The sequence below is a fragment of the Camellia sinensis genome, chromosome 1 (genome assembly GCF_055761805.1).
Source record: "Camellia sinensis isolate YWXY chromosome 1, ASM5576180v1, whole genome shotgun sequence".
NCBI lineage: Eukaryota > Viridiplantae > Streptophyta > Magnoliopsida > Ericales > Theaceae > Camellia > Camellia sinensis.
Genome location: NC_138961.1, coordinates 209101981 through 209174069, shown reverse-complemented (window position 1 = coordinate 209174069; position 72089 = coordinate 209101981). Strand labels below are relative to the sequence as shown.

General features: G+C 38.7%; 2 protein-coding genes and 1 long non-coding RNA gene across 3 annotated transcripts; 2 read left to right on the top strand and 1 right to left on the bottom strand.

The window, feature by feature from the left end:
• The first annotated feature begins 24849 nt into the window (after window positions 1–24849).
• Window positions 24850–39996, top strand: LOC114314979 (polygalacturonate 4-alpha-galacturonosyltransferase). The gene is given in 12 exon segments (XM_082919268.1): window positions 24850–24951; window positions 25081–25218; window positions 25347–25410; window positions 25500–25546; window positions 25715–25865; window positions 25868–26048; window positions 26161–26518; window positions 27010–27657; window positions 27856–27982; window positions 38836–39068; window positions 39155–39253; window positions 39536–39996. Coding segments are annotated over 12 exon segments (2433 nt in total). The 3' UTR covers window positions 39821–39996.
• Window positions 39997–50664: 10668 nt separating this feature from the next.
• On the top strand, window positions 50665–51578 carry LOC145802011 (uncharacterized). The gene is made up of 2 exons (XR_014344134.1): window positions 50665–50914; window positions 51022–51578. It is a non-coding gene; the product is annotated as an uncharacterized LOC145802011 (long non-coding RNA).
• Window positions 51579–66117: 14539 nt separating this feature from the next.
• LOC114280740 (transcription factor NAI1) lies at window positions 66118–70266 on the bottom strand. The gene is made up of 5 exons (XM_028223115.2): window positions 70084–70266; window positions 69236–69338; window positions 68374–68868; window positions 67594–67983; window positions 66118–66404 (listed from the first exon to the last, which is right to left on the bottom strand). The coding sequence occupies exons 2-5, from the start codon at window positions 69269–69271 to the stop codon at window positions 66336–66338; spliced, it is 990 nt and encodes a 329-aa protein (XP_028078916.2). The 5' UTR covers window positions 69272–69338; window positions 70084–70266; the 3' UTR covers window positions 66118–66335.
• Between the last annotated feature and the right edge of the window lie 1823 nt (window positions 70267–72089).

Below are 72089 nucleotides of genomic sequence, written 5' to 3'. Positions count from 1 at the left end.
TTTTTAGAGGTCTCTCGCTGGTCTAATGCTGCGAGTTTGAAGTACCGACCGCTCCGGGTCATATAATTGATCTCGTCGATATACCAAGTGCCTTCTGGGGTATCAGTTTTCCACCCTTCGTTAGTGCTTGCATGATTTAGGTCGTTGTCTTCCCACCACTCTCCCGTGGTCATGACCGGACTAGCATCGGGTTCTATCCGGAGCATATTAACATCACGCGCCCCATTGTCATACCATTCTTGTTCCACCACACCTCAGGTTTCAACATCCTGGTACTTTCTGAGTTTTCTTAACATTCTCTTCCAATCACTAGGTTCCCACTCGATTTTCTTGGCATTTTGAACACTATCGATTGTGGACGCAGCCTCTTCTTTCTCTTTTCCCCTTTTCTGTTCTAGAGCTATCTTCACCTGGATCTCATCTATTCTTTCCCTTTGAAATTGTTCTAGTGCCTGTTCTTTCTTAGTAAGAGGTGCAACCTCAGCCTTACCACTAGCGGCGATTTCCTCTTCATTTTCAGTCTCTCCTATCTGTTCCTCCACACCTGACTCTTCATCACTCAACCATCCATTGCTTGTTCCTGGTTGGCTTGGGTCCCACCATTCCATCTACACACAGCTTGTATCTTCTTTCTCGAAGAAGTAAAGATTCTCCAGATCCTCTTCTAATTCTGCCAAATCCTCCTCTAGGTTTTACAAGTCATTCAGACCTTGCTTAGGCCACTCATTCTGATTCTGCACCATTTGGTCTTCCCCGATAGCATTAATGCTGAGAAAGTCTGGCAGTATGACCACTGGCTTCGGCTGATCGATGGCCACAATATATAAATTGGAATCATACTCCTCACCAGATGACCCTGTCTTCAGTGCATTCTTCTCTTTCTCTATTTCTACTACCACGGGCTTGGATTGGGTTTATGGTGTTAGCTCCATCATGCACATATTTGTGCATTCTGGAATGACCACTTCCGGCTTTGGTAGGTGGAATGAGGTAATGTAAATGCCAGGGTTAAAGGCGGGCGGTAGTGTATAGATATGGTTAATATTTCTAGGCAGGGGGACTTGGTTGTGTGCAGGAAGTGGGTTAGTTGTTACGTTTGGCTTGGAAGGTGGGGCAATGAATTTGTTGTCAATGAGATGCTGGATCTCATGATGTAAACGATAGCACATGTCCGTGGGATGGCCATGTTGTTGGTGGAAGATACAATATTGGATAGAGTCATGTTTGGATGGTAATGGGTTTGGAAGTGGACGAGGATCGAGAGGCTTGAGATACCCTTTTTGCATTAATAGCTTGAGGGCGTTGGTTGGGCTCGTATGGAGGGAAGTAAAAACTCTTCAATTCCGGGGTGGACTGGTACTTTGTGAAGGTTGTGAGGTTGTGGCAGTAGTAAAAGGATCAGCCATCTTGGCCGTCGAAACAACAATACTGACATCTGTAGGCCGTGGAATAGTGCTACTACTAGCATTGGTATTCCAAGAGAATGGCCTTCTTGCGGGTTCACTTGTTATGTGGATGATACCCTTTTTGAATGCACTCTCAATCTGGACCCCCAGCTCATGTAAAGAAGCAAATGTGGACAACGGTGCCACTATCATTCTCTGTAGCATGTCTAGATCAAGGTTCTAGACCACTAGTCAAACTTGTTTTCTTTCGGTGGGCCTATTTGTCATTTAGACTGCCTTGGCTCTCCACCAGGCGACAAAATCAATGAATGATTCTTTGGGATTCTAGGTAGTAGCCTCCAAGTCACTAATGGTTACTTCTATCTAGGTGTTATATGAATACTTATTGACAAATGCCTCAAATAGCTCCTCTCAATTCCACTTTGTAGAGTCTTCCAATTTAGCGTACCAGATAACTGCCACATCAGACATGTGTGGACACCCCATTTTTGACCACCCTTAAGAGTTGGGCGCCTTAGGTTGATCACTCGATAATAAAAGTTATGCTATATACATGTTCCATTTTTTAGCAAGAAGAGCTTCTAAATTTCAACCTTACACCCCATTTTGACCAAAACTATTTTACACTTTAAAACCCTCTCTTTCAAAATATTTTTAAAAATGTTTCTACAATATTTCGAGGCTCGCATTTCGTTAAAAATTATATTTTTCGGTAAATCGAGTAAGGACAAAGTGGAAATAAATAGAAGAGAGGTGAACTCTTTGAAAAATATTTAAAAACATCTTATTTAGATGCTTGGAATTGAAGGAAATAGGAGGGAATGGAAGAAAACTAGTTGGGGAAGAAGTTGAGCATGAAACCGTTAAAAGAGAACTAACCAGCCTTCACTAAATCAGGCCTATCCTTTTGTACACTTGCACTTTAGTTGTGATGCTACCACCATTGGAAATTAGACTTCCGGGGCTTCAATTTAGACTCAAGAATCTCCTAAAACCGAGTCCGGGTGAGAGAGATATGGCCGTTTAAAGTTAGGCATCAATCTGGTTCAGATAGAAATGAGCAACCTTCACTAAAATAGGCATATCTCTTTTCCCACTTATAATTTATATATAAGGCCACTTCCGTTAGAAAGTAGGGTTCCGGGGCTTCAATTTAGACTTAAGAATGACCTAAAACTAAGTCTAGATGAAGGAGATATGCCCATTTGAAGTTGGGTCTAGAAGTAGATTTTCTGTGGCCGGCAGGCCACCATTTGTAGCCGACAATTCACACTTCTGGCCTGCCGGCCACTGGTGAAAAACATAGATATTTTTGGCTAGCTATTCCAAGCATGATATTTTCATCCTGAGGGACTATTTTTCTATATATATCAGGCCTTCCTTCATGGTTTAGGGATGAAAAAAATTCCAAAACCTCAAATTCTTGAAATTCTCTCTCTACACTTCCTAAACCAATATTGGAGCTCTCCTTGTTGAGATTATTGAGTCCAAATTTCAGCCATTGAGAGTAAGAACTTGTTGGTTTGTGAACAAAAGTGTTATTCCTCTTCAAGAGGTATAATTTTGAGCATCTTTTCACTACTTGTTTTCTATATTTTCTTGCTAATTTTGAAGTGTTTTTTCAACTGTTTTTATGGGCTAAAGCTTGTGGTTTAAGGCTATTAAAGGTAGAAAGGTTAACCACCATTCTTTGAACCATGTTCTCTAAGCCTTTACACTTGTGTTTCCCATCTCTTCCTTAACTTTTTTCCAACTTTTTACCACTGAATTTCAGAGTTTTTTAGAGGCTAAAAATCATGGTTTGAAGTCCAAAATTGGAGGGGTTAGCCTCCCCTCCTTGTGTTTTGCTTACTAGCCTAGCATGATCCATTTTTTAGTTTATTATTCTAGTTATTTTTGTCTTATTTTCAGCATGTTTTAGGATTTAAGACTGTTTTAGGACTATTTTTAAGTGTTTGTTGCATTTGAGCTTTGTTTTGCATGCTTGTAGTGTAAGTGTCCTCATAAGCTTGGTGTTTTAGGCATTTGACACTATCTTATTTGAGTTGATAGTGTTTATTTATGGCTTTCCATACTTGTGATCACTCTTAATCACCTCTGCAACCTCCCTCCTTTCTTGGCTTTTGTTTGCTTTCAAAGTGGTTCCAAATCATTTGTTTGTTTAAGCATGAGATTGAGATGTCATGCTTAATGGTTTAATCCCTTTGGGGGTTCATTACCAACGGTATGATATCTCTTTCATGCCCAAAGCAACATTTGGTTTGAGCCCTCTTTCCATTGGAGGACTTAAATTCACCTTTGGACTCAATTGACTAAAGAATGAATGGTAATCTAAAATGAAGTAATAAAATTGGTGAATAAAAAGGTGTAAGATAATAACTTGTTTGGGTTCAATCGGACGTTAATTGAACCCTTGAGTCTTGAGCTGTTTCATACTCATTAGTAATGAAAATGGTTCAAGATTCATTGTCAACTACTTCCCTTGATCTTTCATGATAGGAAGGTGGTTTTGAGAGTCTTATTTTATTGCATTCATTGAACTTGTAGACTTGATTCATAAGACATCATGCAATGAAATTGCATCCATTGGTGGTTTGCGAATTAAACTTACTACTCTTTTGAGCTGTTAAAATTATAAGGATGGGGGAAATTGTGCAAACAAACCCTTGAGAATATACTATCTCTATTCTATTTGCTCTCTATTGCAGCAGGGCAATCCAATCAGCAGTGGCCGGCAGGCCATCATCAGTGGGCAGTAGGCCCTCTGCCGGCTACCAGTGCAAAATCTAGCAGTGTACTTTTGAAGCAGAGCAGAGTTGATCTGGAGGTGGAAATCAGTGCAAGTGTTCTATTGTGCAATAGAGGCATTCAGCAACAGAAACAGTGGCTTTTTCGAGTGGAAACTGCATTCATGCATGAGCGCTCCATCGGCCCTCGGAATCCGTGTTGTAAATATATTAGTGCTGTGCTTAAAATAGTGGCTTTGTAATTAATTAGTTAGAATAGCTAATTCGTCTCATGTTGTAATTATTTTGATTAGCTAAATTAGTTAATTAATTGGTTCACTCGATTTGTAATAATTAGTTAGCTAGCTTAGCTAAATTATTCATTTAGGTTTGTAATAGTTAATTAATTAGGTTAGGTTTAATTAGTTAGCTAGTTAGTTCATTCAAACCCTCATGTGTGAGGGTGTAATGTTGTAATAATGTGTATGCCTTCAAACCCCACGTCTTCTCCCTTTTATTTACTAGCTTATGATGGTTAGATTATGGCATCATGTTTTGTTTAGCATTCTTCATGTTTACATCCACTTGTATTGCATGCACCGAGGCTCGGTTCATTATTCTAACTCGCATTGTTAGTTTAATGCTTCTTTGAATACGTGCTTAGACCACATGCTATTAAATTGATTCATATGCCATATTAGTGGCCGAGCTTAGTAACTGCATATCGCATGTGTTGCATTAGTCATTTTGATAACTCTTTTCTTTTGGCTTGCCTCGGAGTACTAGGCGAGCATTTTTGTGTTTTAGCATATTGCATTGCATGTTGATGTTTCCATGTCTAGCATGCTTGCCATGAGGCTAAGTGCTTAAATGATAAACTATTTGAATGCCTGTGGATGAAGGCTAGTTGCTTGAATTGGAATAATTTGAGTAATGTTTATATGCGATCACTTTTACAAGTGGTACATATTCGAAACAATTTTCAAAACAAACATGAATCAAGTGTTCTAATTCTTGCAAGTTGGTCTATACTTGTGTGTGTGCGCATCACATAGTAATATTAGCCAAATAAAAATAGAACAAGAGCATGTAATGTACATAAGATTCATATCATGATTAGTAGAGTCCGATCTTTGATCAGGTGAGCGGGGGTGCTCAATTCATGACCTTCCCCTCTCGTACCTAAGTTTCCGAGCCAAGACAATCTTGGTGATGACAGACACGTGGCCTTTGGCATGAGTCATGGGTTTCCTAAATTTCCTGAAAAAATATTTAGGTGGTGACTCTGTATCTGGCAAAGCAGTTCATTTGGGACATTTTGATTCAAAATCAATTTTCCAAAATGATTTGCCAAAACTGTAGACGTCCCCGAACGTCCCGGGAGGGAATCCCGTTTTGTTCATTTGGGGCTCACTACAGTTCGGACTCAATGTCACGGTCCTGTCTCTAATCTCACGGAGTGCAATGCAAGATTGATAAATCACCAAAGAGTCCAAGTCCGGCAAATCGTTTTGGAAAACAAATTTTTAGAAAAAAGTGCCAAACATGGACTGCTTTGCCAAATAGAGTCGCCACCTAAATATTTTATTTTGGGGGAATTTAGGAAACCCTGACTCGTGCCTAAGGCCACGTGTCCGTCATCACCAAAGTTGCCTCGACTCGGGAACTTGGGTACGATTGGGGAAGGTCACTTCGTGAGCACCCCCGCTCGCCCGATCAAAGATCGGCCTCTACTAACCATGATATTGAGTTTTGAAAACATATGTGTTCTTATTCTGGTTAATTAGCTAGAATTTACTATGTGATGCGCACAACACACAAGTATAGACTAGATCGCCTAATTTGGAACAAAGCATTGCATATCCATTTGTTTTTTAAACTGGTTTGAAGTTTGCTACTCGCAAGTAGGCTAAAACACGGGTTTCGATGAATTTATTCCAATTCAAGCAACCCAACCTTCACCCACAGGCATTCAGACAGTTATATCACATAAGCAAATAGCCTCATGATAAGCATGCTGTCGTGTTAACACTCACATATATGCAAGATGCTAAAGCACAAATACTCACAGTGTACTCCGAGCCAAAACAATGAACATGTTAATAATCAAATGTATGATCCAAGTCCATGTTAAAAATGGCTAATGCATCGCAGGCAAAATGCAACTAGAATAGGCTCGGCTAATCTAAAGTGGCATATGAGATGTGACAATTCAACACATGTATTCAACTTGGAATTGAAATACTATGCAGTTAGTATGATGCGCCGAGCCTGGTGCATGCAATACTGATGAATGATGCAAACATGCATAGCATAAGGATGCTAATTGAAACGTGCCCTAGAACTAACCATTGTAAGCAGTTTAAGTAAAAGGGAGAAAGAATTGGAGGTTGGAAGACATGCATCACACACACGCACGCTTATTACACAATTGCGCCCTCTCGAGGGAGGGATCGAAAGAATAATACAAATTAATTAACTAACAAGCTAACTAAATATTACACAACGCTTAACTAATTAAACAGATTAATTAAGCTAAGAAAACAGTAAAGCAGCCTCGGGAAGAGGGACAGATGCGTGAGTGCTCGGCTTTGCTCGGAAATCCGTCGCCATGCTCATGCTACCTCTGTTTGCGCTGTTTTCCTCTTCTGAAGACTGCAAAAGTTTCCAAATTGCTTTCTGAAATACTCCCTGAGAGTTGTGGGAGGCCAACGACCAAGAGGGAGCACCACCGGCCATGGAATTATGGTCATCGACCAAAAATTATATCACCTGTTGGGTATTGATAGTCGGCCGGCACTAAAAGTTGCCAACCAGCTATTTCTTCTTGCAGAATATTGGTTTGCTGCAACAGAGGACAGACAAGGCATGGCAATGCATTTCAAAGCAATGTTTGCACCACCACCCTCCTCATCATGTTTGAGACTCAAAGGATTATGGTTCTCGACCCTCGGGCCACCAATCACGCATTTCAATGCATGATGGCTCAAGGTGCCAAGTGTGCAACTCAATATCAAATAAAATGCACAAAACACATAAAGGGCCCCAACCTCTATCGTGATTGATCAAGAGGCAAGGGATGCACACACAATGCAATGCAACCTAGGCAAGCAAGCAAGCAGGCAAATAACTCAAGTGCGCAACAAATCTAATGCAACATGAGCATGTTAACATGCAATATGCAATAGGCATACAACCTAAACATATGGACATGTATAGCATGCAACAACATGTAAAATGAAACAAGCATGCAACAACATGGTGAGATGGACTTACACTAACATGGGTAGCTTTCAAGCATGCCAAAAATCAGTAGCCAATATGATGTAACAAAAGCATGGAATAGATATGCAAACATGCATGCACAAAGGCCTATCATCTAAGGCATAAAAGAGGCAACTCTTAAACACATTTAAAAGAGACTAATTATGGAAAAATGACAAGCATGCTAAGCTCTGAAATCATATTAAGAGTGGTGCCAAACCAATCAAACTACCCAAGTAAAGCATGCAAGGGAGTCCCAAAAACTTGAGGCTAGCCGAGAGGTTCAAGCCATGACCATATCAACCATGCCCCAAAGGGCCAAGAGGACTTAAAACAGTCCCAAGGTAGACCAAAATAAGGTTAGAGCATGCATGGAACAAGGCCAAAACTTGCTAAGAAACGGGCCCAAAACAAAGAGTATTCAAAGCTACAAAAAGGAGCATTGCTCTACACCTATCACATCCAAACATGGCATGGATTATTCAATGCAAAACAGAATCATATCATGCCAAAATAAGCCCCAAAACCCACTTAGATGGCATCTAAATGGCCTACACATGATGACATACACGATGGTCCAAACATGGAGCATAAAATAGCAACTCTTTAAGGCATCAAAGGAGCATCAAATGTAAGTAAGCGAGCATGTCATATGGACTGAAATGACATGGTAAGTGACTCCAAATCACTGAAATAAGCCAAGTAATGCATGCTAGAGGGGTTCAAAACTCAAAGCCTACAAGCTAGATTGCATGGTAGCTATACAAAGCAAGTTATGGGTGACCAAGACAACCAAAATCAGACCTCAAGCATACCAAAACATGGATAAAAACTTCTTAAAGCTAAGCCAAAATCATGCTAGAAAGACATGTTGCAACATGATGCATGTTAGGCCAAAACATGGGATTACAAGACAAGTGTATGGAGCATACATGGCATGTCTAAACCAACTTAAAATAGTGCTATATCATGGCAAAATAACACCTAATACATACTGAAATGGAGCTAAAACAAGCTAGGCAAACATACTACAACACAAGCCATTTATGCAAGCATCAAAGACAATATGGAGAGTTTTCAGTGGTAGAGAGGTCATGCAAAGACCAAAACAATGGCCAAAATGGATGGCCCAAAACAAGGCCTAATAAGGCCTTGGAGGGGGGAGACAACCCCAAACCTCAAAGTAACCTTAAACAAAGTTCTAAAACACACAAAATTAGAACTTTTATTAGTTTATAGCTAAGCCTAAAACAATAAGCAAGATAGGTCAAAAGCTTGTGCAAAAATGGGGAATAAAGAGGTAAGTTTCTTACCCTTGAAGAACCTCTTCAAGAACACCACCCCAGCAAACTTCTGAGTTCAAATCAAACCAAGAACCCCAAAATCAGCCTCAATGGACCTCAGTTCCAAGGTATAGTGTAACACTAGGTGTCTTAGTGCAAAACTAAGAACAAAAACACCTTTTGAGCACTAGATACACGCACAAATCAAAAGAGAGGGAGATATAGAGATAGATAGATATAAAACTTCTAACCCTAATTCTCTGAACCTGGAGGAGGGAGGAGGGGCTCCCTCTTTATAGAGGTTCAAATCCTCAAGCTTCCAAAAGAAACTAAACAAGAGGCAAATCCCTCCATACACGTGTATAGAGGGGGTGTAAAGTAAATGCCAGCTGTGACAGCTGGCATAAAATATCTGCCAAAAGCAGATGGAAAGGGGTCGGCTGGAAAATATGGCCGATTGACCAACAAAAATGGCCGGCCGACCAAAAACAATGCCGACCGACCAAAATATTTGGCCAGTAGCAAGAAAAGAGAGCCGGTGGCCTCAAGCCAAGGCCGGTGAGGATGGCCAACAAGCCATTCCCCACCCTCAGAAACAAAAACACAAGTGTTTGGTGTACAACCAAGCACAAAACAAACAAGTCGAGAGGTCTTGAGGCAAGGCGCACGACCGAGACCTCCGAGAACTCAAGACGAACACGAACATGGATGATCACCTAGTGTTCAAATGGTGACGTCCAAGTCTTGAGGACGGTCAAAAATAGGGTGTCTACATTATCTATTTTACATTACACTAATGAGATCAGATTCAAAACCGCGGGAGTCTGATACTGTAGGGCTTATTTTTCTTCCGAAAGGGGCACGAAAAGTTAGGCCACAACAGGGTTCTCCCAAAGAAAGAAAGCTTCTGTGCCGTAGACAAACCCATGGGCCTCAATACATCTAAGAATAATTGGACATGCACAATTGGATCCCCACTCCCATCGAATCTGTCGATGTGGGGCATCTTAAATTTCCCCAATAACCTGACTGAAGCTTCAGTGTACTCGTCTTCAATATCTTGAATAGAGTTGAAACCCTAGGATTTCTTCAATGCTTTCTCCAATCTAGCAATCTTGACTAAGGCCGGATCAATTTCATGATATCAAAAGGAAAAATTCTTGCGGGGGATAGAACCGAAGGCGGATAAGCTGGAGCCAGGGGAAACATGTCTTGAGGATCTGGGACTAGTATATTTTTAACCAGTGGGGATAGGTCGGGATTTGGTTGAGCAGCCGAGATCGGGTGCACGGTTGATGCAAATGCCCTAGATGTGCGTCATAAATCGGTAATAATTTCATCTTGCACAGCCATCCTCTAGTTTACAGTGTCCATGGTTCTTTGAAAAGCAGTCATCATGGCTATGAATTCCTCCGCGTTCTGTGCTGTGTTCTATGCCATTGCTAGTCTAGGTGAACTAGATGCTGGTGAACTGATTGAGTGAGAGCGGATAGGTGTTTACAGATTATTTTGTACTAATACTACTAATTGTTTGTTCCTTCTTCGTCGAGTGACTGGCAGAAATGAGACCAACACTGGCTAGCCACCTTTGAGCTTTGCAAAGCCTACCAAAGCAAGTCCACACAACTTAGGGAATATCGAGTCTTTCTGAAGCTATGATGAAAAACTACCTAGAAAAAAGAAAGAAAGAAAAACAAAATCAAAATCGGACAGCACTGCAGCCCCAATTCACAACAAGCACAACACATAGCTAAACTGTAATCCCCACTGATCTCTGTTCTCAAACTTATACTGATATGAACCATCATGTGCAGTCTCACTGTAAAATCACATATCAAGTTAAAAGAACAAAAACACCCTTATGAAGGGATAGGTTACCCTGTCTTAGATTTTTAGCATGGTCTAGGTTGCATTATTTCAAACAACGAGTTTTATAACATCCTGCAATTGGGTGGCATCCTGTCCTAAATTGGAATAGTCACTAGAGCTTCACTATATGTAACTAGGCCGAATGGTCAAAAGGATACCTCAGCAAGATTACCTAATATACCTCTCACACCTAACATCGAGAAGTGAAAGGTGGATCAAGCGGTACAGTGGTAACCTAGATCCAAAGGTTGTGTTTCCAACATGGCAGAGCCCATGACCAGTTAGCCTTTTGGCAAGCTTTTGGGCAAGCCTCCGGCAAACTGTCCATGAATAACAGATGGAAAACACAATGACTTAAAGTAACCATGCAAAATATAATGCAAAGAACATATAAGTGTAGATAACATTTTGCATCATGAGTTTCACGTCAAGTTCTCTAAGTTCCCCAGCAGAGTCGCCAGAAACTGTAGCTCGACTTTCTGTGCCTCCTTTCAGAAGATGACAAGCCATACAGTTCTGTAACAACCCTCATCACTGATCACTGATTGACCACTGATTACTGCTAAACTGAGATTAAGCATGCTAATTGACTGACTGAGTGAAATCTGGAACTGATTGAATATTCTGAACTGATTGATTGATTGAGTATATGCGTTTAAGTATATTTCTATCTGTTCGTTTGGTAAATTATATGTTCAGGTTTTATGTTTAAACTGTGAATTGAAGGCCTTATCGGCGGCCGAACCAGAAATTGATTGATGTTTCATGATCATTAGAATTTATATGATCTTATGGTGTATTTATCTAAAAAGTGATTTGGTACGATTTAATTAGATTAAAATAAGCTAAATTGCTTAGTTGGCCTTAACTGCTATCTTGCCACTTAGTGGCCCACTACATGAACCATCTTTGAGCCTTATCATACATTCAACAAAACATTTCATCAGCTCATTTCCCTTGCCTTAGCCGACCAAGAGAGAGAGGGAGAGAAATTGAGTTCCTTCTTGTGTTTTGCTTGGAGAATTAAAGAAATTGAAGGTTAATTGCATAATTAAGCTCCTACACCTTAAACTCAAGACTTAGGCAAGGAAATTCAAGCTCTCATTGTTGTATTTAAGATTGTTCTTGCATGGTTCATGGTCCATTTAAGGGTGGAGTCTAGAATTGGTGCTAAATTGTTGAATTAAAGCTTAATTGTTGCATGCATGCCTATATTGATGAGTTTGTAGTTGTTTTCATGGAAAATTGCTACTTGCATGTCCAAGTTCTAGCTAAGGTTCATGAATTCATCTTGTTTTTGGAACAATTGGCTCATTAGAGCAATTATTTGAAGCTTGAAAGTGTTTTAAAGTCCTGCATGTTACACATTCATCATGTTCTTGAAGTGTTATTTGAAATTGGGTTTAATTCCCTCACCTTTGGGCTTTGATTTTTACAATTGAGCTTTAAACCATATTAAACTATGTATTTTGAAGTGTTTTCCAGGAAATGGGCCCAAAGGAATCGAATTTGTTACATTTGTAGTTGAATTTGAGCTTGAGGTTCAAATTTAGGAATTCTAGATTTTGAACTCACGCTCGAGCAGGGTGACTGGCGCTCGAGCGTGGAAATCGTGCTCCGAGCATTTTGTTCTGTTTTGATGTCCGCTCGAGCGGAAGAATTGACGCTTGAGAGGGACCTTGTGTCTTATGCTCGGGCGGGTGTCGAGCGCCTAATCGAGCGTGAATTTCACCCATCCAGCACTTTTGACTGTTTTGAAGTACGCTCAAGCGTCTAAGTCTGAGCTCGAGCAGAAACCTTTGTTTGCATGTCCGCTGGAGCGGAGTAATCGACGCTCGAACGGGACCCCCCGTTTTCTAAAAATGCTTTTAAAGTGCATCTTTTCATTCTCATTTCACCCTAGGCATTCTTAGGTAAGGCATCTTAATAAGGATATAGATGTGTGTGTTCATCCTGTAAACTGTGTAGGGTTGGCATCCAAGGACGCGCTCTAGCTTAACTATAGCCCAGAACTCTATGAGTAACAACTATGTAAAGATATGTTCAAATATGAATATCTTCTGAATGGTTAAACTGTACTGCTTCTGAATTGATACTGTTAACTGAATGAATGTATGTCCTCTATTCTGAACTGTATTGTGGCATCCTTGGCAACTACTGTTACTGTTACTGCTATTGTTACAGAGATCTCTGTCGGTTCCCATGTTTGGAACCATTACTGATGGCCATCATTGACTGCTCGGTCTTTTAAGACCTACTGTTTACTATACTGCTATGCTAATGGATGTACCACATATGACTGTTATGACTGAATGACTGAAATGCTGATTTAATAAACTGTTTTCATTACCAGAAGGACATTCATTCTTAACCTCTTTATGCATTATGTTATTCACTGGGCTTTAGCTCACTGTTTATATATATATATATATATGTAGGTGTTCAGGCACCAGACCGGAGCTAGGAGCGTGGGTTAGACTCCCAGTTTTGTCAAGCCAACCTATGTGCCTCACTGCGAGGTTCCGAGCCTGCCAAGCTATGGCTTAGAGGTGTTTTAATTTCCCCAGTCTATCTCTGTATCTATTTTGTAATAACTGTATAGACTGATAGCACTGTACTGTACTGTCTAATAGGGATTAGGTCCCTGTTCTGATCGACTGTAAATGTTGTATATACTGTTCTGTACTGTTCATGTATATACGTATGAAAAATCTTTTTGCATACAGACTCACAGCTCATTGGACATTGTTTATTTACTGTTTTGGCTTCCGCCATGCCCCTGTACTTTGTATTACTATCTTACTGTTAAGCAGGCCTTTGGTAATCTCGGATTATTGGCCGGTTATGGTGCTAAATCCATAGGGGTGGGTTTGGGTCGTGACAGAGTGGTATCAGAGCGATGCTTAACCACGAGTTATACCGCATACACGTGTCCAAGTGAGCTATAGGGTGTCTTAGGAAAGCAATTAGGGCATCACATGAGCATGAAAAGTGTGTGTGGACATGACATGTATATGTGTTAATGTGTTGAAACATATAACTGTTTATGTTTAAATATTTAAAGTATGCAACTTCTTATGTTTATTATTATAATGTTGCATATAGTGAAATGGATAATGCAAGCACTGCTAATGAAACTAAATCCCCTGAGGCAAGAATGGCGAGGTTGGAAAGATTGGTGGAACTATTAACTGCAAGACTAGAACAACAATAGAACCAACAGCCCCCACCTCCTCCTCCGGTACAGCCGGAACCGAATGTTAATGATGGGGATATAATTGCTCTCACCCAAAAGTTTAGCAAAATGAAACCGCCATCCTTTCAAGGAGGCCTCGAACAGCTAAAGGCTGAAGCTTGGGTCATTGAGACAGAAAAATTGTTCGAAGTTTTTCCATGTTCTGAAGCACACAAAGTGCTATTAGCCATCTTTACACTACAAGAAGAGGCCAGAAGATGGTGGATGTTAGTCCGCGACACTAACACTATTATGACTTGGGCTCAATTCAAGGAGTCCTTCTTCGAATTGTATTTCCCTCAGTGTGTCGGGGACAAAAAAGTGATTGAGTTTGAACAGCTGAAATAGGGTACCATGTCCGTTGCCGAATATGAAACGAAGTTCAACGAACTTGCTAGATATGCACCACATATGGTAGACACTGATTACAAGAAGGCCAGAAAGTTTGAGGGCGGCCTTAATGTTGCAATACTGGACAGAATAAATGTTTTAAAGCTACCAAACTATGTAAATGTTCTTGACCGAGCATTAATGGCTGAGTCGAACATCGAGGCACTGAAACAAACTGAAGCACCAGCGTCTGAATGGCGTGGTAAAAAGCAGGGTTTTAAGTTCAAGAAAGGCAAAAATAACCCATTGAACAAGAAACAGAATACGGGGTCAACCATTAGCCCCAGCCAGGGAAGTGGTTCCATACCACCCTGTTCTGAGTGTGGCAAGAAGCACAAAGGGGTTTGTTACAAAATATCTGGAGCTTGTTACAGGTGTGGCAAGGTGAGCCACATGGTTAAAGACTGCCCCTCTGCTCCGCAGGCCAATAGTAAAGCTACATCTAGCGCAGCAACATCGACTGCTACACCAAAGCCTAACCCCAAAGCTACCGGGAAAGAACCTATGAGGCAAGGCCGAGTGTTCACACTAGTACCGGGAGACGTGCAGAATACCGAGACCGTTATGTCAGGTATTCTCTTTATTTGTACTCAAAATGCATATGTTCTGATTGATTCGGGGTCTACACACTCATATGTATCGCATGCTTTTTCGTAAAAATTAAGTAGACCATTAGAACCCATGAATTATCTGTTAGCCGTATGTTCACTTGTTGGGGGATCTGTAACTTGTGCTTATATGTACCCTACATGTGAAATTATTGTTGGGGATATGCATCTGTATATTGACTTACTGCCTCTAAACATAGATCATTTTGATGTTATATTGGGGATGGATTGGTTAATGAAATATCATGCTACCATAGACTGTGTAACGAAACAAGTAGTTTTCCGTCCACCGGGTTTACCTGAATTTGTTTTTAATGGGGTTGGAGTAGTACCTCCTTCATATCTGATTTCCTTCATGAAAGCCTTTAAACTGATTAAGAAGGGGTGTAAGGGATATCTGTGTTCTGTATTGACTATACATACTAATGTTAAAACTGATGTGAACTGCATTTCTATAGTTAGAGAATTCCCAGATATTTTTCCAGATGATCTGCTAGGGGATTTGATTGATACGGAGATTGAGTTCACCGTTGATGTGATTCCGGGTACACAGCCAGTATCTAAAGCTCCTTACAGAATGGCTCCAACTGAACTGAAAGAACTGAAAGTTCAACTGCAAGAACTGTTAGACAAAAAGTTCATCAGGCCTAGTACTTCACCGTGGGGCGCACCTATCTTGTTTGTGAAAAAGAAAGACGGCTCAATGAGACTCTGTATCGACTACCGTGAATTGAACAAGGTAACGGTGAAAAATAAATATCCATTGCCACGTATTGATGACTTATTTGATCAGTTACAAGGTGCTTAAGTTTTCTCTAAGATTGATCTCAGATCCAGATATCATCAGCTGAAAGTTAAACTAGAAGACATTGATAAAACTGCTTTTCGAACGATGTATGGACATTACAATTTTTTAGTTATGCCTTTCAGAGTTACCAATACACCTGTTGCATTTATGGACCTCGTGAACAGAATGTTTAAACCATTCCTCGATGACTTTATTGTTGTATTCATTGATGACATTCTGGTTTATTCTAAGACTAGGAAAGAACATGAACATCATCTGAGACTTGCCCTACAGACCCTAAGAGAATAGAAACTCTATGCTAAACTGTCTAAATGTGAATTTTGGCTTAATCATATTATGTTTTGGGGACATGTTATTAGTAAGAATGGAATTTCAGTTGATCCACAGAAGGTTGAAGCAGTAGTAAACTGGCCTAGACCAACAAATGTGACAGAAGTCCGAAGCTTTTTGGGATTAGCCGGGTACTACATAAGATTTGTCAAAGATTTCTCCAAAATTGCCTTACCATTGACTCAATTAACTCAGAAGGGGACATCATTTGACTGGACTGACCAAAGAGAATCAGCTTTCCAAGAGTTGAAAACTCGACTAGTGACTGCACCTGTTCTTACCCTATCTTCAGGTACGGATGGTTTTACCATTTTTTGTGATGCTTCTCATAAGGGTTTGGGGTGTGTTTTAATGCAGAATGGGAAAGTAATTGCCTATGCTTCCCGACAACTGAGACCGCACGAAAAGAACTACCCGACCCATGATCTGGAACTTGCTGCAGTTGTATTTGCACTGAAAATCTAGCGCCACTACCTTTATGGGGCTACATGTGAAGTACATACCGACCACAAGAGTTTGAAGTACTTCTTTACACAGAAAGAACCGAATATGAGACAGCAGAGATGGCTAGAATTGATTAAAGACTATGACCTACAGATTTTGTACCATCCGGGGAAAGCCAACACCGTTGCCGATGCGTTGAGTCGGAAATCGATTGGGAACTTAGCCTGTTTACTCACCGGACAGAAAGAGTTGCCATGTGACCTTGAAAAGTCTGAAATTGAAATTGTTTTGCGAGAACAAGGTGGAACAATAGCTGCTATTTCTGCTCAACCGGCACTGATTGAAGAGATTAAAGAGAAATAGCAACATGATGACTTCTTGAAGAGGATTATCGAAGAACAGGAATCTAAACCGAGATCGGGTTTCAAATTTGAAAATAATGTACTGAAATTTTAGGGAAGACTGTGTGTACCGAACGATACTGAACTGAAAAGAAGAGTTCTACAAGAGGGCCACAATTCGAAACTGTCTATCCATCCAGGGAATACAAAAATGTACCAAGATTTGAAATTGAATTTCTGGTAGCCGGGAATGAAGAAAGAAATTACTGATTTTGTATCAAAATGTTTTCATTGCCAACAAGTCAAAGCCGAACATCAATGACTCGCAGGCTTACTGCAGCCCTTACCTATACCGGAGTGGAAATAAGAACATATCACCATGGATTTCATTGTTGGTTTACCTCGCTCCAATAAAGGTATGGACTCAATTTGGGTTATAGTTGATAGACTGACTAAATCTGTTCACTTCTTACCTGTCAAAACAATCTATAATGCGGACAAATTGGCTATACTCTATATTGATGAGATTGTTAGATTGCATGGAGTGTCTGTGTCCATTGTTTCTGATAGAGACTCGAAGTTTACATCGAGATTCTGGCAAAGCTTACAGACTGCATTGGGTACTGAACTGAGACTGAGTAGTGCCTATCATCCTCAGACAGATGGCCAGTCGGAAAGAACCATCCAGACTCTGGAGGATTTACTGAGAATGTGTGTCCTTGATTTTCAGGGAAATTGGGAAAGCCATTTGCCATTGGCTGAATTCGCCTACAACAACAGCTTTCATTCAAGTATTGGTATGGCGCCTTTCGAGGCATTGTATGGTAGGACATGTAGATCTCTGATTTGCTAGGCAGAAGTTGGAGATGGGCCTTTGCTTGGGCCCGAGCTTGTATATGAAATGATTAGAAAGTAAAACTGATACAACAGAGACTGAAAACTGCACAGAGTCGACAGAAAAGTTATGCAGATGTCCGAAGGCGAGACAGAGAGTATGAAGTAGGTGATCACGTTTTTGTGAAAGTGACACCGATGAAAGGCCAGACTCGTTTTGGAGTCAAAGGCAAGCTAGCGCCGAGATATGTCAGACCGTATGAGATTATTGAGAAAATCAATTCAGTGGCGTATCAAGTAGCGCTTCCTCCTAAAATGAAGCATATACATAACGTCTTTCACATTTCTATGTTGAGGGACTACCTCCGAGATCGTTTTCATGTGATAGAGCCGACTCGTGTAGTGCTAAGTGATGACTACACTTATGAGGAACGGCCTATTCAGATTGTAAACAGACGGATCAAAAAGTTGAGAAACAAAGAGATTCCGTTAGTGAAAGTTGACTGGCAAAACCATGGTGGCGTGTATGCCACTTGAGAAAGGGAAGACGACATGGCCAAGAGATATCCTGACCTGTTCCCACTGAATCCTGTTTTCTTCCAAAATGAAGGTAATTCGAGTTTGGAGGACCAAACTCTTTATAAGGAGGGGAGACTGTAACAACCCTCATCACTGATCACTGATTGACCACTGATTACTGCTAAACTGAGATTAAGCATGCTAATTGACTGACTGACTGAAATCTGGAACTAATTGAATATTCTGAACTGATTGATTGATTGAGTATATGCGTTTAAGTATATTTCTATCTGTTCGTTTGGTAAATTATCTATTCAGGTTTTATGTTTAAACTGTGAATGGAAGGCCTTATCGGCGGCCGAACTAGAAATTGATTGATGTTTCATGATCATTAGAATTTATATGATTTTATGGTGTATTTATCTAAAAAGTGATTTGGTACGATTTAATTAGATTAAAATAAGCTAAATTGCTTAGTTGGCCTTAATTGCTATCTTGCCACTTAGTGGCCCACTACATGAACCATCTTTGAGCCTTATCATACATTCAACAAAACATTTCATCAGCTCATTTCCCTTGCCTTAGCCGACCAAGAGAGAGAGGGAGAGAAATTGAGTTCCTTCTTGCGTTTTGCTTGGAGAATTAAAGAAATTGAAGGTTGATTGCATAATTAAGCTCCTACACCTTAAACTCAAGACTTAGGTAAGGAAATTCAAGCTCTCATTGTTGTATTTAAGATTGTTCTTGCATGGTTTATGGTCCATTTAAGGGTGGAGTCTAGAATTGGTGCTAAATTGTTGAATTAAAGCGTAATTGTTGCATACATGCCTATATTGATGAGTTTGAAGTTGTTTTCATGGAAAATTGTTACTTACATGTCCAAGTTCTAGCTAAGGTTCATGAATTCATCTTGTTTTTGGAACAATTGGCTCATTAGAGCAATTATTTGAAGCTTGAAAGTGTTTTAAAGTCCTGCATGTTACACATTCATCATGTTCTTGAAGTGTTATTTGAAATTGGGTTTAATTCCCTCACCTTTGGGCTTTGATTTTTACAATTGAGCTTTAAACCATATTAAACTATGTATTTTGAAGTGTTTTCCAGGAAATGGGCCCAAAGGGATCAAATTTGTTACATTTGTAGTTGAATTTGAGCTTGAGGTTCAAATCTGGGAATTCTAGATTTTGAATTCATGCTCGAGCGGGGTGACTGGCGCTCGAGCGTGGAAATCGTGCTCCCAGTATTTTGTTCTGTTTTGATGTCCGCTCGAGCGAAAGAATTGACGCTCGAGCGGGACCTTGTGTCTTACGCTCGGGCGGGTGTCGAGTGCCCAATTGAGTGTGAATTTCACCCATCCAGCACTTTTGACTGTTTTGAAGTACGCTCGAGCGTCTAAGTCTGAGCTCGAGCGGAAACCTTTGTCTGCATGTCCGCTCGAGCGGAGTAATCGACGCTCGAGCGGGACCCCTGTTTTCTGAAAATGCTTTTAAAGTACATCTTTGCATCCTCATTTCACCCTAGGCATTCTTAGGCATTCTTGGGCCTAGTTTAAGGCATCTTCATGAGGATATAGATATAGAACCACACCGAGTCTAAGGAGGGACTAAGTCTTGGTTTCCCGAATGTGAACTTAGTGTGTGTTCATCTTGTAAACTGTGTAGGATTGGCATCCAAGGATGCGCTCTAGCTTAACTGTAGCCCAGAACTCTGTAAGTAACAACTGTGTAAAGATATATGCAAATATGAATATCTTCTGAATGGTTAAACTGTACTGTTTCTGAATTGATACTGTTAACTGAATGAATGTATGTCCTCTATTCTGAACTGTATTGTGGCATCCTTAACAACTACTGTTATCGTTACTGCTACTGTTACAGAGATCTCTGTCGGTTCCCATGTTTGGAACCATTTTTGATGGCCATCATTGACTGCTCGGTCTTTTAAGACCTACTGTTTACTGTACTGCTATGCTAATGGATGTACCACATATGACTGTTATGACTGAAATACTGATTTAATGAACTGTTTTCATTACCGTAACGATATTCATTCTTAACCTCTTTACGCATTATGTTATGCACTGGGCTTTAGCTCACTGTTTATATATATATGTAGGTGTTCAGGCACCAGACCGGAGTTAGGAGCGTGGGTTAGACTCCCAGTTTTGTCAAGCCAACCTATGTGCCTCACTGCGAGGTTCCGAGCCTGCCAAGCTATGGCTTAGGGGTGTTTTAATTTCCCCCGTCTGTCTCTGTATCTGTTTTGTAATAACTGTATAGACTGATAGCACTGTACTGTACTGTCTAACAGGGATTAGTTCCCTGTTCTGATCGACTGTAAATGTTGTATATACTGTTTTGTACTGTTCATGTATATACGTATGAAAAATCTTTTTGCATACAGACTCACAGCTCATTGGACATTGTTTATTCACTGTTTTGGCTTCCGCCATGCCCCTGCACTCTGTATTACTGTCTTATTGTTAAGCAAGCCTTCGGTAATCTTGGATTACTGGCCGGTTACGGTGCTAAACCCATAGGGGTGGATTTGGGTCATGACAAGTTCGGACTCCTGTGGTTCTGATCTGATTTCACAAAGTGCAATGTGAAACAATAAAAACACAAAAGAGTAAATCTAGCAATTCTTTTGAAAAATCGATGTTTGAATCAAATGTCAAAAATCGACTGCTTTGCCAGATTTCAGAGTCGCCACCTAAATATTTTTTTTTTTGAAAAATCTAGGAAACCTAAGACTCGTGTCATAGGCCATTAGTTCGTTATCACCAAAGTGTCTCGACTTAAGAACTTAGGTACAAGAGGGAAAGGTCATGAATTGAGCACTCCACTCGCCCGATCTAAGATTGGCTTCTACTAATCATGATGTGATTTTTATTTATATTATATGCTCTTGTTCTGATTTTTTTTTTTAGCTATATTACTATGTGACGCACACACAAGGTATAGACTAATATGCAAGAATTGAAACGTTTGATTTCGTGTTTTATTTGAAAATTGGTTTGTGAATTTGCCACTAAAAAAAATGGGTTTAAATGGACATTTAATCAAACCATCCCAATCCAAACAACTAACCTTCATCCACAGGCATTCAAACAATTATATCATTTAAACAATTAGCTTCATGGAAGTATGCTTTGACATGGTAACACAAACATTCGATACAAGATGCTAAAACACAAAATTACTCACCTAGTACTCCGAACCAAAACAAAGCAAAACAATTAGGAAAAATATACATGCTCCTAATTAACGCAATATGACTAATATAGCACACATATAATGTATTTTATAGGCTCGTCTATGAGCTTGGCATATGATTTCATTCAAGACATGCGATAAAGCATGTATTCAAAATATGTATTTGAACATCTGATATTGGGTTAGAATGATGAGCCGGGCCTTGGATGCATGCAAGACAATGGATGCAAAGCATAATAATGCTAATTGGGAAATGATGTTCCTATACTAACCATCATAAGCAAGTAAATAAAAGAGAGAAAGACGTGGGGTTAGAAGACATACAACTTATTACATAATTGCCTTCATGCAAAAGGATGCAAATCAAAGTCCAAAAGTCCAAATTAAACTAATTATTACAGAACCAAATGAATAAATTAAACCATTAACTATCTAACCAAGCTATTACAACAAGGATAACCATGATAAATAAACTAACTATTTAAGCTAATTAGCCATAACAATTACAAATAAACAATAATAATTAATCAATTACAACATTAATAATTAACAAGACTAATTACAACAAACAATATTAAATTAATTAATTAATTACAACAATGCACGGAGCATTAATACACAAGGTTGCATGCACAAGGTCCCAAAACAACACTTTCTTCCTTGGCTTACTCTGTTTCACCTTCAGCCACTGCCTTCTATTTTTTGCAAAAATACACTGCTAACCAAACATTGATGCCCGGCCAACCCTCAATGAAGCCCGGCTAGGCCTAAAGAAGACCGGCCGAGCCTCAATATCATGCAAAATTCTATTTTGTGCTCTGAAGTGAAAACAGTGCAGACAAAGTGTTCTGGACTCTGTTTGTCCCTCTCACACTTCTCTCTCATAGAAAAGCCTCGAGAGAAAGTTAGAATTGTTTCCAAAACCATCAATGAGCAAATTGATTGCTTGATGATTTTGATGCATAACTTGGACAAAAATCAATAAATGAAATGAACAACAACCACCTATCCCTCCTATCATGGAGTGAACTCAAAAAGGGAGGTAGAGACGCTTCAAGGTTTATCCAAAACATCATGAATTGATGTAAGACAACCCTTGACACAACGGATTCAACATAACGTCTGACCAAACCCCAAGCAAGATAACTCATTTTCTTTATGTGAGTTGGTTCATTTTAAACCAAATTCATTAGCCTTTACCATCCTTTAATCCGTTAAGTCCAAGATAATCATTACGTCCACTAAAGATTATTTCCACTAAGTGAGAAATATGTCAAACGGGAGGTGATTCTTAACATGAAGAAGAGACTACACTGTTGGCAATGAACCTCCATAGAAATTAAGCCATTAAGCATAAATCGCAGTTCACGTTTTGAAAAACCGTCAACCGATTGAAACAACTCTCAAAGGAAATAGATAAATAACATGTTGATTATTAAAATGAGGTTTTTAAACAAGGAAATGAGTTGTAGAAAAGCTTAGAACAATATCCAACATGCTATGTATACAAACTTATGAGACAACAACCAAGCTAATCAAAGCATAAACCATTTAAACAACTTAAGACAACCCTAAAATAACCCTAAACAGATGAAAAACAGTGGCAAAAAATGCATAAAAAGAGCCTAAAAAGCTAATTAACCAAGAGAGAAAACAATGATAGTAAACAAGAACAAAGGGGGGGCGGTGGCTAACCCCTCCGCTTTTGAAATCTCAAAGTATGATTTTTAGCCCTTTTTTTAAACTCTGAAAATCAGTGTAGAGAGTAAAGAAAAAGAGTGTAAAAGTAAGGGTTTGAACTATAGGTAAAGATATAGAAAGAGTGTAAACTCTCTCTATCATTCACTACAACAAAAGTAACCTATGGTGACGAAAACTAGTGAAGAAAATAAAATTCGTCACTAAATGAAAATAATTCGTGAGGAATTTTTAAATTTTGTCACATATGATAAAAAAATAAAAATGATAGGTGACAAAATATATTTTCGTCAATAAATACTTCATTTTAAGTGAGGAAAACTTAAGTTTCGTCACCAAAAATTTTCCCGCTATTTTTTTTCGGTGGCGCCAAAATTTTGAGACTTTTGGTGACAAAAAAATTTGTCACTAATTATAAAATTATTTGTGATGAATATATTTTCGTCACCAAAACGTTTTAATATTTCTGATATCTTTTGGTGAGGAAATAATATTGTCACCAATTTTGGTGAAAAATTGTTGATATATTGAGCGGCAATAAAAAAAAAAGGTATTAATTTTTTTTATCATTTTTTTCTGTTTATCATCTCTCTCTCTCAAAATAGGGTATTAATTTGTCTTACCTCTTGCTCCTCTACCACACCGATCGCCATCGTCGCCTCTATTAGTCTTGTTGATCGTCACTGCCAGTAGCAGCCTTGCCGGTAACCGCCACATCTTCTTCGCTTGATGATTTGGTACATGATTTCTCTTTGCTCTTTTTTTGGTGTCTCTTTCTCTTATTCTCTGTTTTGGTATGGTGACAAAAATTAGTGAAGAAAACAAATTTCGTCACTAAATAAGAATAATCCATGAGGAATTATAAATTTTGTCACGTATAATAAAAAAAATAAAATAATAGGTGACGAAATTTATTTCCGTCAATAAATATTTACTTTTAGGTGAGAAAAAAAATAAGTTTCGTCACCTAAATTTTTCCCACTAACTTTTTTTTATGATGTCAAAATTGTCAAAATTTTAAAAGTTTTGGTGAGAATTTTGTATAAATTTATTATGCCTGATTAGTTATAAACTCAAATTTTGTATAAACTCAAATTTTGGGGCTTTTCACCAATAATCTCCAACTCCTTGGGTATCGAGAACTCCAAACACCAGATCGACGACGGTCTCCCTGCCCTTTACTCCTCTTCCATGGCCGCCACCGTCTTCACCCTCACATCCACCGCACACCACCACCACCACCGTCTTCACCATCTTCGTGCCATTCTCGGACGACGACGATATGAGATATGAAGGCTTCAAATCTGTTGGATTTATGGTAGATCTGAGATGTGAGGGCTCTTCCTCTGCTGCTACAACCACCGAGATGAACGATGGGGGCCAAATCTGTGTTCCATTTTTGTTGGTTCATAATCTATGTTCAAAGTTATATATATATATATATATATAAAGCTTCAGTGATTTCTATATGTGTGTGTTTGTGTAATTAGGTATCTGATTGTTCGATTTCCAAACCCTAATGGCGGAAATTGAAATTCGAAGTCTGTATATGTGTGTAATTGGGTATTTGATTGTTGATTGATTTGGTTGTATCAGCCACATTGTGCACCAAACCTGTTCGACGAAAGTCCTCTCTGAAAATTCTTTACTATCTATCTAGTTTGGGAGCTTTTTAAAGATGTATGTTGTGAAAGGAGATGGGCGTCAAGAGACTCTACATTTCGACAAGATCATTGCTCGTTTCAAGAAGCTCAAGGGCGTCACCACCAGTTGCTGCATTCTCTGCATGTGATGCATTTGATCTAGTAGTCGTCTAAATGATAGTAGGAAGTAAGTTATTTCAGATATTCCTTCTACCCATACAAAATTTGTTTCTGGGATGCTTCTCTTATTCACTGAGTCAAAAATTTTGAGTGTGCAGAACATAGAGTGGAGAGAAAGGCTTGCATTGCAAGATGTTAAATCTCTCTTCTCAAAAGAGGCAAGTTGATATAGTTAGGGGTTTATCCAGTTATAGTGCGGAAACTCTCACTTTTTCATAAGTAGTTGTAGTTTCTCACTTTAAACACTTTCCCTCTTACCTGGCAAACTAATTAATCATATATTTTAGGTGATTGAAGTCATCACAGCCAACACTGATGATTTGGTACCTCTGAGTCTTGATTTTTTGAGAAAAAACAATTTGTCTTCCTCTTGGAAAATTGTTGGGGTGGAAACTGTAGTTGATAATAATGCCACTTTTGTTGAGGTCAGAATGACTGTCTGCTCTTTGTTTAAATTTTACCTTTCTGCTTTTCCTGATCTTTTATGATGCAAAAACTGTCAACTTACAGTTTTTGACACGCTGTGTTTTGCTTTGCGGTTTTTTGCTTAAAGCAAAACCAAATAGTTCCAAACATCAAACAAGTAACCCCTAGAGGCAAACAGGATGGTTCTACAGGTGGTTATATCTTTCTTGTTCCCTTTGATCTCTTAACTGCTTAGATTAAACACTTTTTATTTAAAATGATAAACCTTTTGTCCTTGCAGATGATCGTTCTCAATTTGTTGATACACCTGCAAAATTACCAAGAAGGGTAAATATCATTAATGGATACATTGCGTGCTTTCATTGTTTTTTAGTACCTTTGTAACATTAAAAACATCTTGTACCTTTTGTTTTTTTGTCAGTATGTCTCTGCCTTCTCTTAACTGTGACAACCTTTTTTGAGTTTGTATTTTCACCTTTTCAATTTTTTCTGCAGCAATTGAGAGAGAATATACGTGAAAGCCGTGCAGCTGACTTACTAAAGCAAGACGATGAAGTAAATGTAAAGCTTGAAAATGCAGCCATTGAACGTTCCAAATCAGTTGACTCTGCAGTTCTGGGAAAGTATAATTTATGGAGAAAGAAAATGAGAACGAGAACTCTGATTCAACTGTACGCTTGATGCGAGATCAAATCATTATGGCAAGGGTATACATTAGCATTGCAAATATGAAAAATAATTATGACTTGGCCCAAGAACTACAGAATCGGCTCAAAGAAAGTCAGCGTGCCTTAGGGGAGGTAACTACAGATGCTGATCTACCTCACAGGTAGCATGAGTATAATGTTATTGTATATGTGTTGTCTTTTACTTTTCATCCTGTTCTTATGTTTATGGTTGTGGCACTTTTCATTTTATTGTGAACAAAAAATGTCATACAGTGCACCCGAGAAAATCAAAACTATGGGCCAACTGCTTTCAAAAATTAGAGGGCAACTGTTTGATTGCAAAGTAGTCACTGGAAAGCTGAGAGCAATGCTTCAGTCAGCAGATGAACAAGTTAGGAGCTCAAAGAAGCAGAGTACATTCCTGAGCCAGTTAGCGGCCAAGACTATTCCAAATGAAGTGCACTGCTTATCCATGCGCTTAACCATTGATTACTATCTCCTCCCACCAGATAAAAGAAAGTTCCCCAAGAGTGAGAATCTGGAAAATCCAAAGCTATACCATTATGCACTTTTCTCTGACAATGTCTTGGCTGCATCAGTTGTTGTCAATTCAACCATTACGAATGCGAAGGTAGAGAGCTTTGTACCAACGTCTCTAGTTGGTTTCATTGTTTGATTTTAAATACAAGCAGTGACGTACTTTGAAGCTTTTTTGTATATTAACTTCTTTGTATGATGAAATTTGCACCTGAAGCATTCGAGCTATAGCGTATTCTGGTAAACTTAATAAACTCTTGACAATAAATTGGTCTTATATAGATATATGCATGCAAAAAAGAGTTGCAATGGTTTGGATTATTTGCACTGTCGTTGAATTTTTTTAAAAAATGATGGGGAACATTTTTTAATCATTTTCTTTGAAGTTGCTTCAGATCATAGATTTTGTTGGCGTTGACATTCTTGGAGTGGGTGCCCCCTTTTGGTTGATCTTTCACCATTGAATATGGTCCATATGTCTTGATATAGTGATTGAAACTCATGATTTAGGATTCAGGTTCTGATGCAAATTTTGCTTCTTGTTTTCCTTCTCTAACCTAAATATGCCATTTGGCTGTGTTGCAGGAGCCAGAGAAACATGTGTTTCATCTTGTTACTGATAAACTGAACTTTGGAGCTATGAACATGTGGTTTCTGTTGAACCCGCCTGGAAAAGCTACCATCCATGTTGAAAATGTTGATGAATTTAAGTGGCTCAACTCCTCGTACTGCCCAGTTCTGAGGCAGCTAGAGTCTTCTGCCATGAAGGAGTACTATTTCAAGGCAGATCATTCCACTGCTGGCTCTTCTAATCTGAAGTACAGGAACCCAAAATATCTTTCAATGCTCAACCACCTCAGGTTTTATCTCCCACAGGTTTATCCCAAGTTGGATAAAATCCTGTTTCTTGATGATGATATCCTTGTCCAGAAGGACTTGACAGGATTGTGGTCGGTGGATCTCCGTGGAAAAGTGAACGGTGCAGTGGAAACCTATGGTGAGAGCTTTCACCGTTTCGACAAGTATCTTAACTTTTCAAACCCACATATTGCAAGAAACTTTGATCCAAATGCTTGTGGGTGGGCATATGGGATGAACTTTTTTGATCTCGAGGAGTGGAAAAAGAAAGATATTACGGGCATATATCACAAGTGGCAGAATATGGTCAGTTATTCAAAACCTCACTTTCCATCTCAATTATGTAGAAACTTTTTGATGTGTATACTAGTTAAAGTACAATAGTTTGACTACTTATTAACTAAGATTTAACAAGTTTGAAGATGTATTTAATGAAAATAGATTCATTATCAAAATTCTTACTTAGCATGACTCTAGTTAAAATACACACGAACCAAAGTAGAGACAAAACTAAGTCAGATAATAGCCTGCTGTTAGGTGTGTTTCTATCTGTGGATGTTGGTATCTGTATAGCCTAAGTCACAAGTATCTGTATGCTCTGCTGTTGGTATCTGTATGCTCTGCTGTTGGTATCATTCTGCTTTGCTGGTTGTATCTCTATGCTGTGTGAGTGGACAGATCTGCTGGGCAGCTGGTCTGGGTAATTTTGCTTCAGTTTTGCTTCAGTTTTGGATGTGAATCTAATTGTAGGCCTGGTGATGTATATTTTCTATATACCTTTGCTGGGATGGGTAGCTTGCTGTGTGCGTTTTATCCTGCTGTCTGTTGTGTTTTTTGTGTTCTTGTTGGTCCGTCACCAACAGTTTGGTTTTGGTGCTGTGCATCATCCCCCTCTCCCCTGTCCTTTCTTGTCCCCTTTATTGATGCATTTTCTCCTTCTTGTAAGGTTCTTTCATCAACAAAGTTTTTGTTGATCAAAAAAAAAAAAGAAAAAAAAAGGAAGCAATCAATGTTAAAACAAAATAATACGTATAGCAGTGTGTATTATTTTCTAAATTTAGAAGGGACCTGTTTTTAGGTTTTGTGCGTGGCCTTTTAATGCTAATGTTAAAAATAATAAGCTTATTATCTACATCCATTTTGGTCATTGCTGTCACAACTCACCAAGCTAATGGTCCAGTTTTCCATTTTTTGCATTGTAGGTTGTTGCTCTCTCTCTCTCTCTTCAAAATTTTTTTAAATCCCATTTGTGCAGCAGCCACAATACTTGTTCCTTCCCATTCTCATTGACTGCATGCTTTGGTTCTTACCATGAGATGTTGTAATGTTATAACTGGTTTGGCTGCTGTCCGTGGGTCACAGCCAGTTTTTGATCCGAGCATAATTCTAGGGATACAGTGAATTGCCATGTTAAGGTGATCATTGCAAAGCCCATGGGTGGGAATGAGCATGGTATTCATCTTTTTAGTTAATCTTTTTTAATTTCTATTCAAATAACTTCAAGCTTGTGATCTTGAGAACAGTTCTGTATATTTGTTAAGTTTCTGATATTTGGCTTTAAGTTTATAATAAAACTTTGCTATTATAATAAACTTTATATATATATACATTCTATGCTAATGTTTGCCTTGTTTATTTTTTTTGTAGGTTGGTTTTGATGACGTTCGGAAGCATACTTGCAAATGAAGATCAACTGTTGAATTTTTTTCCTAAACTGATGCTTAGTTGTTGTTGCAAATTAAGAATGAGTGTTGATTTTTTTTGGTGGACTCCACGTTAGTTTATTTTAGGATTTACTTTGATGGTTTTTTTGTGATACTTAATGGATTATTATTAAGGTTGTTTGATGGATATATTTTGATTTATAAAATAAATTATTTAGTGAATTTTTTTGTGGAGTGCTGTATAATAGCTACTGGATTTCTTAGTACAATTAAAAAGCTATTGGGATATGAGCAGGGATATTTGTGAAATAATAATTTAAATTGAATATAAAATATGGAACAAGTTTAGTGATGAATTTGTTTCGTCATTTGTACTTGTTATTATGACAAAGTGATTATTCGTCACCAATAAACTTTTTTTGTGACAAAATTTACTGCAGTTTATATATGAAAGTTTTTATTTATTTTGTTGTTTGGTGTAACAGCGCCCGCGTGGGGCCTCATGCTACAGTTTGGACTCGACTTGTGTCACGGTTCTTAATCTGAACCAAAGAGTCCAAATCTGGCAAATCGTTTTGAGAAACGGATTTTTGAAAAAGTAGTGCCAAACATGAACTGCTTTGCCAGATACAGAGTCGCCACCTAAATTTTTTTTTAAAATGGGAGAATTTAGGAAACCCTGACTCGGTGCCGAAGGCCACGTGTCCGTCATCACCGGAGTTGTCTCGGCTCGGGAGCTTGGGTACGATCGGGGAAGGTCAGCTATGAGCACCCCCTTTCGCCCGGTCCGAAGACCGGCCTCTACTAACCGTGATATCTGATTTTGAAAACTTTATGTGTTCTTATTCCGGTTATTAGCCTAGAATTACTATGTTATGCGCACAGCAAACAAGTATAGACTAGATTGCCTAATTTGGAAATAAACATTGCATATCCGTTTGTTTTGAAAAATGTTTTGGATTTGCTACTCGCAAGTAGGCTAAAACATGGATTTCAATGAGTTCTTCCAACTCAAACAATCCAACCTTCACCCACAGGCATTCAAAACAGTTTAACACATAAGCATCTAGCCACATGGCAAGCATACTGTCATGGCAACATTCACACGCATGCGAGATGCTAAAGCATAAATACTTACATCGTACTCCGTGCCAAAACAAAGAACTTGTTAGCAAACATGCATGATCCAAGTCCATGTGAAGTGCCTAATGCATCGCATACAAAATGTTACTAGAATAAGCTCGGCTATCCTAAACATGTCATGTGAAAATGCACAGTTATCACATATTCGGTTTGAGAATTTGAAGTATTGATGCAATTAGCGTGATGTACCGAGCCTAATGCATGCAATACAAATGCATGGATGCACACATGCATAGCATAAGGTATGCTAAATTAGACGTGCCCTATTACTAACCATCAAAGCAGGTAAATAAAAGGGAAGAAAGACGTGAGGTTGGAAGACATACACACACTCACGCACACTTATTACAGATTTGCCCTCGCTCGGAGGGACCGAATAAATATTACAAATTAATTAACTACACAAGCTAATTAATATTACAAATTAACTAATTAACAAATTAACTAATTAATTAAAGCAGAAAAACGCCTCGGGAAGCGTGCCACCATGCGCAAGCTGCCTCTGTTTTCCTTCCTTTCCTCCTCTAGAGGCTGTCAAAGCCTCAGGACTGCATCCTTGGACAGAGGGGATCATCACCGGCTGAATGAAACTTCCACCGGCAGTGTAGTATGGCCATCGGCACAAAATAGGGCCTGTCGGCAGAGAAAATTGTGCCGGTCGGCACATTACACTGCCGGTCGGCAGAGTATTCCTGCAGAACCTGCAACTCACAGCAACAGAGGGCAAAACAAGGCATGACAGCATATTTCAAGACATGTATGCACTAACCATGTCTCTTATCATTGTGATGACTCAAAGGGACATGTGCCCCGGTTCTCGGACCACCAATCACGCATTTCCATGCATGATGGCCCAAGGAACCAAGTATGCAACTTTGGTTTCAAATGCATGCAAACCAATCAAACAAATTAGGCCCAATTCCTATCACCAATTCAAGGAACAAGGCATGCATGCAAAATGCAATGCAACCTAGGCATACAAGCTAGGAATGCAACATGGCATGGCAAGGCACTTATGCAAGCATACAAGCATACATATGGCAATGCAAATAGATGGAAAGATGGACTTATACATGAATTAGGCAGCTCTAGTTAGGCCTAAAACAGTGGCCATAATGACCAAAACAAGAAGCCAAAACACATGCACACATACACATGATGGAAGGCCTACACTTGGGCACAATTTAAACAACCCTCAAGCACACTTAAAAGGGATAAACGAGAGCAACTAGCATGCAACCTAAGCATTGAAATCATGTCATAAAATGATGCCAAATCATATTAAGCAAGACAAGCAAATGCATGTAAGCATGGTCTAAGCACTTGAAGCAAGTCATGAAGCTTTGAAGCATGTTTATCACAACAAACATGGCATGCATTGAACAACCTAAAACAGGTTTTTAGCTCATAACATGAGGCCCAAAAGACCACTTAGATGGCGTCTAGATGGCTCAAAGACAAAGGCATGCAAAGGCACCAAAACATGGAGCATTGCAACATATGCTTTCAAAGCATTAAAGAGGCATGCAAGGCAATCAAACAAGCATGGAAATGGGACTGAAATGACATATAGAATGATCCCAAATCACCAAAACAATGCAAAGATGGCATGCTACACATGCACATACTCAAGGCCAACAAGCCCAAATGCAAAGGAGCCATATAATGCATGCTAAAATCGACCCAAACGACTATGGACAGATCTAAAACATGGCAAAATAAGCATATAATCTTCACAAATACAAGCCTAAAACATGCTCCAACAAAGGCTAACAACCTAGACATGTTAAGGCACAAATATGGCATTACAAGGCAACTATGCTAAGCATGCATGAGGTTCCAAAACCAACTTGAAATCATGTTATATCATGGATATATAAGCATGAAAAACATACCAAACATGCTCAACACACACTCAAGCATAGGCTTCTTTAAGAGGCCAAAATGTGCCCTTTTCAAGGACAACAAGGAGAGGGGGTGGCCCTCTCCTTCTTGGGACTTCAAAGCATCATCTTCACCACTGAAATCCCTCAAGATTTCAGTGGTGAAGAGACCTCAACACCAAAATCCCGGAGCTAGCACAAAATGGCTCAAAATGAGGCCTTTTGAGGCCTAAGGGTGGTCAACAACCCTCAAACAACAAAACACTCTTAATAAACAATAAAGAGGGCTTAAAAATAGAACTTTTTTATGTTATACAATAATCACAAAAACAGCTCTAAGATAGATGAAAAATCAATGCAAAAAAGGGGGAAAAAGGGACTAGTTTCTCACCCTTGTAGCCTTCTTCAACAAAGATGCTCCAATGGCCTCCTTGAGCTTGAATCCAAGACCAAAACTTCAAAACACACTCTTTAGAACCTCAGCTCCTAGAGGAAGGTGAAACACTAGGTGTTTGTGTGCAATAGTAAGGCACAAAACACCTAGTGAACAAAATGGAAGAGAAAGAGAGATAGGTGAGTGTATCTAACCCTAACCCTAGAAAACCAGAGCTCTCCTCTGTCTTTTCTCTCTCAAAAAATGTCTAAAGCCCTCCTCCCTTTGCCTTAGAGAGAGCTTCTCCCTATAAGCCTCTTGTAAAGCTTCCAAGACAAGCTTTGCAAGAGGGAGATCCCTCCATACACGTGTATGGAGGGGAGCAAAAGTTATACAGCTGTCCAAAAATATCTGCAAAAGCAGATGAACAGCAATCGGCCGGCAAAAAATGCCATCTTGGCCAAACAAAGTGTCGACCGGCACAAAAAAGTGCTGACCGGCAACAAATAGTGCCGACCGGCAAACTATATTGCCGGTGGCAGCAAAAACCAGCCGGTGGCATCTAGCCACTGCCGGTGATGGGTGGGGATGGTCTACAAGCCCCACCCTGCCTCTCAAAGGCAAGATGCAAGTGTTTGGTGCAAAACCAGACACTAAACGGTCGAATTCGGGGATCCTGAGGCATGGCGTGCGAGTCGAGACCTCCGGGAACTCCAAACGAACACAAACATGGATAATCACCGAGTATTCAAACGGTGACGTCCAAGTCTTGAGGACGGTCAAAAATGGGGTGTCTACAGTTGCCCCTCTTTGACAGAACTCGAAAGTCATAACAATGACGGGAGTGAATGTCAAAGCCCAGAGACGACCCATTTTTGACAAGGCCGAAGACTTAGACAAACATGCAAGACAAACAAGGTATGCGCCCGGAGGCAGGGGCAAAATGCAAGACAATGCACAGAGCCGAGCATAACTTATGATCATGCAAAGAAAGCTGTAATGAAGCAAACATGCGACAATTTTAAGCTAGCATACCAAACTACACTACAATGCAGAAAGGATGTAAGAGAATTATGGAATTCTCAATACGTCTCACTCGGGAGATACAATACCTGTGCGGCTCGTCTGGTTGCACCAGCTTCAAATGAACCGTACATACAATATCGTGCCTGAAAAGAAAACAAACTTAACAGGTACAATATGGTTAGCAACATGCATGACAATGCAAAATGGATGCAAGACGATATGCAGTATATACAAAACAATGTATAAACAATGCAAATGAAGATGCAATGTAATTGAAACAATGCAAGCTACATGCAAAGCATTTGAATCGTGATCCAATCACGAGCGGTTCGAAACCACATCTATGTCAAATAGATTGATGGAGATAACAAGTCTGTCTACCACAGAACGGTCAACTGAACTGTGAGCATTGTAGACAGACGCAAGAACAAGTATTGGGTGGAATTGACATAAGTGGGGAAACAACCCGCTGGAGAAAGGACTACGATCCTAATGCCGGATGCAAAAATTACACTACAATGTAATGGATGGATATGGCACACAGACCAAACCAAATCTTGCCTAGGAAAGGCATGCATACATACAAGCCATGTGTAACACAGAAAAGGTGCCGCAACCCTTAACCAACATACCAACGTGGAATCGGCGCGATACACAAGAACTGCGTTTTAACATGAAAAGTAAGGGCACATACCGGACCAAGCTCAACCTGGAAAGGCGCAAGCCATAGGCGGAAGGTGATGCAATGAATGCATGCAATCTACAATGCAATATCTACAAATATGCAATGGAATGGATATGGATACAATGGATATGGCACGCAAGCCAAACCAAATCTTGCCTAGGAAAGGCATGCACACGTACGAGCCATGTGTAACACAGAAAAGGTGCCGCAACCCTCAACCAACATATCAACGTGGAATCGGCGCGATACACATACAGAACTGTGTTTTAACATGAAATGTAAGGACACATACCTGACCAAGCTCAACCTGGAAAGGCGCAAGCCATAGGCGGAAGGCGATGCAATGAATGCATGCAAACTACAATGCAAATGCATGACAATGCACTATGATGCAATGACTATGATTGCAACTTTCCCTATCTTACCAACAGGGTGATATACTAGGTTGGTTCAGTATCCAGAATTGAGGCGTAGACATGCCGCCTCAACCTATGGGGCTTCCATACAGATTTCAAGCCGAGGGTAAACCTCTGGGTATTCAAACCAGACTTTAGTCTCGGAACTCCCGAACCTTTGCGTTCTAGGCATAAGCCGTTCGAACTCTAGTTTCCACTGTCCCAGTTGGTCTTCTAGGAACTCATCGCAAGCACAGACTGGTGGCTTTACCGGACCACCGAAAAGTCGTTCGGGCACGACGAACACCAAAGGAATTGCACCTTCAGAGGATTTAAGGTCTCCTAGACCGGGATGCAAAATGTATGCATGACAATGCATGTTTTGTTTGTTTTTTTTGAAATGCAAATGATGCAAGTGATGCATGTTGCATGAGATGCGCGACAACACGCGGCTTAAGATATGTACAAAGCAATAGTGTGCACACCAATGCAATAAAGGTCTTGCACCTTCCAAGGATTTAAGGTCTCCTAGACCGTACGTGTTTAAGGTCACGCCAGACCATGCGTGTTTAAGGTCTCGCCAGACCACGGTGGTATTTACAAGACGCGTGACAATGCGCTGAAGGTTTCGCACCTCCAAAGGATTTAAGGTCTCCTAGACCGTGCGTGTTTAAGGTCTCGCCAGACCGTGCGTGTTTAAGGTCTCGCCAGACCACAATGCAATAAAGGTTTTGCACCTTCCAAGGATTTAAGGTCTCCTAGACCGTACGTGTTTAAGGTCTCGCCAGACCATGCGTGTTTAAGGTCTCGCCAGACCACGGTGGTATTGCACGACGGCATGATGCGCAAAATAGCGCAATGCGTTAGGCAACGCGAGTGCACAGGACAGTGCGATGGAATGCATGCAAAATGCAATGAGATGCGCAAGACAGCGCGAAATTGAAATGCACAAAACAGTGCAATGCGCAGAACAGCGCGAGGTTTGAAATGCACAAAACAGTGCGATGCGCAAAACAGCGCGAGCAATTCAATGCACAAAACAGTGCGATGCGCAGAACAGCGCGAACAAAATACAATGCACTAACAAGTGCAAGTAAGGTGCGCAAGATAGCGCGAACAAATGCAATGCACAAAATAGTGCGATGCGCAAAACAGCGCGAGCAATTCAATGCACAAAACAGTGCGATGCGCAGAACAGCGCGAACAAAATACAATGCACTAACAAGTGCAAGTAAGGTGCGCAAGATAGCGCGAACAAATGCAATGCACAAAATAGTGCGATGCCAAGTGTGACGTGCATGCCACACGGAGTGTAAATGGGCTCAAATGCGCAACAACGCATGTATTCCGGAATGCATGACAACGCATGGAATGGAAATGCAATGATGCATGAGAAATGTGCACGACAATACAAAGGGGTGCGTGTTGCAACGCATGTAACACGTGCATAACAATGCAAATGTGTGGCGCGTGACAGCGCGATGTAATGCACCGAAGTAGTGTGATGAGTTCGTTCAACACACATGGGGCAACTTTTGAATTCAAAAGGATACAAAAAGGATACACCTTGTACGAATTCGAGTGCCACGCACTGGAGACACGGCCCGAAGTCAAAACGGAGGCCGGTTGAACGTCGGAGATGCACTTTCTTGCACTTTCTTGAGCTATGAAGACCCAAAACAATTCAAATGGCCCAAACAAGGCTGTGGGAACCCCACCGGCAGAAAGAGGAGGCCACCGGCTGGCCATCGGCACAAAAACAATTCCATCGGCACAAAAAAGTGCCGGCCGGCACAAAACATTGCCGACCGGCAAACAGTTGCTGGTGCGGGGCAGTTTTGTCTTTTCACCTTGGGTGTTATAAAATAGGGCTTCATGCCCTATTTCCTTACTTTTCCACCGCCGAAAACCTTTGCCCTTTCTCTCTAGAGTGCTTCTCTCTCATTTTTCGCCCGTTTCTTCGCGTTCTACGCTCGTTTCGTCGTCGGATTCGCGATCCTCTTCGCGTTTCGGACATTTTCCACCGATCACATTCTCGTTTCGGTGCCTCGTTCGGCGTTCTCGCCTTCTCGGGGTTTGTTCCCCTCACTTTCCTCTTCATTTCCGTGCCTCTTCACATTCCGGCCTTCCCGGCCATTTTCGACCCTCTCAGGAGTTGACTTTTCGGTTGACTCTTCGCATTCCGGCTCGGTTTTCCTTTTCCGACCATTTTCACACCACTCTCTACATGGCGGACGACATTCCACATGTCGGGACTCCCCCGGACCACGAGATGGATCCCGGGGTCGAGGTCTTACCACTGAGCGAGCGCCCGTTCGACCCGGCGACCTACCGGCCGGCGATCCACGTTCTGTCCCCAGACGGCCTGCGTCAGTTCCGGAGCTTTGAGAGGTACGCGGCCCCTGAGCTACTACTACGCGAGCCTACCTCCCACCTTTCATTCGGCACTCCCGAGGTAACTCTTCATCTTCTGCTTTACTTTCTGCAATGTAGGATACAAAACTGCCATAGTTAGCTGTATTCTTTAATTGCTGAAATCTAATATGCCGTAGACCGTAGTTGACTGTAAACATACATACAACTGATATCTGCTTGAGACTGACATATGCACACACACTGCACTAGCCCTGAATCACTCAAACACACTGCACTCACTGTATTCTACTGCACACACACTGGTACCCAGTATTTGTCTGAATCTGTTAGATTTGCATACATGCTACATCTGTTCTGAAACACTCAAACACGCTGACACATCACACGTATTTTACTGCAAGCATACCGGCACCCGGTATTTGCCTGAATCTGACAAACTTGCATACATGCCATATTTGTCTTTTCAAAATTGCATTTTGAATGTTGTCTTGCAATTGTCATTGTCTGTTTGCAGGAGGGTTCCCATACCATTCGCGGGTATGGGAATACTGGTGCTCGGGAGTGGTATGACGAGCTCCCTGATGCGGTCCAGCGCATCGTGGATCGGGCGGGCTTCGGCACCTTCTGCCGAGGGCTCTCTAGGTTGTCCACCTGCAGACCTCTTCTTGCCGCTCTGGCGGAGAGGTGGTGGGACACCACCGATTCTTTCCACTTTTCTGCCGCAGGGGACATGACGATGACCCCTTATGACTTCTCGATGCTCACAGGCATCGGGGTAGGGGGGGATCCGATCCCTTTCGACACTGATATGGATGAGTGGACCGCCGCTCAGGTCCATCTACTGGGGGAGGCCCCACCGCTAGCTCGTCCAGGCTTTGTCCGATATTCCTGGTTCGAGGCACAGTTTCGGGTCCAGCCCGTTTTGGAGGAGGTGCAGATGACCCCAGAGGACGAGGAAAGGTATGCTCGCGGCTTCCTCATGTTCTTGTTCGGGACTACCATCTTCGCCGACCGGGCGAACACCGTGCCTCTCTGCCTTCTCAGCGCACTGGTGGACGTCCGGGATATCTTGCACTACGATTGGGGCGGCGCTGCTCTGGCCACCCTCTACGGGTACATGAGCTCGGCTTCTCGCGGCAGCGGCCAGCTGCTTGGAGGTTACTGGCGGGCTTGGGAGGTACATTTCTTCTCCACTTTTCCTTTCTGTCTCGTACTTTCTGTACTCTGTACACTGCACACACTGTAGTCTGCCTTAGACTTGCTGTATACTGTACACACGGCACACACATACATTCTGCCTTACACTGACTGTACACTGTTCACACTGTACACTGCACACAATACACGGCTCAACACACGGCTCTGCCATTTCTGCTTCATTCTGTATATTCTGCTTTATCTGATGGTCATACTGACATCTGTTTTGCAGTTGTGGGTTTATGCCTACTTCCCTAGGCTTGCACCTGTGCCAGTTGCGGAGCCTCCTCCGGCTGTTCCCTTCTCGAGTTGCTTTGACGGGGGATGCACCCGGCGACCACGGGAGACGTTCGGCTTCTTCCGCCGATATTTCGACACCATCACCCCCACGGAGGTATGCTTTACTTTCAGTTCATTTAGCTTCGCTTTCCCACTGCATATTTCAATAACAGTAGATAACAAACTGTCTGCCACTTTCAGATCACATGGCGGCCATGGGCTTCCTTGCCATCGGCGATGCGGGGTCGGTTCCCTGGTGCTGAGGAGACCTCGCGTTTCCGGATTTTGCTGGAGGGCCCGGTCTGTCGGGCTTGGTACCTGGGGGAGCGCTTTCTACGCCAGACCTGCGGGTTACCTGAGCAGATAGTCCCGGCCCACCCTCCTGCAGAGATGAGGGAGACCGAGGGGCTGACCCCTGAGCAGCTGGATGATTATTCCATCGGCTGGGAGGAGGCCGGCTTCCGAGGCACCGGCGACTATCAGGAGTACGTGCGGACGTACCTGATGCGACCTTTGAGCGGCCGTCGAGCAGAGGGGGCCAGGCCTGTGGCATCGGCGGCTGAGGCCAGAGCAGGAGCAGGGGCTGGATCTTCGAGGAGGGCCCGGGTCCGTGGCAGGGGTGGAGTGCGAGGTGGACGAGGAGCTGGGTGGCCTGCCCTACCCGCTGTGCTGACTTTCCAGGGGCAGGGTGGGGCGACCTATCAGATCCCCTTCGCCCCTCCACCGGCTGGGCATGAGTTCACTGACATTCCCGACCTTCCGCCGGTATGTATCACTGCACTTCGTACAGTCATTTCATTTCAGTTTACTTGATATTCCACAGAATACTAATGCATCTGATACCTTTGCAGGCTTCTTCTGAGTACACCCGTCAGTCGTTGGCGATGAATGCCTCGATGATGGGGATGCTCCAGCGGACATTTGACCTCCTGGCTGTCTACAGCATACCGGTATGTCCCTCTGACACTGGCCTCAAACCATTCATACTCTGCTTTACATAATCTGACGCACGGCACAACACCCGATACACTGATCTCACAGCATCTGACACTGCATACGCTGCATTCTGTACTACTAAACTGCCCACGGCATTCCTACACTGTACTCACACACTGCATTCTGCACTGTTAAACTGCTCACGACATTCATACACTGTACTCACACACTGCATTCTGCACTGTTAAACTGCTCACAGTGTACTGATGCATTTCCCTTTTTGTGTACTTTTTCAGCCTCCTTTCCAGATTCCCATGGCAGGAGGTGCTCCAGCTAGACCTTCTGTCCCTGCTCGGGGGAGAGATGAGGAGGGCAGGATATTTCCCCGTACCAGGGGAGGGCGGACTCACGTCGGGAGTAGCTCGCGAGCTCCAGTTCCGGACGACGACGACGACGATGAGTCAGAGGCGGAGGCAGGGTCATCGGAGGAGGAGACCGGAGACGGTTCTAGCTCGGGCTCTGATGACGACGCTGATGATGCTCCTGGACCTTCGTCCAGGAAGAGGACCAGGACGGACTGACAGCCCTTGGAGTCGCTGGACACAGATGCAGATTTTTGCTATCTTTTCTTTCTTTCTTTGTACTTTTCTTTTTGTTGGTAGATAGATTACCTTGTACTGCCGCGGGCAGGTTTTTGTTTCCAAAACTTGTACATGTGAAACGATAGTGAAATGAAACGGACTTTTTATCTGAAAAAGTGTTTACATTTACACATTTCATGCATTGCATCGCATCTCATCATGTTACACCTCAATGTAAACGGAACTGATTGGTTGTCTGAAAATTGAACACTTGCACTGTAATAATCAGATAACTTGAACAGCCAACAACAAAATACACCCAAGCAACCCACTGCCTGATTTTTGAACACACAGCCCTTACTCTGTTGGGGATTGATCTGCATACAGCCCAAAACACAGCATTCGGTTCATTCTACACACAGCAAACTCTGAACAAACGACCCAATCTGACAAGACGGAGCTCAAAGATGGAACCGGTTGGTGTCGAAACACGCTCGAATGTAGAGAATGGCACAGCATCTTGAGCATAGATGATTTTTGAAATTGAATGAGGGTTTTTCAAGCCGGGATATCGAGCCTACCACTGAACACAGCGGAAAGGACTCAAATAAAGAGGTGCATGACCTAAACACAACGAGACACGCTCGGGAGAGACTCAAAACAAAAGACGAGACCGTCAAATGAAAGAGACACGACACACAGACGCGTAACCAAAGATGGGGGACCTCGGACCACGAGGAGCCAGTTCAATCTGGGTATTGTTTCCCACCCTTTCTGTTTTGTGATTCTCACATCACTCGGCTCTCAAGCTCGGATTTTCTCTCAAAACCCTTTTCCTCTCTTTTCTCTCAACTCACACCTCTCTATTCTTCATTCTCTCATTTTTCATCCCTCCCCGGGGTGATTTGATGGATAAATGGAAAGGTGCGGGTTCACGCCCGATGCCGTTAGCTCACAGCTATTCTTCCGGCAGGCAGAGTGCTTTTCTGGCAAGCACGTTGATGACGGGGGAGAGACAGAACGCCTGGCTCAACTGTGCCCGTAGTTCATCATTTTAACCATTTTTTCGTTTTTGCCTTCTACTAAAACGGTTTTGATCAAAACGAGAGTTGGATTAACGTACTTGTTCGATTTTTGATTTGAAAAGCATACGAGTCAGGCCGCAAGCACTGAAAATTTTCCTTTTTTGGGTCCAAGACAATGGTCCGGTTTTGGAAAATGAAATAGTTTTCGAGAAAATAGTCGACCTCAGTAAAAATTTTCGAAAACTATTTTTCAAACAGCTGATGCTCAACAAGCATGAAACTTACCCTTCGAGATGCGCAACCTCGGATCGGAGGCAATGGAAAATTGCCCCTGGTTTGAAGGAGGGTGGGAGGCAACGGAAAGTTGCCCCTAGTTTGAATGGCGGCTCGCGGCGGCTGGTGGCAACGGAAAGTTGCCCCTTGTTTGGGATGGTGCCGCAGCAATCCGCAGACAGTCTTCATCGGCGGTGGTCGAGCTCTTGGACACAGAGATGACGAAGACGGTTACAACACATATATGGACACAATCACCTTGAAGGGTGTTGGCCACTGGACTTTGGAACGAAATTGAAACCATTGCATGGACTGAGACGCTTATGAAAGTGTTGGGGGCTGGACTTCATGATGAAGTTGCCTACGTATCCCAAACATGGGAATCAAGCCTTACGTAGTTCCGGTTAAGGTCCACTCGGGTATTTTAACCTTCACTTTGTTTGGCTCTCACTTTTGCCAAGGCGCCCAATGCGGGTTTTCGACCTTGCGAGCTTCTTTTCATTTTCTTTTGTTCGTTTCTTTTTCTTTTCTTTTCTATTTTTTCTTTTCTTCTTTTTTTTTTGTATCTTTTGTCTCTTTTTTTTTTGTATTTTTCTCTTGCTCTAACTTTTGCCTGGACCGCCCTTCCGGGTTTTCGGCCCAGCGAGCCTCTCAAAGGGTAAAAGTGTAGCAAGTCCATGCCAAATGGTTTTTTGAAATTGAAGCCTCTCTGTGTCTAGGAGAACGGCTGTTGCACTGATTTGCAGAGAATCCATCAGGGTTACTCTACGAGCTTCTTCCGGCGAGATCTACTCCTTCTGATTCGGCCTTGGTGCTTCTTGATCGAAGGCTACCTCAAAACTGGCCACACGGGCCTTTCATGGCGTTTGTCCGTTGAACTTTCTGAACATTCTGAACGGGTTCAAATTCGGAAAACAAATAGGTTGAATCTTGAGACGGAGAGCGATCCTAGGCTGCACAATCTCAAGAGTGATTCCACACAGGTCTTCGCAGGGCCGCGTAAAACATTTGCTTTTGAAAGTTTTTAAGAAAGCGACAAATCGCTCGCGCCGAAGATAGTGCGGAACCAATCTGGATCAGGCCAGGGTCCTTCTCAGTACTCACGCCGACAAGCATGATTTCATTCATAAAAAGGCTTAGCACGCCTCTCTTTCTCTCAAAATGATCAAAATTTTACAAAACCCAAGGAATTCCTTCCTCTTCGTTTTCATCACTGCAGTGTTCAAAAAGTTTGTTTTTTGGAAAACTTAGGTTAATGCAATGAGTTTGGCACACAGGAGAGCAGGCGAGATGTACTGTCAGCCCAATCAAATTCTCTGGCACTTATGCTGAAAGCAAGCATGAAGTTGAGATAGCAACAGCTGTTTCAATCGGCTCTGTTGTGCAACTGGCCCCTCGGCAGAAACAGACTCAAAACAAAAACAGATAATAACAAAACAAAACGGTGTTCGGGACAACAACCCCAGAATCACCAGGTATTATATACAACGGGGACTGACTCGATACAACAAGGCAGACCCTTAAGCAAAAAAGACTGACTCAAGACAAAGAGACAGACTCAAAACTAAAGACTGACTCGACTTCCAAGCCAGGATTTACAAAACTCGGTTTCACCGATGCTCAAAAATGCGTGCCAGACGCTTCACCCAAAAATGTACCAAATGTTGCCCGCAGGCGGTTCACTTTACATACTCGCAGTATCTGAGCCCTCGAAATCCAACAACTGGGTGGTAACGGGCTTGCCTGAGGTGGGTGGTAGGATAACCTTGTTATCGATCAAATCCTGCACTTCATGACGAAGGCGGGAACATCCATCGGTGCTGTGACCGGACTGTTGATGGTACGCGCAGTACAAAGTAGCATCATGGGTGGCGGGGAGATTCTTCGGGAGTGGCCGGGGCTCCAAAGGCTTAAGATGCCCATTCTTTGCCAATATTAACAATGTCCTAGACAAAGGCATGTGGAGGTCATGAAAAACCCTGCGCCCTCGGGGCAGGTACTTTGCAGTTTGAGGATTCTTGCCAGATGCGCTGGCGAAAGGATCAGCTGGCGCTGCCTTGGCTTTTTGAACCTTTCTCGATGCAGGGTTGGGGACTACAGGAATTGTCTGGGCATGACGGGGCCCATCCCGGTTTTCTGTCTGGCTTGAACTGCCCTTGGTTGGAGCGGGGAAAGCATCATCTACAGCTTTGGTCATTATTGCAGATGTTTGTTGCTTGTTCATCCCTCTGGCCTTCAAAGCCTCGACTGCCCACAGCAGTTGTTCAATAGGGTCGGCATCTACCTTTGCCTTATCTTTTCCTCTGGCCTCAGCCTGATCAAGGGTCGGGGTTGGTCCTGACATGTCGTGGCTATAGCCGGAGGCCACCTCTGGCTGGCTGAGCTCTATCACAATCCGCCCCAGTAGCGGGGGCTCCTGTGGTACAAAATTCCCGGCGTACGGCGCCGCTGGCGGTGAAGCCGACATTCCATAGGCGAGGTCTGCCACAGACCTTTGGAGATCGCCTATCATCCCCATCAATTCGAAGGTGGTGGGCTCACGAGCCTGGTATAACTGGGGAGCCCAAACCGGGTGCACAACGGGCGACCTGGGCGGGTATGACATACTGATATTGGCCTCACTCTGCGGAGCGGTCCCCTGCTCCGGTGCGGCTGTCATAACCACAATTTCTTCTGAACTTTGTGTCGCCATAAATCCTGCCTCAGCAAGGGGGAGACACTGGTTATTCTGTATCAACTCTGCAACTCTCTGAACTGAAAGAAAAACAGACAGCATTTCCGCCCAAACTGATCAATCACGGGTGTAGCCAAACAACTGTACCCTACTGCTGATCACTGTTCCCAGAAGTCACTGTTCCCGAAAGCTGAACCAATACCCGCGGATAACTGATTCTCACAACTGATACTGATACTGGTGTCCCCAGGTCTGGTACTCAAACTTGCAAACTGACATGTGCGTTCCTGTAGAGCAACACTCTAAAAGCACATAGCAAGTAAAAGAGAACAAAACACCCCTATGTTGGGGTAGGGTTTCCCTGTCCTATTTTGTCAGGAGCTAGGGTTTCACTACGCACACAGCGGTTCTCAAACAACCTAATATCGGGCAAGCAACCTGTCCTAGCTTGGAATGGTCACTATGGATCCGAATATGCACTAGGTCGAATGGTCAAAAGGGTGCCCCGGTAAACCGGGGTTTGTGTTCCCATACTGTCAGAGCCCATAGCCGGTCAGCCTTATGGACATGCCTTGACAAGACAAGCCTTCGGCAAACCGTTCAGGAATGGCAGATGGCAAACACTATGTTCCTAGGCGCACCAATGCACATGCAATGCAAAGAAACACATAAGCGAAAACAAAACAGGATATCACGAGTTTGAGTCAAGCTCTCTAAACTCCCCAGCAGAGTCGCCAGAAACTGTAACAGCGCCCGCGTGGGGCCTCATGCTACAGTTTGGACTCGACTTGTGTCACGGTTCTTAATCTGAACCAAAGAGTCCAAATCTGGCAAATCGTTTTGAGAAACGGATTTTTGAAAAAGTAGTGCCAAACATGGACTGCTTTGCCAGATACAGAGTCGCCACCTAAATTTTTTTTTAAAATGGGAGAATTTAGGAAACCCTGACTCGGTGCCGAAGGCCACGTGTCCGTCATCACCGGAGTTGTCTCGGCTCGGGAGCTTGGGTACGATCAGGGAAGGTCAGCTATGAGCACCCCCTTTCGCCCGGTCCGAAGACCGGCCTCTACTAACCGTGATATCTGATTTTGAAAACTTTATGTGTTCTTATTCCGGTTATTAGCCTAGAATTACTATGTTATGCGCACAGCAAACAAGTATAGACTAGATTGCCTAATTTGGAAATAAACATTGCATATCCGTTTGTTTTGAAAAATGTTTTGGATTTGCTACTCGCAAGTAGGCTAAAACATGGATTTCAATGAGTTCTTCCAACTCAAACAATCCAACCTTCACCCACAGGCATTCAAAACAGTTTAACACATAAGCATCTAGCCACATGGCAAGCATACTGTCATGGCAACATTCACACGCATGCGAGATGCTAAAGCATAAATACTTACATCGTACTCCGTGCCAAAACAAAGAACTTGTTAGCAAACATGCATGATCCAAGTCCATGTGAAGTGCCTAATGCATCGCATACAAAATGTTACTAGAATAAGCTCGGCTATCCTAAACATGTCATGTGAAAATGCACAGTTATCACATATTCGGTTTGAGAATTTGAAGTATTGATGCAATTAGCGTGATGTACCGAGCCTAATGCATGCAATACAAATGCATGGATGCACACATGCATAGCATAAGGTATGCTAAATTAGACGTGCCCTATTACTAACCATCAAAGCAGGTAAATAAAAGGGAAGAAAGACGTGAGGTTGGAAGACATACACACACTCACGCACACTTATTACAGATTTGCCCTCGCTCGGAGGGACCGAATAAATATTACAAATTAATTAACTACACAAGCTAATTAATATTACAAATTAACTAATTAACAAATTAACTAATTAATTAAAGCAGAAAAACGCCTCGGGAAGCGTGCCACCATGCGCAAGCTGCCTCTGTTTTCCTTCCTTTCCTCCTCTGGAGGCTGTCAAAGCCTCAGGACTGCATCCTTGGACAGAGGGGATCATCACCGGCTGAATGAAACTTCCACCGGCAGTGTAGTATGGCCATCGGCACAAAATAGGGCCTGTCGGCAGAGAAAATTGTGCCGGTCGGCACATTACACTGCCGGTCGGCAGAGTATTCCTGCAGAACCTGCAACTCACAGCAACAGAGGGCAAAACAAGGCATGACAGCATATTTCAAGACATGTATGCACTAACCATGTCTCTTATCATTGTGATGACTCAAAAGGACATGTGCCCCGGTTCTCGGACCACCAATCACGCATTTCCATGCATGATGGCCCAAGGAACCAAGTATGCAACTTTGGTTTCAAATGCATGCAAACCAATCAAACAAATTAGGCCCAATTCCTATCACCAATTCAAGGAACAAGGCATGCATGCAAAATGCAATGCAACCTAGGCATACAAGCTAGGAATGCAACATGGCATGGCAAGGCACTTATGCAAGCATACAAGCATACATATGGAAATGCAAATAGATGGAAAGATGGACTTATACATGAATTAGGCAGCTCTAGTTAGGCCTAAAACAGTGGCCATAATGACCAAAACAAGAAGCCAAAACACATGCACACATACACATGATGGAAGGCCTACACTTGGGCACAATTTAAACAACCCTCAAGCACACTTAAAAGGGATAAACGAGAGCAACTAGCATGCAACCTAAGCATTGAAATCATGTCATAAAATGATGCCAAATCATATTAAGCAAGACAAGCAAATGCATGTAAGCATGGTCTAAGCACTTGAAGCAAGTCATGAAGCTTTGAAGCATGTTTATCACAACAAACATGGCATGCATTGAACAACCTAAAACAGGTTTTTAGCTCATAACATGAGGCCCAAAAGACCACTTAGATGGCGTCTAGATGGCTCAAAGACAAAGGCATGCAAAGGCACCAAAACATGGAGCATTGCAACATATGCTTTCAAAGCATTAAAGAGGCATGCAAGGCAATCAAACAAGCATGGAAATGGGACTGAAATGACATATAGAATGATCCCAAATCACCAAAACAATGCAAAGATGGCATGCTACACATGCACATACTCAAGGCCAACAAGCCCAAATGCAAAGGAGCCATATAATGCATGCTAAAATCGACCCAAACGACTATGGACAGATCTAAAACATGGCAAAATAAGCATATAATCTTCACAAATACAAGCCTAAAACATGCTCCAACAAAGGCTAACAACCTAGACATGTTAAGGCACAAATATGGCATTACAAGGCAACTATGCTAAGCATGCATGAGGTTCCAAAACCAACTTGAAATCATGTTATATCATGGATATATAAGCATGAAAAACATACCAAACATGCTCAACACACACTCAAGCATAGGCTTCTTTAAGAGGCCAAAATGTGCCCTTTTCAAGGACAACAAGAAGAGGGGGTGGCCCTCTCCTTCTTGGGACTTCAAAGCATCATCTTCACCACTGAAATCCCTCAAGATTTCAGTGGTGAAGAGACCTCAACACCAAAATCCCGGAGCTAGCACAAAATGGCTCAAAATGAGGCCTTTTGAGGCCTAAGGGTGGTCAACAACCCTCAAACAACAAAACACTCTTAATAAACAATAAACAGGGCTTAAAAATAGAACTTTTTTATGTTATACAATAATCACAAAAACAGCTCTAAGATAGATGAAAAATCAATGCAAAAAAGGGGGAAAAAGGGACTAGTTTCTCACCCTTGTAGCCTTCTTCAACAAAGATGCTCCAATGGCCTCCTTGAGCTTGAATCCAAGACCAAAACTTCAAAACACACTCTTTAGAACCTCAGCTCCTAGAGGAAGGTGAAACACTAGGTGTTTGTGTGCAATAGTAAGGCACAAAACACCTAGTGAACAAAATGGAAGAGAAAGAGAGATAGGTGAGTGTATCTAACCCTAACCCTAGAAAACCAGAGCTCTCCTCTGTCTTTTCTCTCTCAAAAAATGTCTAAAGCCCTCCTCCCTTTGCCTTAGAGAGAGCTTCTCCCTATAAGCCTCTTGTAAAGCTTCCAAGACAAGCTTTGCAAGAGGGAGATCCCTCCATACACGTGTATGGAGGGGAGCAAAAGTTATACAGCTGTCCAAAAATATCTGCAAAAGCAGATGAACAGCAATCGGCCGGCAAAAAATGCCATCTTGGCCAAACAAAGTGCCGACCGGCACAAAAAAGTGCTGACCGGCAACAAATAGTGCCGACCGGCAAACTATATTGCCGGTGGCAGCAAAAACCAGCCGGTGGCATCTAGCCACTGCCGGTGATGGGTGGGGATGGTCTACAAGCCCCACCCTGCCTCTCAAAGGCAAGATGCAAGTGTTTGGTGCAAAACCAGACACTAAACGGTCGAATTCGGGGATCCTGAGGCATGGCGTGCGAGTCGAGACCTCCGGGAACTCCAAACGAACACAAACATGGATAATCACCGAGTATTCAAACGGTGACGTCCAAGTCTTGAGGACGGTCAAAAATGGGGTGTCTACATTTGGTGACTAAAAATTTCGTCACGTATATATATATTTGTAACGAAATATATTTCGTCACCCATGTATGACTTTTGAAGACGAAAAATTTCGTCACCTTTACATCTTTTTGTGACGAAATTATTTCCTCATCAATGATCAACATGCGTGACAAATTTATTCGTCAACTAAAGTTATAAATATGGTACTGAATAACTATTTGGTGACGAAAATGAGAATTTTTGGCGACAAAATATTGTTTTATTGGTGACAAAATTATGACTTTTGAAGACGAAAAATTTCGTCATCTTTACATCTTATTGTGACGAAATTATTTCCTCATCAATGATCAACATGCGTGACAAATTTATTCGTCAACTAAAGTTATAAATATGGTATTGAAAAACTATTTGGTGACGAAAATGAGAATTTTTGGTGACAAAATGTTGTTTTATTGGTGACAAAAATTTCGTCGCTGAAGTAATTTCATTGGTGACGAAATTATTTTTCGTCACGTTGGTTTTTAGTGACAAACATTCAATGACGAAACCGGTGACGAAAATATTTCCTCACAAATATCTATAGTGACGAAATTAGCTCTTTGAAGACAAAAAAATTTCGTCACTCAAGGCCCAACTTGTTGTAGTGATTTTAGTAGCTCTCCAAACCCAAACTCAAACACTTGGAAGATGATCAACACAACACAAAACAATAAGAACTAGGTAGCAAATGAAAGAAATGAAAGCAAGAGGGAAGATAGCAAGCTTATACCTCTTAAAGAAGTAAGCTTTTGATTATGAACCAAGCTAAGTCCCAACAAACTCTTAAGCTTGAATTATGGTATTCAAGGCTCAACCAAGGTTCCTAAGCTAAGGTGTAGAGGTGTATATAATGTATGGATATAGGTTCAAGGTGGTAGGTTAGTTCAAAGTGTTGCTTGCACAAGAAGAAAGATCTCTCAAGGTGATATAAAGGCTTTCTTGAAATTCTTCAACCCTCAAAACAGAGATATATGATCATCTTTATAAAATTTGAGCAAGAAATATCATAAATATCTTCAAAAATGGACAACTGGCGACCTCCCGCCCAAAACATTATTTCTCGCTACCAAGGCCCGATCAGTCCTCAATAGCCACAGCCAGCCCTCACTGAGGCACAACCGGGCCTTAATGTGTTTCCCTATTTTTTCTGTTTCAGCCTCAGCATAGAATGACAAAAGGTGTAAAATTGGATTTTTTTGGGTATAATCAGTGAAAATATGAAAGGTTTGGGGTTGTTTCGAAACTTAAACAAAGCTTCTTCATTGAGACCTCGAACCACGCACAATACCACTTTCATCATCTAGTGTATCGGACAAAACGCTCGAGCCTTGTGGATGGTCAAAAATAGGGTGTCCATAATATATTATTTTAATATTAAATTATGTTAATATGAGTATTTGTTATTTATAATTTATGAGTAAAAACTAACTCAAATAAATTTAAAATAATAATTAATTATTGAAAACAACTAGGGGTAAGCATGGTCCGGATTGGACCGGATTAGAGTAAAACCAGGACCAATCCGTTATTTACGGATCCTGAAAAATTGGAACCAATCCAATCCGTTTAAATCGTGAAACCAATCCGAACTAATCCATTTAAACACGGATTGGATCGGTTTAGGACCACGGATTTACATAATTAAATAACAAAAAATATATATATAACACTTTAATTTCATAAAAATATAAATATAGCACCGTATTAGTTTTACAATAGCAACATATCTCGTAATAGCGACAAACTGTTCAAGAATTTAAACAACCATAAGAAAACTAGTTCCATCATAAGTATTTAGACCATTACAAATTAACACTAAAAACTAGCAAACAAAATTAATAAAAGAAGATACTATGCAAGTTTAGGTTTGTATTTAAGTTTTATATGAAATAAAAGAAGATACTATGTAAAAGGGTGTATACTAAAAAGATAGACTATTTGTATACGGTTCGGATTGGTTCCAATCCGGAACCGTGGGGTTCAATTCGGAATCAATCCGTGAACTACGATTTTTTAATTTTTCAATCTAAACCGAACTACGAATTTAAAAAACTAATCCAAACTTACTGAATTGAACTAGACTGAATTAAATTACGAATTTTACGGATTCCTTACTCAATCCTAAAAACAACGGATACCTTTGAGATGTATCCTAATTTTCTCCTTTTAATATTATAATTTCTACTTATTTTATAAAATTTAGGGTTGATTTGGGGTGTCCTAAAAAAGTGCACTTTTTATCTTTTTACGAAAAGATGTGCAGAAAAGTAGAGAGGTGATGTGATGGAAAAAAGATAAAAAGATGGATTATATAGTCTATGCCAAACAACCCTTTAGTCATTTATTTAATAATAAATTTAACCTTACCCTCAAAATATCCTCTATATATACGAACCCAGACGAATCACCACAAAAATCAAAACACTCTCCGACCTCGCTGCCCACCGCCTCGCCTCGCCGCGCCGCCACCAGCCCCCCCACCACCACTGCCTTCACCCTAACCAAACCAAATCAAAACATTTCGCTCTCTCATTCTCACTCTCTCTCTCTCTCTCTCTCTCTCTCTCTCGGCGACGAACTGGAAACCGAAATCAAGATGATCTGTTACCTCTAGGTCTCCCAGCCACCATGATGTTACAGGTATATATTTATATTTATATATCTATATATATATATATATATAAACAATTGTTCAAGTAATAATAGTAACTTTACAGATTTTTTTAATTTTTTAATTTTTTTTACAGGAACGATATCCGTCGCCGCCACCGATCGAGATCCGCCACAGCCTCCTCCTCCTTCGACGTCGTGGTCTCTCTCTCTCTCTCTCATGCTCTGATCTGTATATATGAGCTGAAATTTGTTTCATATATATGTACACACTAATTTGTGTTGGAGAACACAGATCTGAGATCAGCCCCGTCTGCAGAGGTCTGATCTGTTGATGATGATGAATAGGAGGTTTGGGTTTTTGGTTTTGGGGCCATTTTTGGGAGCAGTGATTCTGGTTATGGATCTTTCTTCTTCTTTTTTTTTCATGTATATTGAACAGATCTGGACTCCTCTCTCTCTCTCTCTCTCTCTCTCTCTCTCTTCTCTCTCCTCTCTCCTCCTCTCCTGGATCTGATTATCCCTCTTTTCTTATTATTATTATTTAAGTTCAGATCATTGTTGTTGTAGATGAAAACAAATCCAAACATATCTATTTTTTTTTTTTTTTTTTTTTTGTTTGAACAGAATATTTGGTTTGAGCAGATCTATCAATTTTATTTAAGGAAAAAAAAAATGAACGGCTTGTTGAAAATATTGTTGTATTGCTTGAAGATTTTTGGAGCTTTGATATATGTGTAAACTTCCATTAGTACAGATAGGTTGAGAATTCCAACTTCATATACCGACAGTTGTAGGTTGGTTTGGGAAGTGGGTTAGCTATTTGGTGTTTTGGTTTTTGACTATTTTAGTCTGGCTTTAAAAAGTTAGTTTGGGTTAGATTTTTTGGTTTTTTTAATTTATTTTGTAAGAGAAAAGTATAATTATTATGGGGTGGATGTGATATTTTGTTAGTTGTTATTAAAATAACATATTTTGTTTTTTGTTTTTAAAATAATTAAAAAAGTCTTTCCAAACGGTGCCTAAACTTCTATTATTATTATTATTATTATTATTATTATTATTTTGAATTTTATTATTTTGCTGTGTATGTATTTTATCATTGCACAGGATTGGTGGATCTGGTATGGACCTCCAAGTGTTTGTTGAAATGGATCTAAAACAGAATCCGAGAAGCTTAGTACAGATAGAGAAAAAGTGGGGGGAGAGAATATCAACAGATAGTGGATCTGACAATTGAATTGATATTTTCAATGGCTAGGAAAAAAATAAAAATTTAAAAACATAAAAGAATTTGGACAGATAAAAGTTTGAACAGAATATTTAGAGGTAAAATTTAAATAGATAGATTAAAAAAAAATTGAACAGATAGGTTTAAAAAATTTGATAGGAAAAAAAATTAAATAGATATTCAAAAATTTGAATAGATAGATAAGATGATAAATCTGTTTAAATAGGGGGAAAAATTGAATAGATAGATAAAAAAGTAGATTAGATAAGATTTTATTTGGACAAATATTTTTAAACAGAAAAGAAATTTGAATGAAACAGGTTAAAAAATTGAACATATAGGGTGAAAAATTTGAGCAGATAGTCAATAAAAAGTCAAATAAATAAAAAAAAAAAGTCAAAAGTAAAATTAGAAACAAAATATCTTATAAGATTTTTTTATTTAATTATTTTACAAAATGTGAATATTTTGTTAACAAAAAATATCTACTGAATTTAATGTATTAAACACTCTTTCAATTGAATTTATCATCAATTTTCTCACTATTTAAGTAAGTTTTTTTTTTTTTTATTTACAAAAGAATATACAAAAAGTAATAAAAAAAAACAGCGTAACTAAAAAAAATAAAAAGATAAAAAAAAAGTATTAATATAATTTGTTTGTAAGGATTTGAGTATGGGATATGACTAATAGTTCATCTGGATTAATAGCCTGTTGTTTGATTCAAAATTTTTAAACAGAACTAATAGTTAATTCGGACTATGAATCCTAAATTTATGGAATTGTTTTATCTCATGGGGTGTGGGACACAATCCATAGACAGCGATGCTAGGGGTCTCGAATGCCTCGACAATTCCTCTCTTCATTTTCTGTTCTTTTTTCTTTTTTTTCTTTTATTTGTTGGTGTTGGTGTTGGTGTTTTTTTTTTTTTTTTTTTTGAAGGGTGGTATGTGTAGGGATGTGTCAAAAAATTAGACATTCCGCACCAATTTATCATGGGTTAGACTAGTTGGATGATAAAATTAACTGATTAGTTAAGTTATTAGTCAAAATTTGTTAATTTTATATAATTTTGTACGAGTCTCTGCTAATTAAAATAAAAATATAGTAAGGACTCATACAAAATTATATATAATTAACAAATTTTAACTGGTAGCCTAACTGATTAGTCAATTTTATCATTCAATCAGTCTAACCCAACTCACTCACCTTATCAAACCAGACAGGCTGAGTTGGTGCAGGGTGTCTAATTTTTTAGCACATTCTTATTGTCACGACCTAAACTCTCATTTATAGGTTAACATCGTAATCGACCAGTAATCTTGGGATTACCAAAAACCTCTAAACAAATTAACAAAATAAGGGACTAGTATAAGCAATTATACAAGCATATAATGTCTATAGAGTTGTGCAAACATATATGAGATAGAAAATTTAAAACTTATATTCACATATATGTGATGTCATATATGCATCAGTTATACATTACCCAAAAAGGGATAAAGAAAAACGGGACTTAGCCCTTTATACCGTCTAAACAAAAGTCTTATCCTAAAAGAGAAAAGGTAAAAGATAAAACAAATACCGCATGCACTTTATTTGAATGCTTGAGACACTTAGGAACCTCTTCGAGAGGAACTGTGGTTAGCTTGACAAAACAGAATTCCAGGCAACAGCTTAAGCTTGGTCTCGCACCTGATCACCTACGTACATAAATAATACAATGAGTTGGAGCTTAGTGAATAACGACAAAATAAAGGGTTTAGGAATGATGTCTATCACAAATTCAAAAATCAAAGCTCATATCAGAAACAAATTCAGATTCACATACTTATACAAATTTCATAAACAGTTATACGTAGTACATCTATTAGTTAACAGTTCAGATTGGTCATAAAGACCCACGTACATCGTCGGTACCGACGACTATAAAGGTCAACATCTTTGTGCGTATATAGCCATGGTATTGTTACTCCGACGACTAAAAGGTCAACATCTTTGTGTGTATATAGCCATGGTATTGTTACTCCTTGGCGAAGGCTACGTGAACATAGGTCTCGGTATTATTACCTCCGGGCATGGGCCACATGAACATAGACCATGATATTGTTACCCTTAGGCAAGTGCCATGTGCATATTGGCCATGATATTATTATCCTTCCGGACGAGGGCCACATGAACATAGACCACTGTATTGTTACCCCTTGGCAACGACCACGTGAACTAAAAATGCCACAAATATATTTCAGAAAAATGGACATTCATTCATGATTCATAAATAACATTTCAGAAAACTGATCATATCATTTCAGTCAAAAAATATTTATAACTAAAAATAATTTTACAGAATTGTTACTCACAGATAGTTCTAATGGCAGAATAGATCACGTGGATAGAACAAACTGATCAAGTAGTGCTAACATGTGACCAACACAAACACGTGATAGATACACTTGAACATTTGTCCCAAAAGTGCTTGACTTATCATTCTTCTTTGTTAACGTGCGTTTCTAACTCTTATCCTCATTATCATGTCTTAATTAAGGCTTAGGAATACTTATGATGTAATGAGGATGCCAAAACATACATGGAAAACACTTGTTAAAATTTCTAAAACAGGGCAGTTCATTCTAACGCAACTTTGGTCGCTCGAGCGGACCCCTTGGTCTGTAAAACTTTTGGGAGCTCGCATTTTACGCTCGAACGCAACTTTTGGTCACTGGAGCCAAAGCTCAAAAATGAAAGTGGTCACTCGAGTGTAGATCTTGTCGCTCGAGCCAACCCTCAACTCTGCAAAAGTACTAGGAGCTTGCATCCTTCACTTGAGAGCAGACTTCACCGTTCGAGCGAAGAGTGTAAATTCTAGAATTTCCAGATTTGTTTCCCAAGTTCAAAACTCGAATTTAAAGCTTAAAGACACATCCTTTGGGTCCCAAAACTTGAGAAAACATGTAGAAAATCATCGAGTTTCATGAATTACAAATCATTTCGCAAAATCAAAGCTCAAAAGCAAGTCAATTATTCCAAAAGTGAACTTGAAACCCATATCTATATATGTAGATAACATGCATGTATGGAATTGAAATCTCTCCTTCTCAAAACATAAATTCATGGACTGAAAAGTATAAAAACATGAAAAATCTTTCAAGTCCTTCAACAAAAATCTCATGCACGTGAGAATTGTTTAAAATTCAAACTCAAAATGAGATGAAAATGTATGCATGCATGATATGGTCTTCTTTCCTACTTCATTAACTTAATTCTTGCATTAATCAACTTGATTCTCTTGAATTCATGCTCTTGATGACTCAAACACTTAGTTCCTAGGTTGGATTCTTACCTTGAAGGCTCAATTGTGCTCTAGATGTCCAATTCTTTGAGCTAGGAGGCCAATTTATAGTTTCCTTCCAAATTCTCTCATTTCCTCTCTTGATTACAATCTTTTCTTCACTCTCTTCTTTTTCACATTGGTGTCTCAAAAATGATGAAATGAGAGTGTGTGTGATGTTCTAAAATAAACTTAAGTAGGGGGTGAGCACAGTCCAAATTGGTTCGGATTTGGGTAAAATCGGGACCAATCCGTTATATATGGTTCTTGAAAAAAAGGAGCTAATCCAATCCATTTAAACATGGATTGAATCGGTTTAGGACCATGGATTTACATAATTAAATAACAAATATATATATATATATATATAGAACATTTTAATTTTATAAAAATATAAACATAACATCATATTAGTTTCACAATAGCAACATGTCTTTCCTTAATAGCGACATATTGTTCTAGAATTTAAACAACCATAAAAAACTGCTTCCAACATAAGTATTTAAACCATTATAAATTAAAACTAAAAACTAACAAACAAATGTAATAAAAGAAGATACTATGTGGGTTTAGGTTTTATATGGAATAAGAGAAGATACTATGCAAGATGGTATATAATATAAATATAAGCTATTTGTATATGGTCCGGATCGGTAATCGTGGGGTTCAATCCGGAACCGATTTGTGGACTACAGATTTTTAATTTTTTAATCGAGAACTGAACCATGGATTCAAAAAATCAATCCAAACCTACTGGATTGGACTGGATCGGATCGGATTACGAATTTCACAGATTTCTTGCTCATCCCTAAACTTAAGCTTTATATAGGCTTGATTAGTGGGGTTTAATTAAGCTTGGCTTAAGGCCAATCAATTGGTATTATTTTATTCTAAATATTTGAATCCAAAACAAAATCCAATTAAACTTATTATAGAATTCTAAAAATTATAAATAATACATAAACGGAGTCAATTTTGCATTTGGACGCCAATAAAGCTTTCAATTCGCATAATGAAACAGAAACACAGACAGATATTTTTACGACCGATAGATACAACAACATATAAAACATATAACACATAATTAATACATGTTTCCATCATAATTACTTATTAAGCATTTTTAAGTAAAGTTTATTAGCTAATCACAGGTCGAGATTGTTACACCTATACATAACCATCCTTTCACAAAAAAAAAAAAAAAAAAAAAAAACAACAACAACAACAACCAAACCAACACAGCCAACAAATAAAAAAAAATTTAAAAAAATGGAAAAAGAAAGGAAGTCGAGGCATTCGAGCCTCACAATTCGAGGCCCCAAACATTTTCACCATGAGATTAGGTAGTGAAATTATATTTTTGACCCTCTACTGTTTAATATCTTTTTAAAAATAAAATTTATTTATCAAATATTATTTAATCTCAGTTCAGAAAATATATAATTTATTATATATTATTATGTGTAATTTTATAAAATAATATAATTATTAAAAGCTTAGGGGTCAAAATATAAATAATAATAATAATAATGGACATAATAATAAAATAAATAATTAATTTTCTGTTAGTATGTGATAATGTGTAATTTAATTAAGAATTAATTAATTTATATAATTATATTAAAATATTAGGTCAAAGAATAATTATCTAAAATATTTATTTAAGATAAGATTGAATCTATATATATTTATGACGAATCTGGAGGGAAAGAGATGCTCGGCCACGTGTTGGGCAAGGAGTGGCGTCACCTCCCTATAAATAGGGAGAGTGATCAATCTGGAAGAGGGAAAGAAAAGAAAGGAAGAAAAGAACGAGAGAAAGAAGGGAAGGAAAGGAAAGAAAAGAATAAGAGGAAAGAAAGGAAAAAAAAAATAGTTGAAGCTGACAGGGTTTTTGATAGTGGAAAGAAAGAGTAAAGTATTAAAGATAAGGTGAGTTATATTATGCTTTGAGTCACCAAAATATATTTTACGTATGTTTTAACTTACCAAAATCTGTTTTATACAAATTATGTTTTTAATAAAAGTTATGTTTTATAAAGGTTTCAGTTACGTGGTTTACCTTCTGAATCCTATTTGGTTAAAGGAAACCCATGTATATGTTTGTTTTACTTTTAAAGAATATTTGACTACGACCTTATAAACAATTATGTTTTGTAAGTACCACCACGGGAGTCCCACGCCTTAGGGGACTTAAATAACCATTGGTCTCTGTTTGATCACTTTGTGGTCCTTTGTCTGTCATGGATCCATTGACCTCTGTTTTGTGCAGACCAAAGTGTTGTGCGGAACTAGGTGCTACACTATTGTGGGAGTCACCTCTAGAATTCGTGCGAGCAACCTCTTGAATCCGTACCTCTGTTCTGACTGTCACTTCTGTGACCTCTGCTCTGTTCTGTTCTGTTTAGTACTGTGGTTATGGTGATATATTTACATAGTTTCTGTATTTCAGTTTCTGACATTTAAATGATTTATGAAAATAATCTCAGTTTTGCTACTTAAAGGATTATTTGTTCCGACTAAGTTATCTGTAAATGTTTTGGCCTCAATAACTATCCATGGCTATTTTGTATTCCTTATACTCTTGGTATAATATTTCTCACTCTGCCACGTGCTTATAAGTTTTACCAATTTTCAGGAACACATGCAATTCAGAAATAGCTTTTGGAAAGTCTTAGACGCGGGGCTGCGGAATAGACACACATAACACTTTTATGCTATTATTTATATGTAAATATCGGCCTTTTTGGTCAATATATTTTGTAATAAAAATAGAAGCTCCAATGATTATTTTGGTACCCTTTCTCAAATATTTCTTCCGCTTGTATTTATTAATTTGTTTATAAATTGGCCGTAGGTAACCTCAGTTACTGGCCATCACGATGCTTAACCCTTGGATACGGGGAGCGGGTCGTGACACCTATTATTTAGTAAATAATTCAAAAAGACAAAATAGTCTTTTGAACATTTATCCTTCTCCATAATATTCCAAACAAAAATAGGATTCAATACAATAATCCAATCCAGACATTTAATCCTATGACTAAACAACCAAACAAATATAGGATTTGATAGAATAGTCTAATTCAGACATTTAATCCTATGACTAAACAAACATAAAATATAAATCTAATCAAACTAAATAGTTTGAAGATAATATATCCTATAACTAACAGTCTAATAAATTATAATATCTTTTTATTCAATCCGTCCAAACAAACATTCCCTCCATATGTATTACGGCCTATTTTGGCAACATGGTTTGTAGTCACTTTTTTTTTGTTAGTAGCAAAAGCCAAAAGTTGGCTTTTTTGTCTTTTTTTTTTTCATTTGGGATGTTGGTTTTTAGCCAACGGTGAAATTACAATTTTACCCCTCATGGGTCAAAATATGTTACATATGTGAAGTTGTAAATATTTTAAATAAATAGGAGTAATTTGGTCATTTTATTATGATTTGACATCATAAACAAACATTAATCAAAAAAGTCAAAAGTCACTTTTTACCAACTTCCTAAATCATTTGTCTAAAAAAATCAAAAACTTAATTAAAAATCAAAAAATTACTTTTTACCATCTTCTCAAAATAACCTTTCATACAGCTAAAAGAGAATATACCCTATCATACAAGAAAAATATTACTCCCTCTGTCCCATAATATTAGTCCCTTATTCCATTTTTCATTGTCCCAAAATATTAGTCCCTCTTCAAAAATCAAGTACAAAAATAATATAAATTTTCCATTTTGCCCTTCTTTTAAATTCATAAATAATATAAAAAGTACAATTATGACATTGATATTCTCAAAAAAGTGTACTATCAAAGGGTAATTTTGGAAAACCAACTTTTTAAAAGTACAATAATTGTACTATCAAAAAAAGTTGAATTCCCCAAAAGGGACCATTATTTTGAGACGGAGGGAGTAATAAGAAATCATAGCTGGGAAGCATGTGATGTTTTATGTGCCTCAAAGTTGGGTTTCTTTTCCACCTTTTTGAAAAAAAAAACGTACTTGAGAATTCCTAGATTAGATGACATCATTATCAAATCTAAGGTTAGATTCGTAGATGTAATGGCAAAAATAAATAGGAATAATATTAAAAATATTAAATTTTTTACTATTTAAATGTCCAAATGTCTCATATAGGTGAGATTTGTAATTTTGTAAATTCTATATTATGTGAGACATTTGATCCTTTGATCATTTATTTTATAAAAAATTTAAAGACTATAACATTTTCCTATTATAATTATTTTTGTTTAACAAAATATTTTAACATTTGAATTTTTAACTAAATAAAATTATAATTTAAATTTTTAGAGCGAGTGTCCTAAATAATCCCAAACAACCCTGTAATAGTAACATATTAATCTATCTATCATGGTCCAAAAACAGCCCATGAGTTTTTATTGTTGTTTTTTGTGCTGATTTGGTGGTCTAACCTTAAAAATCTGCAAATTCGAAACGCCACATGCTTTCGAGATTATATAGGTTGAAAAAATAAAATGAAAATACGAATAGATTCTCTCCAGTTGGAGAGGTGTGGTTGAACATCAGTAGTCCTGATCTACAAACATATTTCAATATTTAAACAACTTATTTTTTACACGTTGAATTGACTATTTACATATTCAAAATATACGTATATCTTGTGTCTTGCTCTCTAATTCATGCATAAGATGAACGAAGACAATAGTGACATGATAGATCAACTTGTCTTAAAATAATACATGGAATCCATCTTTAAAAATAAATATAATTTCATCGTGTAATTATATTTTATTAATATTATTTCTTTACATGACTCAAAAATATTTTACCAGTTGAAATATATCACTTTACTAAAATTAATCCAAAGTGAGCCCACCAAATCCAACCACACTTTTCCAGTTGGAAGCCAACTAGATAATTCCTTAAAATAGTGTAATGTTTTTTTTTTTGTTAGAATCTAAAAAAACTAAGCTCTATTTGATTAGATTTTAACATTCTATTTTCTAAGAAGTTTTGAAAATAACTAATAACTAATTTAGTGGGGAAAAAAATTAAAATTTTGTTATTGGTAACAAAATAATTACATTTTGTTAGGGTAAAAGTTGTTTTTTTTAACATTTTAACTATTTTTTTTAATCTCAAGACCAAATATATATATATATATATATATTTAATAACTTATTTAACTAGAAAATAACTTTTTTAATCATGCCGGACAATGCCTAAATGAAATGATTTTTCCTCATTTTTTCTAGTCCAACACCACACAATACAAAATTAAAAATATTTCAATTACAAATCAACCAATTATTGAAATTTGATGCTGTAGCTATCATTTCAACATTAAACACCTTTCTAGCATATATTTGAATCCCTCTACTTCATCATTAAGAAAGAGAAAAAAAAAGAAGAAGAAGTTTGGCTTCTTTTGTGAAGACCAAACCAGAAGACTCTTGAAGAAGAAGTTCATCTTGAGTTCAACCTCCTGAAGGTCGACGATAGAGGCACCTTGAAGCTTCCCGAACATATTCAAAACACGATGAAATTTCCATCACTGCCTACGCATCTCACCCTCTGAAGAAACTCTATAAATAGAGAGGTAAGGAATTGTATTTTGTATGTAAACATTAAATTGAAGAAAAAGAGAGTGGTGAGGAAACATGAGTGAATTTGTATCTCTTCAAAATATATAGAATTTTCACTGCCTGTGGATGTAGGCTATTACCGAATCATGTAAACTTTGTGTTTCTCTATTGTGTGTATGTTTGTTTGCCTTAATTTGTGACTCTCCCTAACCTAACAAGTGGTACCAAAGCTCGATTGGGCGAATTTTCAGTGAAACAGGGGACATTTTTCAAAATTGTTCAGATTTCAAAGTGATTGATATCCACTTTTGATCATACCAGGTTGAAGCTCTTGATGAGAAGAGCACATAGAGAGAAAAAAAAAAAAAAAGTTGAAAAAGGACAACGGAGCTGCCCACACGTGCCCTATGTGCCTCCTGACGCCGTTCTCATGTGTGGCGCCACTAGAACACACGCGCCACGCGTCGTCCCCAGGAGAACCAAACACCGAATTCCTTTTGCTATCGATCGCTAACGTCACGCCACCAGCTGATGACGTCATCCACTTGAAATTGAGTCGAGTCGCCGCGCTGCCGCTGATCTGCCACGCGTTAGCTCCACATGTCGCCAAGTCAGCGCCATGTGTTGCTGCCATGTAATCACTACCAGTTTGGTCAACGCGCCATGTCAATTGTCACATCAGCAGGTTTAACTGCCACCTCAGCAGGCCAATTAGAAACGAAATATTCTCTCTGTGATGGAATATTTTCTTAAATAACAAAATATTCTCTGAAAAGTTTTGGTCAGTTTTGGGAGCACTTTTAGGTTGCTTTTTGACGTAAAAAGAGTAGTCCCTAACTAAATCTACCGTTCCGGACTCAACCGCGCTATCCATTTCTTCATATTCAGATCCAAATTTTACGAGGTTGTCAGGGGTGTTTGTATTTCAAATTGTCTTAGCCGTCCTCGAAGAAGGGCTTTTTTGGTGGTTTTAGAATTTTGAAAAAGAATGACTGAAGAAATACCTTCATCAAGTAACCAAGGAAAAATGAGTTCAATCTTCAATGCAAGTTTGAGGTTAAAAAATTCGATGGAAGAAACAACTTCGGCATGTGGCAATGCAAAGTCTTAGACGTGCTTATCCAACAGGAATTGGATATCGCTTTGGAGGACAAACCTACAGAAATGTTTGACAAAAATTGAAACAAGATCAACTGGCTAGTTTGTGGTACCATCCGGTTACGTCTTGCAAAAGATCAAGAGTATTCTGTCATGAAGGATTCGTATGCCAAAGATCTCTGGAAGAAGTTGGAGGACAAACACATGACGAAAAGCATAGAGAATTAATTATACTTGAAGAATAAACTTTTCCAATTTCAGCATAAAGAAAGAAGTTCAATGTCTGAACACTTGAATGACTTTAACAAGATTCTTGCCAATCTACTCAATTTGAATGTTGAAGTTAAAGATGAAGACAAGGCTTTATTGCGGCTGAATTCCTTACCAAATAAATATAAGCACTTGACTCGTTTGGCAAGTGGCTTTTTTAGCTAAAAAGTCAAAAAGTCACTAAAAAAACTAAAAAGCTAACAACCCATACCAAAAAGGCAAAAATTCTCTTTTCTCTCTACTTTTTGTACATCTTTTCGTAAAAAGCCAAAAAGTCATCCCAAACATACTAGTTTTTTTTAGTTCATATTTTAGCCAAATAGGCAAAAAGTTACTAAATTAGCTTGTTCCCAAACGAGGCCTGAAGATGCGTCTGACACATTGGTTAACAATGAGTACCAGAAAAAGGATAAGAAGGCCCATTTTCAAGACACATCAGGTAGAGCCTTAGTTTTACAAGGAAAATTGGAAAAGAAGAAGCAATCTAAGAGGGTCATACAGAAGCAGCAAAAACAGATCCTGCTCCATGTGTAAGGAACCGTCAACCAGAATAATACTCGCTATAGATAAATGTACCCTTTGTCGAAAGAAAGGACACTAGAAAGCTGATTGTCCGAAGAATAATGACAATGAGACATCTATATTCAGCCTTGCTCAGGAGAATGAAGATTCAGATTGTGTTTGTATTGCTCCATTGTTTTCGTGCCATTTTGATGAATGGATTATGGATTCTAGATGTACTTTCCATATGTGTCCTAATCAGGATTGGCTTTCTAACTTTGGAAAGTTAGATAGTGGAACAGTTCTTATGGGTAACAACGCCGCTTATGAGACAATGGGAATATGAAGCATCCAACTGAAGTTGCATAATGGAACAATTCGAGGTCTGAGTACAGTATGTACCAGAATTGAAGAAGAATCTCATCTCGCTGGGCATTTTAGCATCCAAAAGGTTTCAAGATTACCTTGGAAGGTGGAGATCTCGTAGTAGTGTCGGGAACTCGGGTCATGATGAAAGGAAACAAGGAGAAGGATTTGTACTTCTTGCAAGGGAGTACAATTGTAAGTGGAGCAGCCACCAACAGTAGAAAGAATGAAGAAGTTGACAAAGTTGACACAGATTGCATGAAGACTAAAGTCAAGTTCGAGACAGTAGAACATTGTAAGGAAGAAAATATGGAAAGTAGGTAAACATTGTTTTGTCACATCTATTGAAGAATATTCTCATTGTGTTTGGGTGTACATTATGAAGAAAATAATGAAGTTGTGAACATCTTCACAACATGGAAGAAGATGATGAAAAACTAGCCTAGCAGAAAAGTGAAGACCTTAAGATCAGACAATGGTGGAAAGAACATTACTGATCTGTTGAAAGAACTTTGTCAGAAAGTAGGTAGAGTACATCGCATCACTAAAAGACGAACTTCACAACAGTATGAAATGGTAGAATAGAAGAACAATACTCCATTGGAAAAGGTGCGTTGCATGCTTGCTCAATCCGGTTTAGGCAAGCAACTTTGGGCTGAAGCTGTGACATATGCCCACCGCCTTTTCAATTGTCTATCGATTGCTGCAAATGAAGGAAAAACCTCTTTGAAGGTATGGTTCAGTACTCATGCCAATGATTATGATCAATTGCATATATTTGGTAGTCCGGCTTACTATCATGTGCAAAGAAGTAAGCTTGATCCTAAAGCCAAGAAATGAGTATTCTTGGGCTTTAGTCATGAAGAAAAAGGGTACAGGCTTTAGTGCCCTGAATCGAAAAAGGTCATAGTTAGCTGAGATGTCACATTTAATGAGTTTGAAATGCTTAAGTAACTCAAGCCTAAAGACTCTAGTAAACAAAACAAAGCCATTGGAACGCAGCAGGTGGAGTTTGATGCAACAGTGGACTTAGAAGAACGAATTGAAGAAGGTGCAATTGAAGAAGAACCAGTCATAACAGTATCGCATCAATTAGAGTCTATTGCTACCAGGAAGTTGAATAGAGAGACTAGAAAACCAGCTAGATATGCGAATATCATATCTTATGCATTTCCAACAATTGGGAATGATATCTCAACAGCTGAAGCAACCAAGAAGAATCCCAAACAAGAACAACTAGCTAAAGAAGAAGAAGTACAGAATTTGCACAAGAATAAGACTTGGGATATGGAACAATTACAAAACAGGAAAAAGGTAACCGGCTGCAAATGAAAATTCATCAAGAAGATGGTGATTTGAATGAATAAATTTTCTTATCTTAGCTTGGAAGGTTTCGAGTAGCTGGAAAGAAAAAAATTATTGGAAAGAAGAAATCCCTCTACAGAATGAAGCAATCACCATGACAGTAGTATGATCGGTTTGATCATTTTACGGTTGCACATAAGAAGACTCTTGGGACAAAGAATCCCCAAGAGAGGGTTAGGGTTAGAAGCACAGTGCATCTCTCCCAGCAGAAGAAAACCTAGTAGAAGAAGAACAGAGCTGGAGTTAAGTTCAAATAATGTTTGGGCTTAATCCATTTGGAGTACATGTAAGCACCTTCGGATGCATGGTAGCGTTGATTGCTCACTATATAGTTTGGATGAAGAATTTTTTGCCAAGGTGGAGAATTGTGGGTAAATTGGCTCAATTTCTCTTCCCTCTACTTTACCATTAAGAAAGAAGAAGAAAATAGAAGCTTGGCTTCTCTTGTGAAGACCAAACCGGAAGACTCCAAAAGAAGAAGTTCATCTTGAGTTCAACCTCCTGAAGGTCAACAATTGAAGCACCTTGAAGCTTCCCGAATGCATCCAAAACGCAGTGAAATTTCCGTCACTGCCTACACATCTCACCCTCTGAAGAAACTCTATAAATAGAGAAGTAAGGAATTGTATTTTGTATGCAAACATTAAATTGAAAAAGAAGAGAGTGGTGAGGAAACACTGAATGAATTTGTATCTCTCCAAAATATATAGAATTTCCACTGTCCGTGCATATAGGTTATTATTGAACCACGTAAACTCCGTATTTGTCTCTTGTGTATGTTTATTTGCATCAATCTATGGCTCTCCTTGACCCAACAAAATTAAACTTAATCTTGTCACAAAAAGTTAATTGAAATAAACTATTTTTATTAATAATGGAAGCTTGCATCAATAATCGACAAAGCCAAGAAAGTGAAAGATAACTCGGAGGGGCTAAAAAAAAAAAAAGAAAAAAAGGTCGATGAATAAAAAAGTTACATTTCATTAATTTTCAAAATTTTATTGATTATGTTGAATTTTGTTTACATACTTAGCTAGTCCATGAATAAAATACAATTTTTTATAGATAAAAAACAGTGAGAACCATAATTTTAAGTAAAATGAATCTACTTTTCAAATATAACGCTCACTGTTTTAGATCAAGGATAATTTGTAGTTTATTCACATTTTTAATAGTGAGTAAACAAATTTATTTTGTTAGAAGTTCAAGGGAACGCGAAAAATTGAAGACAACAATCTTCAGAGTGGAAAGTGAACTTGTTTACGTGTCTGTCACAGGAACTTCGCTAGAGATAATGTTAGGTTGTCCTCAATATCCTTAGCTTTCATGCAAAATCCATCCTTCATTTGTGCATGGTATAAAAAAAATTAGTATATCATTACATCAACCAATACAATAATAAGTTTAAGAGATACAGAACGAATCACAGAAATTACTCAACGTGAATTATTCTCGTTCTGTGATTAGTTTTATATCTTTGAGCAATACAAAAATGGAGTATAGCTAAACTGCAAATATATCGATTAATTATTCAATTATTCTACCATTATTCACCAACAGTGACCATCCCAACACGAAAACCCTTTCTCATCACATCATAAAAGCCATTTTTACAACAATGGAACATTGAATCAGAGAGCAAAGACACGACCAAGAAAGATTAGGGAATCTCTAAATGCAATGTCCAAAGTGAAATCGATTGAATTAATGCATGTGTCATACAGACTTTAGAACAGCCGAACTTAGGTTTTTCACAAGATCCTTCACTTTCAATTCATCACCCATCTGCACACAACAAATTGTAGATTAGCTTAATGAGAAGATAATAAAAGTTTGAGTAACGCTCATATAAAACGTAATTTTTGTATGAAATTTTAATTCAGATGATGTGTTTGTTACTAGTTTTATTTTATCACATGCTGAAAAACTTTTTTTTTTTTTTTTTTGTTGGGGGTAGTTGCGGGGAAGCATATTGTTGCCCTCCCTCCACCCGAAAACAATGAAGTTAAAAATATCATCACATGATAATGTTTTGGCACATCAATCCCCACATTTTTTTTCTCACTAAAATGGTTTGAAAGTGATGTTGGACAGTGGGCGAGTTGGGTCTTGGGCTGGGTCTCAGATCGGGCCTTGGGTTGGGCCGTGCCTCAGGCCAATGTGCCTTTTTTACACCTTTAATTATAACTTTTTGAACATGTGAAAGTAAAATTAAGAAGTTTTGAACAAAACATTTAAGCCATATTTGTTTGGGCGGACTAGATTAGCATTCTCATGACTAATAGTCCTAGGACTACGAATCCGTTGGATTATGTATCCTATCTTAACTAATATTCAAGTTTAAAATAATTAGTCCGTAATTCAATTATTTAATCAAATATCGGATTAATAATTTTATTGGACTATTAGTCCAATCCCAAATTTATGTCCACCCAAACAAACATGACCTTAATGATTATCCCTAGCATCATGGACAAATGTCACAATCTCACAAGTGACATTTAATAAATAAAAAAAGTAAGATAAATTATATTCACATTTTCTATGATTAAAAAATATATATAATGTTTAACATAATTAAATTGAGTTTAGGTAAAGGTCTAATAATCTCATCAATAATTCGTTAATCATATAGAAAATCACAATCATTTTATACTAAAATGTATATTTTATTTGTTTATTTGTATGCTTTTACACCATTTAACATTAATTTTGATATTTTCAACTTTATTAAAAGAATATCGTTATAATTTATCTAAAAATTTAGTGCACGTACATTTTTACTGAATAAAAAACAAATATAAAATAAAAGTATGGGACCTACAAACGTGAAGTCCATTTGTGAGGGTGAATTGCACATGCTAGGCTCTCCTTTTGTCTCAAAACAATGACTCATATGTGAAAATATTTTACATTACCTACCAACTTAATTGCAATAATAATTTTTGGCTAACGAGAGATGAAAGTAAAGTACCTGAGCAATAATGGTGATATCAAGGGCAGTATCCCCAAATGGCATGGTGCTACTACTAATGACATCGAGACAAAACTTGTCTAATTCACTCAATATTTTAGCAATGAGACCATCTTGTTTCTTGCAGTGGATCCTAACCAGCACATGTTTGTCTGAAACTCTTGCTTCTATCTCAGGAGATTGATTAATGTTGTTGGAGTTTCCATCAATGTTGTCATCCGATAAACAAGTTCCATTAATATCAGTAGAAGAGAGTCGAAATCTTTTCACAGAAGGTTTAGTTGGTTCCACCAATATTATTTTCTTGGCTTCTCGCTCTAGTGTCTGCACTCTTTCTCCCAGCTGTTTAATGTAGTTTGTGGCGTCTACAAGGATAGAAGCCTTGTCCATCTACATACAAATTTGTCAACAAAACATCATCAAAGTATAATGTAATGTAACACTTACATTATTACCTATTCTTCTTTTTCTTTGGATAAATTACACTAGTAGTCCTTATATTTTACCGACTTTGTTATTTTAGTCCCTTCAATATCAATTAGCTCAATTTTACCTTTTGAGTTAATTTGATTCAATTAATGATATCATTAGAAATTTTGAAAGAAAATGATCAGTGAGTTAGTTAAGGTCAAATCACTAAATTGATGAAATTTACTATTTTACACCGAAAAGAATGACACATGCCACTCGTGTGCGCTTGGTATAAAAAATGCTAACAATTAAAATCAATTATACCAATTTGAGACAAAATCAAAAAAGAAAAAAAAAGGAGGCTAATACCTTCTTTAGACCAGGAATAAGGGCTGAGAGAGCTATGAGCTTCTGATTCAGCTTTTCTCGACGCTTTCTTTCTGCCACAACATGATTTTTAGCTTGCAATGGTGGCCTGCTGAAGGCCCGAACGCTTTTAGTCCACTTGCGTCTTTCTAATGTATCGGATGAATTATCATCCGAACCATGTGAACTTAAATACGACAAGTTTGTATTTTCTTCAGGCACCATCTCATGATCCTTCGGCTTTTCACTACGGCTGGGATTTTCATTAAATTGCTCTGCTGAATGGGCCGAAGGTGAGTCTGATTGCGCGAAAGATAGCAAGTAGGGAGGAGTAGAAGACTCATTTGGAGCTATATTTTCAGTGGCACGACTAGTGTTCCAAATATTGGTATCGAGTTGTTCAAGTTCAGTCGAATTGAGAGATGATTTATAGCTTCCGGGAGAGAAAGACTGGAAATCGAACTCATCTATTGAGATGTCATATTGATCTTCCATTCCCTATAAATCAAATTAAGAGCCATTCAGGAAAATGAAAAAAAAAAAAAAAATAGAACATAATTCATTAAAAGAGAACTGATATCGATTCAATTGTTTGTCTCATCATAATAATAATAATAATAATAATAAAATTGAATTGAGAATTATAGTTACATATCATTTTAGTTGTTGAAGTTTTTAAATTTGAAGTACATTATACTTTTTGAAAAGAGAAATTAACGGGTTTAATAATACACTTTAATTTACAAATCACAGTAATTTATGTTTTTATTTTCAAATATATAAAGTTATGCACATATAAAGTAAATTATAAAGGAGTAAAGTAAAATTTGTCAAAAAAAAAAAAAATAATTAATTAAAGACTTACCAGATCATATAACCATCCAGCTGGAAAGGCGTCCATTGGTTCTCTTCCGTCCACAGACGTTTTTGTTTTTGGTACTTCGGAAAGTCCTTCCACAGATATGAACCTAGATTACACCGACATATTAATAATGAACCCACTAAAATAAGTGTAACAAGGGCAGTGCAAATTTTTATATTCATCACTTCAAGTTGCAAAACAACTCGAAAATTTTCTAACAAAAAGTATACAGATGTACAAGGCCTGAAGAAACGAAGAAACAGTACCATAAAGAAAACAATCACGTGAAGACGATCATATTTTCTTATTACATTTTATTTATTATTTCATATGTTAAATTGTATTAATATAAGAGTATTTTCATTTGGTATGTCAAATTTATTGTGACATTTTAACAGTTCTATTTCAACATACCAAATGAAGTTCACCTAGCGTGTCAAAAGTTGACATGGTTTTTGGTAATCACCTTTTTACTCTTTTTTTTTTTTTCCCCAAATAAAGGAGTTCAAATTTTAAAAATAACAGAATAATAGATCTACGGTTTAAGTGAAAAGCTTCAATGTCAAATTGATATATGTCAATTTGTTACCCAAATCTTTAAAAAAAAAAAAAAAATTGACATAATAAATTTTGAAAGTTTGGATGGAAATACTCTAATAAGTCTTATTATTTATATCTATTTTTAATATAGTATTAGCATATAAGATGAATAAAATAATTATAGCTATTATATTTGAATGCAGTATTGACATTCAAAATAAAAATAAAATCTTTTAAAAGAATTTGATTATTTTATCATTTTATTGTCAAGAAAAACATCGACGGGAGATAATCGAAACTTGAAAGTTTACCTTGAAAAGAAGACGAAACTTTTCTCCTTGGAGATAACCCCAAAATGAAGAATTCACGTCCTCGGCTCCCTATTTATAGATGCATAATTGCATGGGTAATTATGTCATTGTATATATATGATGTTCCATATTAAGAGTTCTTTTGTTAGTTTTAATTTAAATTTGAGAAGTTTGATCGAAACCATTCATCTGATAGAGGCTTTAGTGTACATCATTTATAAAAATAACAATGATTCATCCCCCCTTTTCTCCCATCCCCTTTGACCCCCTCTCTCTCTCATTGGTTATATTTTCTTTTTTTTTTTTTTTTTTTTCCTGCTCCTCCAATCACCACTCGCCACGTGGCAAAGGAGGTGAGGAGGTGACCCCCAAAAGGGAGTCCCAAGCATTATTCTTATAAAAATGTTGAGTTGATCTCCTAATTATAATACTTTAATTTTATCATGTTTATCTTTTTTTTTAAAATGGATGCTATGTATATTTTTAAAAGGCCACATGTAAAATGTTTGTAGTATGTTACAATGTTACTGTTCAAATAGAGGCTTTTAGATTCAGGTCTCGATCGACAACAAATTCTTTTAATAATTTTTTGATTAAAATATGATTTTAAAAAATAGTGTATGTTTTGGATAATTTTTTATTTTTTTATAAAAAGATGTGTAAAAAGTAAAGAGAAAATAAATTCTTTAATTTTTTGGTATATATTGTTGGCTTTTTGATATTTTTTAGTTACTTTTTGACTTTTTAACTAAAATCACCATTTGCCAAATAAGGCCTCAATATTATATTTTACAACAATGATTCATCCCCCTTTTCCTCCCATCCCCTTTGACCCCCTCTCTCTCTCATTGGTTACATTTTCTTTTTCTTTTTCTTTTTCTTTTTTTTCCTGCTCCTCCAATTACCATCCGCCACGTTGCAAAGGGGGTGAGGGGGTGACCCCCAAAAGGGGGTCCCAAGCATTATTCTATATTTTAACCAACGGAGGTGAGGTTTTAGATTTCAAGTTGAAGGTTACAGAGCAATTGAGTGTTGGATAGTTTGGTGACGATTTGAATCTGATTTTTTTTTTTGTTTGATTTTTTTTTTGATTTTTAATTTATTATTATAATAATTCTTTATGTGCGGAGATTTGTTTCTCACCATTGTGAGAGCATTTTCTCCTTCTCTATGAAAGTTTGGGTATTTTTTTTTTATATAGATTTTTACCTCTTTTTGAGACATTGTAATACCAACATATTAGAAGATTTGTTTCCCTGTTGTGAGGATATTTTCTTTTTCTTTACAGGGACTTGAATATTTTATTCTATAAAGATTTTTATCTTTTATTGGAATATTATAATATTAATATATTAGATTAATCTTATTTTTTATTAATTTTATAATAAAATATTTTTTCCGATCTAAAAAAATATAGGACTTTATTAGTGCGTGACAATTTAGTCTCTTTGATGTTGACGTGTGAATTAGTGCAATTTCTGTGACAAATACATGAACGGGCCCAAAATGTTTTCCCCGTACATACCTGAAATATTGTTAGTGCCGGGTCATTGTCGCATAAAGTTAAAAAGACTTTTTCAGTCTTAATTACAATTCATCCAAATTATTTACTTATATATGACAATTGCTGATCATTGTAAACAACTATTAGGCTGTGTTAATAATTGCTGACCATGGTAGACAATTGCTGATCATACACAGTTTGTGGATTGTGGACTGTGGATAGCATGTCTCTGGGTTAATAATTTGAATTTTTTATTTTTTAATCATGACATATAAATTATTTACAAAAAAAGAAAAATTGATTTAATAATTATATTCATTTTAATTTATGATATTTATTTATTAAAAAAAGAGATTTATTAAAAAAAAATTTCAAGTATTTGTATCACAATTAGTTCATAATATATTCTTGTATTCTAATAAGTCAATTATTTGAATATTCAATTTACCAAATCATAATTCTCATATTTAAAGTATTTTATGAACATTTTTACCCTTATAAA

Bases quoted from the DNA above. Each gene is read 5' to 3' on its own strand.
- LOC114280740 (XM_028223115.2), bottom strand. From the start codon at position 69,271: ATGGACGCCTTTCCAGCTGGATGGTTATATGATCTG. The intron at 68,869-69,235 runs GTAAGTCTTTAA...TTTGATTTATAG, and splicing joins CTGGATGGTTATATGATCTG to GGAATGGAAGATCAATATGA. The intron at 66,405-67,593 runs GTACTTTACTTT...TGTTGTGTGCAG, and splicing joins ATATCACCATTATTGCTCAG to ATGGGTGATGAATTGAAAGT.